The sequence below is a fragment of the Arachis ipaensis genome, chromosome B2, assembly GCF_059453495.1.
Source record: "Arachis ipaensis isolate K30076 ecotype BB chromosome B2, ASM5945349v1, whole genome shotgun sequence".
NCBI classification, from domain to species: domain Eukaryota; kingdom Viridiplantae; phylum Streptophyta; class Magnoliopsida; order Fabales; family Fabaceae; genus Arachis; species Arachis ipaensis.
Genome location: NC_142437.1, coordinates 7072185 through 7126534, shown reverse-complemented (window position 1 = coordinate 7126534; position 54350 = coordinate 7072185). Strand labels below are relative to the sequence as shown.

General features: G+C 34.1%; 3 protein-coding genes and 1 non-coding gene across 5 annotated transcripts in view; all 4 read left to right on the top strand.

The window, feature by feature from the left end:
- The window catches only part of MEE49 (Ribosomal RNA processing Brix domain protein), a 4080-nt gene extending 1783 nt beyond the window's left edge, over nucleotides 1–2297 (top strand). Inside the window, exons 5-11 of the mRNA XM_016327156.3 lie at nucleotides 24–93; nucleotides 223–305; nucleotides 688–767; nucleotides 1078–1176; nucleotides 1256–1364; nucleotides 1594–1683; nucleotides 1832–2297. Of these exons, the coding sequence (XP_016182642.1) occupies nucleotides 24–93; nucleotides 223–305; nucleotides 688–767; nucleotides 1078–1176; nucleotides 1256–1364; nucleotides 1594–1683; nucleotides 1832–1870 (570 nt within the window). The 3' untranslated portion in view covers nucleotides 1871–2297. The remainder of the gene's footprint in view (nucleotides 1–23; nucleotides 94–222; nucleotides 306–687; nucleotides 768–1077; nucleotides 1177–1255; nucleotides 1365–1593; nucleotides 1684–1831) is intronic.
- A 4566-nt stretch (nucleotides 2298–6863) lies between these two features.
- On the top strand, nucleotides 6864–11522 carry LOC107624708 (putative calcium-binding protein At1g02270). Of its 2 annotated transcripts, none has more exons than XM_016327153.3 (11): nucleotides 6864–7243; nucleotides 7431–7664; nucleotides 7744–7848; nucleotides 8027–8132; nucleotides 8329–8549; nucleotides 8626–8702; nucleotides 8795–8888; nucleotides 8975–9100; nucleotides 9743–9853; nucleotides 9941–10048; nucleotides 10831–11522. In XM_016327153.3, the coding sequence occupies exons 1-11, from the start codon at nucleotides 7241–7243 to the stop codon at nucleotides 11071–11073; spliced, it is 1428 nt and encodes a 475-aa protein (XP_016182639.1). In that variant the 5' UTR covers nucleotides 6864–7240; the 3' UTR covers nucleotides 11074–11522. The 2 variants fall into 2 exon arrangements, with proteins under 2 accessions (XP_016182639.1, XP_016182638.1); XM_016327152.3 differs by having other exon boundaries at nucleotides 6870–7243; nucleotides 8972–9100.
- A 14586-nt stretch (nucleotides 11523–26108) lies between these two features.
- LOC148572934 (small nucleolar RNA R71) lies at nucleotides 26109–26216 on the top strand. Its single transcript, XR_015906560.1, has one exon. It is a non-coding gene; the product is annotated as a small nucleolar RNA R71 (small nucleolar RNA).
- A 20308-nt stretch (nucleotides 26217–46524) lies between these two features.
- LOC107624694 (uncharacterized) lies at nucleotides 46525–50320 on the top strand. The gene is made up of 6 exons (XM_016327145.3): nucleotides 46525–46953; nucleotides 47236–47504; nucleotides 48188–48316; nucleotides 48410–48766; nucleotides 49521–49787; nucleotides 49924–50320. Exons 1-6 carry the CDS (start codon nucleotides 46770–46772, stop codon nucleotides 50161–50163), a joined length of 1446 nt encoding a protein of 481 aa, XP_016182631.1. The 5' UTR covers nucleotides 46525–46769; the 3' UTR covers nucleotides 50164–50320.
- Nucleotides 50321–54350: the final 4030 nt, after the last annotated feature.

Genomic DNA, 54350 nt, shown 5'->3' with positions numbered 1-54350 from the left:
TCTAATTTTGATGTGAATGTCAGATTGTAGAATATGCAAAGAAAAAGGACTTCACTTCTATGATAGTTGTTCACACCAATCGCCGGGAGCCAGGTAGGTTCAGGTCCTAGATAAGTTTAATGTTTTTACAATGTTATTTGTAGGATACTCTTATGCCTTTTCCTTTAGATTTCAGTGTGACGTCTATACAACATTTTAATTCCTCACTACATTGATTTGCAGATGCTCTCTTAATCATTGGATTGCCTGATGGACCTACTGCTCACTTCAAGCTTTCAAAGCTTGTTTTGCGCAAGGATATAAAGGTATGATGTTTGTTCTTTATAAACATGATAATTTGTATGGGTCTATGGAATTGGTCTGCATATTTTTCAGTATGACTACAAAATTCATCCGCAAAATCGTGGGTGGAAAAAGAAAATGTTTTATGATGCGGTGCCTCAAGTCAAGAGGTGTTAGCCATTCTAACTTATTTTGGTTGGGTTCCTTTTTGTATTTGTATTCATATACAAGAAACAATTACTTTTAAGTTCCATAAGTGTATACATATATCGGCCTTTGTTAATAGGAAATATTGGTAGATGAATCCATTTCTATTGATATTAAGTGTGGCATGTTATGTTAAAGGTAAGTAGGCAATGAAGTATCCAACTTCTGTTGTTGATTCTATTATATTTTCCCTTTCAGAATCATGGAAATCCAACCAGTCACAAGCCTGAGCTTGTGTTCAATAACTTCACAACGCGTTTGGGGCATCGAGTTGCAAGGTCAGTCTTTACTCTTATGCTTAGTTTCTTATATGTTTCATTTGTTGTTTAACATTTATATGTTACTGGATGTGCTTCATTCTAAATTCTGTTATATTCAGATGTATGTATAATTGAAATGATGTTGTACTTGTGAGTGTTATTTTTTTAAGAATTATTTTGAAAAGGGTGCAAACAATCACAAGGCTACCTTTCCTATTCTCCAAATTATCAATATTTTCTCTAGATCCTTGTCTGTCTGTGTAGCAATACTTTGTGTTACCCATTTTTTAAATCTCCTTATTTAATGATTTTTCCTCCTTTTAAATAGATTGATACAGTCACTTTTCCCACAAGAACCAGAATTTAAAGGCCGACGAGTGGTTACGTTCCACAATCAGAGAGACTTCATATTCTTCCGACATCATCGGTATATATCCCTTTGACTTACAAGCTACTAATATTGTCTACTTTTTACACTATTAATGATTTCATTTCCTGTTGTTAAGGTATATCTTTGAAACCAAAGAAATTAAAAAGACTGATACTAAAGGTAAAAAGGACGAAAAGGGGACAAATGAGAAAGTTCCTGATCACAAAACAATAGCTCGTCTTCAGGTTCGTGTCAGCTCTTTGCTATTTGCTTTTCATTTACCACTAAAACTCTGCTTGTTGACTATTTGGTATTTATGTTAAACATGGCTCTGATGTTTTGCATTTACCTTCATTTTGGTCCAAATGTTTCTTATACTTCTTAGTGTTCAGCATTTTAGCTAATTATTCATTCAAGCGTTGTTACTGTTTGAGGCCTCCAAACCTGTCTCTAATGAATTCTTTGAAAATGCAGGAATGTGGCCCTCGTTTCACATTGAAATTGATCAGCCTGCAGCATGGAACATTTGACTCCAAGGGAGGAGAATATGAGTGGGTTCATAAGGTAATTTACTTGTTAACCAAGCCTTATTGCTGTTTCAATTCCTTATATGACTTTGCTAATCATTTCTACCGTCTTCTTAACACTGCTGTTTTTTTGTTTCTGTTTCTGTTTTCTATCTGTCCTTGTTCTTCTTTTACCTCACTTTTAGCCGGAAATGGATACAAGTCGGAGGAGGTTTTTCCTATAGTTCATGGAGAGTTGCATTTTGGAAGTTATTTCTTTTGGAGTAGGTTTTATCTGACAAAGATGGTTGTTGCTTATCTTGAAGTTGTGGCAATCTGTCAGCATGGTTTTTCATGTATTTCCCCCCTTGCTTTTGGGGTCTAAATTCCTCAAATCTCTGTATACCAGTGCTCAATTTTGACCTTATGTCCATTGTTAGTTCTCACAATTTAAATATAGTTTCTTAACTTGGAAATTGTTTGCTTCTACCATATTGATTTTCTTGAGCACCATTGCTTTTATTCATGTGCTACAATTTTATAAAAGCTTAGGCAAATTAAGTCAGAGAATTGATTCCAAATGAGCTGTACCATCTGTACTTTATGGCTTCATCAGGGATATGAATGTAACATACCAATCCTAGAAATGACAAGCAAGAATTGTTATTCAAATATTATGGAATTGAATTTATTATATTTATTATTATTAGTAGTAGTAGAAGAAGTAGTAGTAGTGTTACTATTTTATAGTGTTTGAATTTCTAAGATGATTCTGGGAGGTGTTCCAAACTTTAATAATCTTTTTTATATATATTATTGTAATTGTTATTAATATTAGGTCTTATCCATGGAAAGAGATTAGCCATATGATGGATGAAACAAGCTGTGATCTTGTCAAACTCTTGATACAACTTCTGTGATCTGTCTTTAGTTAGGTCCACACGGTTCAACCGCTCTAATATCAATCAAATTGTGCTTCACCAATATATTCAAAAATATCTAGGGTTTGTTTGGTTCTTAATTTTTAATATTATGTTTTTCTATGAATAAGTTTATCATCTGGTTTTATTCTTCTTTTTATAATGCTATCTATTTTTGAGATCGTGAATGAAACTATGAAAGAGTGGAAGCATGAAAACAATTATTTATTAAAAAAATAATTCTAATTCTAAGACAATAACTTTAGATTGTTGAGGCGTTATTGTCTTTTGGTCATTTTGAACAGTTGGGAAGAAAAATAAATGTTGCAGATGAAATTGTTTCCTCTTTTCTTTGATATTGGCCTTTCCATTAATCAAAAGGTGAATTGGATACTTATCCTTAACATATACCATACCCCACGCTGCCAAATTTATCATCATTTATCACTTTAATGTGGTCCATTGTCTACCTTGTGTTCCTTATCTTTTTTTTTTTTTTTCCCTTCTTTTATAATATAATTTTAATAAAACATGGTCACAATTCATAATTCAAAGAAGTGAGAAATTACTGTCTCAATGAGCAAAAGATAAAGACCAGAAACAAAAACCAAGTGAAAGTCATCTTTCCTTAAACACCAAAAGCTAGATTTAATTTGTTCCACCAAAAAGACTTATGTTAGCATATACGTTAAGTATAATATTAATCACTTATTTATTATTAAAGATTTAATTAGAGAGTTAATTTTTCTTGTTAATATCAGTTAATTTTTTAAAAAATAATTTCTATCTTAATTTTTAAATCATAAATTTTTAAAATCCTAACTTCTAATCCCAAATCTTCTAAAAAATAAGAACTAGAAAATCAATTTTATAATAAAAAAGGTTAATATTAATTAATTAAAAATTAATTCATATATTTATTCTATTTTGTATCATTAAGTGAGGTGCCGACTTACTTTCAATAAAATTTTTTATTATGAAAAAAAAGTGAATCTATATGTGTATTATACTTGATATTAATATGCATATATAATGTTAATCTTCCATCACATATAATATATCTCATTCCATTTTTTGTTTTATTTTCTATATGACTTATTTATTAGTCATGTTTTAATGTTTTATTTTTAGGCAAGTGGATGCTGTCATGTTGTATAATTGTGTATCTGTCTTGTATTTTTTGGTTATTCATTGTATTTTTTAGTTTGATAGACTAAGGATTAATCTGTTACAGATTTAAACTCCATTTAAAAATTTACTGCTAGCCAATAAATTATTGTATATACAAAATAAAATTCAAACTCTTAATACTTATTTAAACGGATGAGTAAATTGATCACTCGACTAACTAAATTGATTATCTATCTTATATGGAGGTGATTTTAAAATCATAAGGAAAAGGGACACCGACATGTATAATTTGCATTTCTTTCCTAAACTTTGGTTAACCACAAAAAATTGCATTCCGTGTCCATTTAGATATTAATAAAATAGGGGGATGAAGCAATCATTATTTGAAAAAAAAAAAAAGAAATTAAAGGAAAAAAAGAAAAGAAGGAATGGAAGGAGGGAGGTATAAATAACCATTTGACTCTCTTGAATAAAACTATATTAATGAAGTTAAAGAAAAAGAAAATGAAAACTGGATCATGAATAAAGTATTACTAGACAATCACAACAATAGCAGAAACTTTTCTCTTTTAGGAAGGTTGATTTTTATATGATGTCAATGTTATATTTTGTAACTGGCCTGCTATGAAAACCACAGTATTATTTTAATAATAATAATAATCATAATAATATAATACCTTTCGTACAAAAAAAAAGATCAATTTGTTTTCTCAAAATTATTCCAAAATTTGGATGAATAATAATATTATAAAAGTGCAAACATTATAATAGGTCCAAATCAGTATCCTATTAAGCATGGATTAGTGAAATATTATTTTTCAAGATTACGTTATGTAAACTCAAAAAATTAGTTATTAAATTAATTATTTATATAAAATATATATTATGATATAAATATATACATTAAAAATATATAATATAATAGATATAATTTTATATGAAAATATAATAATTGATTTAATAGTTAATTTTTTTTGTGTGTATAACATTTTATTATTTTTGTAAGAACAACCTAAAGGCTAATTTTTTTTGTTATGGATGTAAAAGTGGTGATATACCTTAACATTGTAATTTTTTGTGTTTTTTAAAATTGTGAAAATTATACAAATCGAAGGGTCCGATTTCTGTACTTCAAAATTTTTAATTTATTTTAACACAAATCGGATGGTCCAATTTGTGTACCTCTAGAAATAAGAGGACGGTCCGATTTCTGTACTTCTAATAAATCACGGTCCAATTTTTATTTCTCTAGTAAAACGATTTCACATTTAAGAATAATACCCCAATAATCTATATTTTAAAAAAATACTATTATCATTCTAATATTAAAAATAAAAAATTCTAAACTAATAATTAGATATTTGAATATTTCGCAAAGATTTTTAGATTCCTTATTGGCATTAACCAAACAAAAAAAGGTATCAAATTGAATATACGTACCTTAGGTTTGGCACTGATTACTAAGTTTAATATGTAATTTATTTTTTATAAAGGTTACTTGGATCATCAGTCTCATTTTCTAAAAATTCTTCATTTTGGGGGAATTGGGTGCTGTACAAAATAAGCAACACCAATAAACTCAGTGGAGAAAACTTTAACTATCATGGTAAAGTATTAAATTAGTTATTTATGTTTGGGCGTAATTCTATTTTGTTTTTTAAAATTTAAAATATTTTATATTAAAAAAATTTTATTTAATTTTAGTGTAATTTTATTGTGACGTTAAAAATAAATAATTAACGAAATGTCTTATATATTAGTAGTATAAGAATAAGATTGATAATTTAGAGAACAAATACGAATTTTAAAGACACAAAATTAACTGTGAATACATCAATATATTTATTTATCATTTTCTTTAGTTCTATAAAAAATACTTTATTTAAATTTTAAAAAACATTATAAATAAATATATTAATGCATTCACAGTTGATTTTGTATCTCGAAAATTTATACTTATTCTCTAGATTATTGATCTTATTTTTGTACTACTATTAGGACATTTTATTAATTACTTTAAATTTTAACAATTAAGACAGAATTACACCTAAACATAAGGGACCAATTTTATACTCTATCCTAATCAAAATAATTAATAAAACAGTAAAAAATAATAACAATAATTCTTTTCCAAAGAATAGTGATTATTCCAATAAATTACTTTGACTAAAAAATTTTACTAGTTTATTCCTTTCTTTTTCATGCGAAGATGATGATTGATTTCTCTGAACTTCCAAGGCAAACAAAGAGAAGAAGAAAGGAATAAATTCCATTCACATTCTTCTTTCTGCTAGGGCATCACTTCACCCACAATTTGATGATGTTAACAAATATTCAGATTAAAATATTGCTAACCTAACTCAACCAATTGGGAAAGCTTATTCCATTCTAAAATAGAAACAATAATTTAAATACATTTCTGTGGTAAATTTAGTAATTTACCACTACATGAATTATTTTGAAAATAGTTATAGCAAGAGCTTTTAAAATTTAGAATAAATGTCAAATTAATTTTTTAAAATTTTTAATCGAATATTTTTGTCACCTTGGACCCTAATAAATTTTTAGACTTTAGAAATTCTAAAAAATTATTCCTGCTGGATTAATTGGTATTTTTATAATTTTAAATATGACTAATTTGTCTTAAAGCATATTCTTTTAGAATTAATTATTTTATAACAAAATTTATTAAAAATTATTTGTTTAATATTTATACTAAAAAATTGATTAAAAATAATAAATAAACCAATATATCCAATAATTTTTTTTGAAAACTACTAAAAAAATAAAAATTTATTAAAAACTAAAAATATTCAAATTTAGGGACTAATTTAAATGATTATTCTAAAACTTACCTTAGTGGGAAGGCTAATTAATTTAGAGTTACGGTATCTATGAATTATTGTAAATTAAAAAAAAAAAAAGATACACTAGTTGAGTCAACCAATACCATTCATAAAACTACATATTTAATTATTTCTCCATAATATAATAATGCACAATATAATGAATGACATAACAAAATTATTAGTCATAGATATACCATAGATCAAAATTAAATAAATAAATAAATAAATGTCTATTTGCATAGGCGTGTTGCCCAGTTGCCTTGCTGATAATGCAGTAATGCTAGTTGCTTCATAAAGTGTCCTTCAATGATAATAAAAAAAAAATGAAAACAAAATTAGAAAACAAAATAAAAGAAAAAGAATAAAAATAAGATTCCAATTTCACAGAAACAGCATCGCACCTCTCTCTCTCTCTCTCTCTCTCTCTCTCTCTCTCTCTCTTCCATAAACAGTCATCTAACAACGAATCCAGAACAAAAGCTCTCTCTTTCTCTATATATACTACTCATACAACGAATGGAACAACGTTAACGACAAAAGAAGCCTTAAAAAGGAGCTTCAATTATATTTGCTTTTCAAAGCTTCATTTATTCAAACGCTGCTATTATTAGTGACCCATTTCAGCTTCCTACAGAAAGCACAAAACTTTGCTTCTAGTTTTTCCAGAACCTTCTTTTCTTAGTACCCCTTTTGGACAGTGGCTAGGATTTTGAAAATGGTAAGTGATTTCTCGCTTTTGTACCTAAAAAAGTTAGGTTTTTTGCTCATTTGGGTCTTAGTTTTGATGTTCAAAACTTAAACAAGTTTTGTTTTCAGCTCAAATTTGATTTTGGGGTGGTTTTGTTATGGATTTGGAGAAAACAAAAGAAGGGGATTTTGATGTTGGTTTATGCTTGGAATTTCAGGTAGTAGCTGCAGGTTCTAGTGTTGCTAAGCTCAACTTGAGAAAAGGGAAGGGTTCTTCTTATAATGTTATGAGCGGTGGTGATAACAGTGATGGAGATCTTTCCATTGTTAGTAATAACAGTGACAGTGAGTGTTGTTCATCATCAATGGTGGAGGTGGAAAGGGGTCCTTCATGTGTTTCATTCACCACTTTCAATATCTTGGCTCCTATTTACAAAAGGATTGATCCAAAGGTCAGGTCTTGTGCTATTTTCCCTTAGTTTTTAACATTTATGCAATCACTTGTGTCTTAATTCGTGTGTTTTTGAACAGAACCAAAGCCTCAGGGAAAGTGAGTTCAGGTACTCCTGGTTGTCCAGGAATGAAAGTATTCTGAATTCCTTGCTTGCTGAATCATCTTCCATAATGTGCCTTCAGGTAGCAATTTCTCTCTTTTCTTGGTAGAAAGTGTAGGAATTTTAAGTATGAGTAGTATTAGTATATGTTTGAGTCAAGATGTGATTTCTGGTCAATTTTGTGGTTTTAGGCTTAATCCAATAATTTAGATATCCTTGAGTGTTGTGTGTGTGACTTATGATCCTTGTTTCATTTGTAGGAATTTTGGGTTGGAAATGAAGAACTTGTTCACATGTATGAGGAGAAACTAGGGGATGCTGGTTACCATCTCTTCAAGCTTGCTCGAACCAACAACCGGGGAGATGGTAAGTGTGTGTGAAAATGAAATTCATGCTCCATCTTGCTTAGATATTTGGATTGCTATTGTAGTAGTTAGTACTAAGTACCGATGTTCTATGCATTCGAGGTTTTCCGATTTTTGTCATAATCTAAATTATAAGTTTCTCCAAGTAAATTTGTTACTCTGTAGCTGAAAACTCATATCTACTATACTTTATGCAGGTCTTCTTACTGCTATACACACAAAATATTTACATGTTGTGAATTATCGGGAGTTGTTTTTAAATGATTTCGGTGATCGTGTTGCTCAGTTGTTACACGTTCAGTCTATTGCCCCTGTTTCGCAAAACCAAATGGGAAGTCTTTACCAAGAGTTTCTTATTGTGAACACACACCTGTTATTTCCTCACGATTCGAGTCTATGTATAGTGAGATTGCATCAGGTATGTCCACGTTTTTCTTCTTATTCATATATGAATTTTGTTTTCAATATTATCTTAGCTTTCACTGTCTTTGTAGGTTCACCAAATTTTGCAGCATGTGGAATTGTTTCAAAAAGAAAACAGGCTGAAACCGATGCCTATTATACTCTGCGGGTGAGTTTATTGTCGATTTTGCTGCAATGTTGGTATGCTTAACAGAATCAGGTTTCCTAATAGTGTGAACTTCAATGTTCAATCTAATGCAGTGACTGGAATGGAAGTAAGAAAGGGCATGTATACAAGTTTCTTAGGTCACAAGGGTTTGTTTCATCATATGACTGTTATGCAGATTCCCACAAGGTTAATATCTTACTAGTTCATAAATTCTAAAGCTTTCTTTTAGATTTTCGTTTTCATGTTTCTTTATTGTCTTGTTAATCCAGCAGTGGGTTAGTCACCGAAATCATAGAGGAAATATCTGCGGTGTCGACTTCATTTGGCTTTGCAATCCAAACCAACCACGGAAACCTTTGAAGACAAGTTGGGCTGAAGCTGTTTTTAGCATACTCAAGGTGAGTAATACTATGCTGCTTATAGGTTGATTTGTAAAATTTGCTGATGAACTTAGAGACTTAAGCGGTGCGTTTGTTCCGGCTTATCTTGTCAGAAATTACTTACTTCATTGAAAACAAAAAATCAATGTTCACATATTTGGATAAATTGTTTTGAACAATTAGGATTTGAAAAGAACAAAACAACATTTCTCAGCTTTTGTTTTGTAGAAGCTGAAAAGTAGTAGCTTTTCAGAAAAATTGGTTTCCAGCTTTTTAATTATATAGAAGATTTTAGTTTAAAAGTTACTTTTTCCGAACCAACATGGGTTGGTTGAGTGACTACTTCACTCGTCTGCTTAGGCAAGTGTGGGGTTTGAATCCCGCCTTGTGTATGCAACAATCCATTGGCAGATTAGTCCTTAAGCTTGTCGAGTCGGGGATACTGTGAGAAATAAAAAAATTACTTTTTCCTAGAGATGAAACAAACACCCCTCTCCAACATATCTGACAGACTTATATTATATTATCCTTTTGATTTGTCAAAGATTCATATTCATAGGACTCCCATTGTTGTAAAAAATTAATGAAACCATATATGCTCATGTGCATTATCCTTGTGGCTCTGAATATGACCTTTTTCCTTTGGGGATTTGATTTCAGTACCAGCTACGAAAAGCTTCGCTGTCTGAAGACAGTGCATTTACATTTCTGAAGGGAGACAATTGTGCCGATGCTGTGACATATCTTAGTTTCCATGAGGCACTGCGGCAGGTATACTTCACAATCTGCTAATATATGATAATGACAGAGATATGAGGCAGTGAACTTAATCATTTATATGTTGCAACTGTTTTCCAGGTAAAATTAGTTGATGTGCCTAATGGCTTATGCATTCAGCAGTTCCAAGATCTATGGAATCAAGCAGATGTTGATGGAAATGGGGTCATCGACTTAGAGGAATTCAAGGTATTTCACATATCTACATTAATTACATGTCCCATTACCTGCAGGTGTTTTCTTTATCGCCCCAAATCCAAACTCATATCTGTCTTTGCTTCGCTTCAAACGTGATCTTTCCTGTCTGAAATATAATCTCTGACTTATGATTTATGAAAATGAAACACAGTACTAAAAATATCATGTAAGTTCCAAATATAGTTAAAGTTATCCCCCTACAAATTCTAAGCAATGTTAAAAAAGTTTAAATTTATCAAATCCGATAATCTATCTAAAACATTCATTTGTGTATATGTTTGGGATGAGTACGGGGCAGGGCGACCACTACCCATACCTGTCCCATATCCAAACAATTATTGTCAGGTATTGTCGGTATATGCTCCAAAATCCAGTAAATGGTTGAAAAACCTGCCTCGTTCTGGGCGTGCAGATCAGTCGGCTCAAATTGCCGTCCCTGTTCAGTATATATTTGATTGGTTTAGTTTAATATTGTAGAGATTTATGTGATTTAGTTTGATGTTAGATTGATTCTATGGATGTTAACATACTTTCATAGTTGTGATATCCACCTTGAACACTATTTCTTACATAGTATCCGGTCCTCCTCGTTTCGCTTCCTCGTGTCTATGTTCATCTTTGTTTCGGTTATGCATGTCTTCGTTCATCCGCAACCTTAAGCCGAAGTTGATGCCTTCATCCAATCTCTAATTTCACTTTAAAGATCCACATAGTAATACCAAAACCTAACATATTCCATATGTTAATAAAACTGTGATATCTGACTTTTGCAGCAAAAGATTTGGAACTCTACATGTCCAGAACCTGTATTGGAAAGCTTCAATGGTTGCATGGAGGATGTGAATGCGACGAATGAGCACGAAACCATCGGCTTTAAGGTGAAGACAGCGATGTTGTTCCCTCGAGAAGTCGAGAGAGGACATTGGCCAGAAGAGTATTCTCTTTCAGATCATGCTAGGCTCACTGCTGTGTTTTCACCAGCAAAGATGAGATGCTATGGATCACAAAAACTATAGCTAGTTACTCCATACTTTATAATATCAGTATAAGCTTTTGTTAGACTTTTCTTTTCCTTTTTTCTTTTTTGACTTTTTAGGTTGTGGAAGTATATTATAGTGTATAGTCCTAAGAAAAATTATTTCTCTGTTGTGGAGTCAAAAGAAAAAAAGAAAGGTAGGAAAAATTTGTAATCAAATTTTGGTAAGTCCTGGCCAAATTTTTCTGGCAATAGGGTGAAAATTTTTGCATTGTAAGAATTGTAAGAAAGGAATCTCTAGGCATGCCTTTCTTTTCTCTAATTTACCCTTCTAAGTTACTATTACCCCAAACATCATTTTCATTAGTTCATCCCATTCAAATTATTAGTCTCAATTTTTTGTAAGAAAAAAACAAAAACCTACAAGCATTGATATTTTATTGAGTTGTTGATGGTAATCAGTGGCTAAGAAAAGGGGGTTGAATCTTAGTTTCTTTTTGTTAAATATTAATTTCTGCCCTTTTGAAGAAACTTCAGGAGATAATTCTGCTTTTGTCGTGTTGAGTTGAGAGACTTTTGTTTTGTCTCGTGTCGAATTTAGAGACATTTTTTGTTTTCGTCTCCAGATTAACAGAAACTGAGAAAGGAGTAGAAAAGAAGAATTAAAACCAGATATATTCTGGTTCAGCCACTAGGTGTAATGTGGTTTATATACAGTTTTCATCACAATAATAATGGAATTTCACTATATTATCATAACATTACAAATACCAATTTTTTCCTAGGAACTACTCATTCCTATCTGGGACAAATCCAGATTTTACACTCAATCTGAATTTAACTAGGACTCAAAACTTAGTTTTCAACCGCAAAGTGCTAACTCAACTTGCAAGGGAATCTTCACAGGATCATGAATCACAATATACAAATGTACAAAAAAACTCTGAAACATCTATGGCTTTTTTTCTAATATTGATCACTGCTTTTTATCTCTCACTGGCTTTTTTTTACAAACCTCACTATATTTGTCTTTTACCATGAGATTCAGACAGACAATATTAAAAAAAAGAAACTAAAATGAAATTCATTGAGGAGAAGAATTTCAGATAGCTTGGGAAGTTATGAGAACTCTATGCTTTTCACTTACTCTCCTTGATTTCAACCCTTAGCCGTTCACCCTTAATATAGAAGAGGAAGCTTCTAAGGTTAAAACCCTAACCCAACAACTTCTTCTCCTACCACAGAATAGCAGCGGCTTCAATAGAGAGAGATAAGAGAACCGAAGCTGATGCATGCAAGCTTACCTCATCTTTCTCAACCTTTTTCTTCAAGCTTCTTCAGTCTGGACCCTTGATCCTTACTTTGGCCCCAAGACTGAATTCGAACCCTTGATGAGCTTCTGACCCAAGATAGCTTCAGCGTTTCCATATTTGCTTCTACCCTCCTAGAGGCTCAGACGCACTCTTCCTCTTAGTGAACAAAAATAGAAGTAAACTTTTTTCAACTTAGATTTGCTTCTTTACCGAGGCAAATTGTTTCTTTTCTAGACAAAGAAAATCTTGAAATCTTTCTTCAAATCATATCTTCAATGGCAAATATATTTTTTGGCTATTCTTTGTGAACTTCACTTTTTCTTCCATCTTTTTTGATGGATTGAAGTGAATTGAAGTGACGGAGACAAGAGAGAGAGGAAAGAGAAGAAAGAAACTTTCGGTTGAAGCATTAAATGGAATTAAAACAAATCGAATTCCCACTTCCATTCCTCAAGGCATAAAGTAACGTGTAAGACATTCAATGCAATTAAATCAATTTGAATTTTTTCTTTCATTTATCAAAGCATGAACTTAATTGAGTTGAAATTTGGAATCCATTAGTCCATAGGAGTAGGTAACCGAAGCATGCTTGAAGACTTAGGTCAATTGCTTCTCTCTTTAATTTATGATGGGCCTGGATGAATTTGGGCCAGTTTAGTTTTTATTTCAACCACTTGAATTAATCATGTAATGAGCTTATATTTGTTTGGAAACCAAAAACAGACTTCTATTTACTGGCTCATTAGGAAATTAATTTTTCTTTTCTGCACACTAATAAAAGTATCAAACAAACAATTGAAAATTATTTAAATACTTAAACATATTTAATAATGTTTATTCATCATTTTTAATTTAAGTTTTTCAAACTCAACAATTGTATATCTGTGTTGAACATATTTTATACACTATGTTTATTTGATGTTTCTCCCATGTGTGTTTCTTTTGTATTTAATTATGTTTTAATAAAAATTAAAAAACATTTTCTAACACGTTTGATATATCTAAATATTGTTATAGTTTAATAGAAAAATATATTTTTTTGACTCGTTTTTTCATACTACATTATTGTCAAGAATAAATTTAAAGAAAGAACAAGTTTTTAATAATTTTTAGTTAAATATTTTTTATAATATTTTTAAAATATACTTTTATGACATATATTACAAGACTTCTATTTTATATTTTTATTATATTTCCAATGCCAAATATGCCATACACCATTACTTCACATCACATACGTTAATGAGTTATGTTTATCTATTAGGTATTAATCATGAATATTATTTGAATACATCTTCAAAAGTAATTTAGATATTAGATTGGTTGGTTTATAAGTTGTAACAAGTTTTTATTGAAGGGGTCATTCCTTCACATGTGCAACTTTAGAGAAAATACTCAGTTTGGTCCCTGAAGTTACACTCGAGTCTCAATTTAGTCCTTGACGTTTTAATTGCCTCTATTTAGTTTCTAAACTTTATAAATTTTAATCAACTTAGTCCCTGTGTAGTTTCCATCACAGAGCCATTATCGGAGAGATAATGTGTACAACGTCGTTTTTGTTTGGCGCTCAAATAGCCCAAAACGACGTCGTATCATGTTATATGAGATGGAAAACGTTTTAGTTAAACAAATCACACCATATTCTCCCCCATGATAAGACTGTTCTTCTTCTTTCTCTTCTCTTCAATGGCGCTGCGAGTCTGACTTATCAGATTCGTTGAAGTCGCGATTTTCTTCTCTTCAACCACTTCACATTGCACCGGTCGTCTTCTCTTCACCAACGTTGACTAAGTTTGAGGTAAGCAAAATATTGAATAAAAAAACTTCTATACCTGTGATGATGCTTTGGTTTTTTGCTTCACTTTTGGTTCCTCCTCTTTTTTCTTTTTTATGCATTCTAGCTAAATGCATTTTGTTTTGCATTTTAGTATATGTTAGTTTTTGTGCTTATTCTATGTTAGGGTTTATGTTTTCAGTGAGTATCATTTAATTTCTTGGCTTATTGGTTAGATGTTCGATCATTCTCTATTTCTGTACCATTAATTTGATTTTGAATATTCTAGGAGAATTCTTTTGGGGTTAGGGTTTCAACATAGGTGTGTTTGTTCTGATAATCAATAGATTAAGAAATAAAAAAATAGAATCAGATTGTCATATGCAATATGTTACATTTGATTCTTCCTCTATTTTATTTAGAAGAGAGGTGCAGTTTCATCAAAGTCTTAATCTCATTAAGTCAATTGCTTATTGCATCTTGTAACATAGAGTAACTAATCTGATTTTCTAAATGAACTTGTTTTGGTCTGTTGTTGTCTAATAACAACAAAGCAATTTATGTTTTAGCAAGTCTAACGGAAGAGAGAAAAAAATATTTTGAAGGTAACCTTATGTACTCGTTATGTACTCTGTATGTACTCCTATTATAATTGTTAGTTTCTTATATTTACAATTGAAATTACAGTGGTAGAATGATATTTTTGATGATATTTTTTAATTTTTCTGTGTGCAGATGGGAGATCAATTCATTAAAATTATATATCACCATGGAGGATCATTTGTCAGAAATAAAGATAGAAGCTTGACATACTGCAAGGAACAAATTTCAAATTTCAGAGTTAATGACGATGGGATGCTAAAAATGTGCTTCTATGCCGAAAGAAACAACGAAATTGCTCATGTGATTATGTTGAGGAACAATAACCATCTAAGGGAAAAGAACTGATGTATCCACCCCTGCCAAAGTATCCACCCCTGTCCCAAATCTAACTCCCACACAAATACTCACCTCTACTCCAAAGCCAACTCCCATCCTAATACCCACCCCTGCCCCAAGTCCAACACCCACCTCTTCTCCAAAATTAACTCCAAACACAGCAACTGAAGCTAGGCCCAATTCCAAGCCTAATTGCAACCCAAAGTTACAATACAAGAGAACGACTGAGGCAAAAAAAAATCAACCCAACCCAATAAATCTACCCAACTCAACAAATCAAATCAGCCCAACAAATTAACTAAATCCAAAGATAGTAGAGCAAAAAAAGAATTTGATAAGAGTGGAGGACATGTTAGAAGGCCTGTGACAAGACAAGTAAGCAAAGGGCCTCCAACAAGATCATCATCTAAAGGAAAGCCAATTCATATAGAGATAGATTCCTCATTAGACAGCCATGATAGCTATGATAGCGTGGAAGACAGCCTTTATAAGCCTGGGGTTGAGAAAAGTTCAAGTGAGATGATGAAGATTCATTGAAGATTTCAGCTGCTAAAACAAAGAAATTCAAATCAAAGCATGCTTCACACTTTTTATAGATGGAGACTAGTCTAGTGAAACATAATGCAAGGCCCCCAAAGCTTGCAACCAAAAGAATGGTGACCCAACCATCTAGTACTCCACCAGCAACCAATGTACCAGTTGATCCAATGTAAGGATGTAAGGTGCATCTTTAGGGACAACCACACGACTAGCTAGTTTCATGAAATTTGTCCCTACTCCCGGATTCAAACCTCCAAGAAAAGAGAATTGAATTGTTGATCATTCTGTCTTTGTGAGCTTTATATGTAATAGGGCATTATACTTTTGGATTAGTTACCTTTTGGATTAGTTATCTTGTTTCTCTAAGTTTGGATAACTTTGTAATGATGACTTTTGGTTAGTTATACTTGGAATAGTTCTTTTTGGATAATTTACTTTGTTTTGTTTGTGTGTTGCATCACACTAAATTTTTTAGTTGTGTTTGAATTCAGTATCAATGTGAATGTTTTATTAATGAACTATAAAGAGTTTGGATGATATTTTTTATCTGAAATTGTTATATTTTATTTTGTGTTGTTTGATTCATATTGATGAGTTTGGAAAATTCTAAGCTAATATTTGTGATGACTAAACATTATTAATTTGATTAATTACAAAAATATTAATTCATATATGTTGATTAATTAATTTTTGCTATGCAGGTATGTTTGGGCCGAAAATAAAAGAAAAATGTTGCAATCCCAATTATATTGAAAACACATTTAGCATTGATAAAAAAAAAAAATAAATTGATTCTATGGTTGAATATTTGATGTGGTATTTGGATCATAATTTCTGATACAGGCCCAATTTAAATACTTGTTACTAGACCATTGAAGTTGGTCCAAAATCAAAAGAAAATTGGGCCAGATTGAATTTTGTTACTACAAGCCCAATTATAATCCTTGCTAAGTGATCCTATGCTTGGTCCGAATCTAATTGAGAAAGAAAGCAAATTGTTTTGCTTCCAACGGATCCCACCTTTCATTAAGTGATGGATCTCAAATTCAATTAATTTGAATTTAACTTACATTGGAAACCATGAAAGAGAAAGTGTGATTGACATGATTGATTGCATTAATGCTACACGCTACTCAGCATAGAGGGAAGTAAAAAGTAACTCATTTTAATTAATTTGTTCTATTTCATTTAATTGCTTTTCTTTCAAACTCTATCTTCTCTCTCAACTCTCTTCTTTTTTCGGTCATTACACAGCAAACCATGGAAGCTAAAGCTAGCCACCGAAAAGAAGGGATGCACGCTACAAGACCATCACAATGATGGCAAGAAAAGGAAAACTAAAAGTATGCTGTGGCTAAGATTCTCATTCACTTGTGGTAAGATTTGGTGAAGAGATCTTGGCTTCTCCATACCAAAAATGGTTGAAGAAGATTTCGGTCAGAGAAGAAGATCCTTGGAGGGATGGTTTGTCTCTGATTCTGCTCAACCACCACAGGAGGTAGCTACAGTGGCTACGTGATGGAAGAGGCAGAGATTGGAGTAGATGAAGCTATCATCATCATGAAGCATCAAGGGCCAGGAGTCTATCTTGGAGAGCAAGGCAAGGATGGAGGGCTCGAATTGATGAAGATTGGTGACCAAGGAAGGACTAGAGGTAATTGCATGTTGAGTTTTGCATGGGTTATCTCTTTTCTCTCTCTGGCCGAACCGGTTCTGACTTGAAGAAGAAGAAGATTAGCTTGGTCTGTTTGGTTTCAACCTTGGAGGCTTCTCCCTATAAGTAAGGGTGAACAGTCAGGGTTTGATTCAAGGAGAAAGAGTGAGAGTGCAAAGCACAGGATTCTCAAAGCTACCTAAGCTAACAGAATTTCTTCTCCTTCAATGTTTTTATTTTGTAATTTTTCTGTTTAATTTTGTCTGTCTTGAGTCTCATGGAAAAAAGGCAAACAGTGAGGTTTGTATGAAAAAGTCATAGAGCGGAAAAAGGCAGAGTTGGGTTAGCACTTTGCAGTGAAAAGCTTGGCAGTAACCAAGTCAAGTTCAGGATTGGGTTTAGATTCTGGACTTGTCCCGGATAGGAAGGGTAGTTCCTAGGGAGAATTGGTGTATGTAATCGAAGATGATTATAGTGAAATTCCATCATTGTTGTGATGGAGACTGGATGTAGGCTGCACTGCACTTAGCAACTGAACCAGGATATATCTGGGTGTATTTTTCTCTCCCTTCTACTCCATTTCTGTTTCTACTGCACAGGAGATAAAACTGAAAAAATCTAGTGCTGATTGACGAGACGAAAAGAAAAGTCTCGTGGCTGGGTACGAGACAAAAGAAAAAGTCTCGTGGCTGGTTACGAGACAAAAAGACAAAAAGTTTCCAGAAGTTGTTTCAAAGACCAGCAAGTGTTGTCAAGTGAAAAAGGGCTAAGATTCAACCCCCTTCTCTTAGCCACTAAAAACTATCAATTGGTATCAGAGCTTGGTCTCAAAGAGATCAAGCTTTGCAGCTTGGAGAAAAGATCCAGATGGCAAAAAACAGTGGCTCAAATCTGGTGTCCTACAACCTGACCGAAGGACAGTCAAGCAACAGACCTCTTCTTTTGAATGGGAAAAACTACACCTATTGGAAGGAGAGAATGAAGATCTTTGTGCAAGCAGTGGATTACAGACTTTGGAAGATTATCATGGAGGGTCCTCAATATCCAACCATTACAAGTGCAGAAGGAGTTGTCTCTCTTAAGCCAAAAGCAAGCTGGACCGAAGATGACAGAAAGAAGGTTGAGCTCAGCGCCAAGGCCATCAACTTACTCAACTGTGCTATCAGCTTCGAGAAATACCGACGGGTATCACGATGCACAACGGCAAAGGAAATATGGGACAAACTTCTAGTGACTCATGAAGGAACCACCATTGTAAAGAAGACCAGGATAGATATGTTAAACAGAGAGTATAAAATATTTGCAATGAAGGAAGGAGAATCTATTGATGAATTGTTTAAACGCTTCAACATCATCATTGTCGGCTTGGATGCTATGGGAATCAAGTATCCTAAATCTGTGCTTGTGAGAAGAGTGTTGAGATGTCTCACAAAAGAGTGGGAAACAAAAGCATTAATTATTTCTGAGAGTAGTGGTCTTGACTCCATGATGTATGATGATTTGAGAGAAAATTTACTTGCTTTTGAAAATACCTATTTGAAAAAAGATTCAAAAAGGAAAGGAATAGCTTTCTCATCTGTTACTAACCCTCTGGATGATGAATCCAGTGATAACTCATCTGAAAATGAATTTGTGTTGTTTGCCAAAAAATTCAGGAAAATGGTGTAGCTCAAGGAGAGAGGCAAAGGAGGCAGTTCAAGAAAACAGAAGAGAGATCTCAGCAAGGTGACATGCTACAACTGTAAGGAAACAGGGCATTTCAAATTTGACTGCCCTAAGTTGAAGAAGGAAGAAAAGCCAAAGAAAGGAAAGAAAAAGGGACTTATGGCGTCATGGGAGGACCTGGAAAATGACTCTGAAGACGATGAAGAATCTGAAACAAAGTCTCAACCATGTCTCATGGCAGATCACATTAAACAGGTAGTCTTTCATAATCCAAACACTGAAGATCTTCATCTTATGATAGACCACCTTTCTGAAAAGATAAGATGTTTTTTGCTTGATAACCAAGATCTTGAACAACAAATCACCATCCTTAAAGCAGAAAACAGTTTTCTCAAAGAAAAAGTAAGGGAGGCCGAAACTGCTTGTGAACTTGTTGAAGAAAATAAGCAGTTAAAAGCCCAACTTAGGAGCTGTGAAAGTGACCATTCAGTTGTTGCATATATAAACTATTTTAAAGAAAATGAAGAGTTGCTTAAAGATGTCAAAAGACTTAAAGATGACTTAGCCAAGTTCACTCAAAGTTCTAAAAATCTAAATCAAATCTTGGCTAGTCAAAAACCTCTTTATGATAAAGCTGGCTTAGGGTTCTATAAATCTGTTGAGAAACCTTATTTTGAAATATTGCCTCATCTTCCAATGATACGAGGTTTCAAAACCCAACAAGCTTTAACAAAATAGCAACTCCAAGGTTTTGTAGGCTATGTGACCGAAATGGACACTTTCCCATTCAATATTTTTTTGGTGAGAGGATGATTGGTGATAAAGTTTACAAGGTTGTTTTTTATTATAATGGTTTAGGACATAAGAGATGGTTTAACGTGAAAGGATCCAAGAAAATTTGGATACCTAAGGTTACTTGAGCTTGTTTTGTAGGTATGCCTAGCATCCAAATGGAAGGAGAATATGTGGTATATGGACAGCGGATGCTCTAGGCATATGACCGGAAAGACAACCTTCTTCATAAAGCTTGATGAATATGATGGAGGATTTGTCACTTTTGGTGATGATGCTAAAGGAAAGATAATGGCTGTTGGGAAAGTTGGTAAAAGCTTTTCATTTTGTATAAATGATGTTCTTCTTGTAAATGGTTTGAAACATAATTTACTTAGTGTAAGCCAATTGTGTGATCTAGGTTTTGAAGTTATTTTTAGAAAGTTTGTGTGTTTGGTTGTTTGTAAAAATTCTGGAGATATTTTATTTGAGGTTAAAAGATGCAATAATGTGTATGGATTGACTCTTGAGGAATTGAAAGAACAAACTATAACATGTTTTACTTCTATTGAATCTGAAAAATTGAAATAGAAAGTTGGGCCATGCTAGCATGTACCAAATCTCTAAGCTAGTTGGTGCGCAGAAATCGTGACGGTTCATTCTTTGGTAACGGCGCTAAAAACTTAATACGCACGTTCATAATCTTAGTTCTTTGTCACAACTTCGCACAACTAACCAGCAAGTGCACTGGGTCGTCCAAGTAATAAACCTTACGTGAGTAAGGGTCGATCCCACGGAGATTGTCGGCTTGAAGCAAGCTATGGTCATCTTGCAAATCTCAGTCAAGCAGATTCATATGGTTATGGATATTTGATAATTAAAATATAATTAAAATATAAATAAAACGTAAATTAAAGATAGAGATACTTATGTAATTCATTGGTGAGAGTTTCAGATAAGCGTATGAAGATGCTTGTTCCTCCTGAACCTCTGCTTTCCTATTGTCTTCATCCAATCATTCATACTCCTTTCTATGGCAAGCTGTATGTTAGGCGTCACCGTTGTCAATGGCTACATCCTTTCCTCTCAGTGAAAATGGTCCAATGCACTGTCACTGCATGGCTAATCATCTGTCGGTTCTCGATCATACTGGAATAGGATCCATTGATCCTTTTGCGTCTGTCACTACGCCCAGCACTCGCGAGTTTGAAGCTCGTCGCAGCCATCCCTTCCCAGATCCTACTCGGAATACCACAGACAAGGTTTAGACTTTCCGTATCTCAAGAATGGCTGTCCATGGATTCTAACTTATACCACGAAGACTCTGATTAAGGAATCCCAGAGATATTCATTCAATCTAAGGTAGAACGGAAGTGGTTGTCAGGCACGCGTTCATAGGTTGGGAATGATGATGACTGTCACGATCATCACATTCATATTGAAGTGCGAATGAATATCTTAGAATCGGAATAAGCTTGAATTGAATAGAAAAACAATAGTACTTTGTATTAATTCATGAGGAACAGCAGAGCTCCACACCTTAATCTATAGTGTGTAGAAACTCTACCATTGAAAATACATAAGAACAAGGTCCAGGCATGGCTGAGTGGCCAGCCCCCATAAAGGTCTAAGATAGCATAAAATTGATCAAAGATTGTCTAATACAATAGTAAAAGGTCCTATTTATATCAGACTAGTTACTAGGTTTACAGAAATGAGTAAATGATGCAGAAATCCACTTCTGGGGCCCACTTGGTGTGTTCTTGGGCTGAGCATTGAGCTTTACATGTGTAGAGACTTCTCTTGGAGTTGAACGCCAGTTTGTAACCTGTTTTTGGCATTTAACTCCACTTTGCAACCTGTTTCTGGCGTTTAACTCCAGAATGCAACATGAAACTGGCGTTGAATGCCAATTTGCGTCGTCTAAAATTGGGAAAAGTTTAAACTATTATATATTGCTGGAAATCCATAGATGTATACTTTCCAACGCAATTGAGAGCGCACCATTTGGAGTTCTGTAGCTCCAAAAAATCCACTTTGAGTGCAGGGAGGTCAGAATCCAGCAGCATCTGCAGTCCTTCTTCAGCCTCTAAATCTGATTTTTGCTCAAGTCCCTCAATTTCAGCCAGAAAATACCTGGAATCACAGAAAAATACACAAACTCATAGTAAAGTCCAAAAATGTGATTTTTTATTAAAAACTAATAAAAATATACTAAAAACTAACTAAATCATACTAAAAATTATGTAAAAATAATGCCAAAAAGCGTATAAATTATCCGCTCATCACAACACCAAACTTAAATTGTTGCTTGTCCCCAAGCAACTGAAAATCAAATAGGATAAAAAGAAGAGAATATACTATGAATTCCAAAATATCAATGAAACTTAGCTCCAATCAGATGAGCGGGACTTGTAGCTTTTTGCCTCTTGAATAGTTTTGGCATCTCACTTTATCCTTTGAAGTTCAGAATGATTGGCATCTATATGAGCTTAGAATTCAGATAGTGTTATTGATTCTCCTAGTTCAGTATGTTGATTCTTGAACACAGCTACTTTATGAGTCTTGGCCGTGGCCCTAAGCACTTTGTTTTCCAGTATTACCACCGGATACATAAATACCACAGACACATAACTGGGTGAACCTTTTCAGATTGTGACTCAACTTTGCTAAAGTCCCCAATTAGAGGTGTCCAGGGTTCTTAAGCACACTCTTATTTTTCTTTGGACCTCGACTTTAACCGCTCAGTCTCAAGTTTTCACTTGACACCTTCACGCCACAAGCACATGGTTAGGGACAGCTTGGTTTAGCCGCTTAGGCCAGGATTTTATTCCTTTAGGCCCTCCTATCCACTGATGCTCAAAGCCTTGGATCTTTTTTATTACCTTTGCCTTTTGGTTTTAAGGGCTATTGGCTTTTTGCTCTTGCCTTTTGGTTTAAAGAGCTTTTGGCTTTTTCTGCTTGCTTTTTCTTTTTCTTTCTTTTTTTTCGCCATTTTTCTTTTCTCTTTTTTTTGCAAGCTTTTGTATTCACTGCTTTTTCTTGCTTCAAGAATTATTTTTATGATTTTTCAGATTATCAAATAATATGTCTCCTTTTTCATCATTCTTTCAAGAGCCAACATATTTAACATTCATAAACAACAATTTCAAAAGACATATGCACTGTTCAAGCATTCATTCAGAAAACAAAAAGTATTGTCACCACATCAAAATAACTAAACTAGTTTCAAGGATGAATTCGAAACCATGTACTTCTTATTCTTTTGTAATTAAAGCATTTTTCATTTAAGAAAGGTGATGGATTCATAGGACATTCATAGATTTAAGACATAGACACTTAAACACTAGTGATCATGTAATAAGACACAAACATAAATAAACATAAAGCATAATAAACAAAAAACAGAGAAATAAGAACAAGGAGATTAAGGAAAGAGTCCACCTTAGTGAGGGTGGCGTCTTCCTCTTCTTGAAGAACCAATGGTGCTTTTGATCTCCTCTATGTCTCTTCCTTGCCTTTGTTGCTCCTCCCTCATAGCTCTTTGATCTTCTCTAATCTCATGGAGGATGATGGAGTGCTCTTGGTGCTCCATCCTTAGTTGTCCCATGTTGGAACTTAATTCTCCTAGGGAGGTGTTGATTTGCTCCCAATAGTTTTGTGGAGGAAAGTGCATCTCCTGAGGTATCTCAGGGATTTCATGGTGGGGAACTTCCTCATGCTCTTGTTGAGGTCCATGATCTCTTGTTTTGCAGTCAAATGCTCTATTACTGAGCTATGGACCCTTGAGATGAATCTCTCCATCTCCCATGACTCAGAGGTGGAAGCAATTGCCTTCCCTTTCCTCTTTCTTGAGGATTCTCTGGCCTTAGGTGCCATTTATAGTTATGGAAAAACAAAAAGCAATGCTTTTTACCACACCAAACTTAAAATGTTTGCTCGTCCCCGAGCAAAAGAAGAAAGAAAGAAGGAGAAGAAGAAAAAAAATGGAGGAGATGGAGGGAGAATGTGTATTCGGCCAAGGATAAGAAGAGAGGGTTGTGTTGTGTGAAAATGAAGAAGGAAAGAGGGGTTTATATAGGGGTGGGATGGGATTTAGGGGCCATTAGGGTTGGGGTTGGGAGGGAAAAGAGTTTGAATTTTGGAGGTAGGTGGGGTTTATGGGGAACAGAGGATGGATGTGAGTGGTGAAGGGTATATGGGGAAGAGAGTTATGAAAAGGTGTGAAGAGGAGAGAAAAAGATGTGGGGATCCTGTGGGGTCCACAGATCCTGAGGGGATCCTGTGGGGTCAAGGACTTAACATCCCTGCTCCAATTAGGTGTGTAAAACGCCCTTGCTGTGCAATCCTGGCGTTTAACGCCAGATTGCTGCTTGTTTCTGGCGTTAAACGCCCAAATGTAGCCTGTTTCTGGCGTTTAACGCCAGGCAGATGCTTGTTTCTGGCGTTAAACGCCAGCTTGGTGCTTGTTTCTGGCGTTAAATGCCAGACAGATGCTTGTTTCTGGCGTTTAAATGCCATAATGCTCTTCCTCCAGGGTGTGCTATTGCTATTTTTCATTCTGTTTTTGATTTTTCAGTAGTTTTTGTGACTTCACATGATCATCAACCTAAAGAAAACATAAAATAGCAATGGAAAATAAATAGATATAATTAAATAACATTGGGTTGCCACCCAACAAGCGCTTCTTTAAAGTCAATAGCTTGACAGTGAGCTCTCATGGAGCCTCACAGATGTTCAGAGCATTGTTGGGACCTCCCAACACCAAACTTAGAGTTTGAATGTGGGGGTTCAACACCAAGCTTAGAGTTTGGTTGTGGCCTCCCAACACCAAACTTAGAGTTTGATTGTGGGGGCTTTGGTTGACTCTGCAGTGAGAGAAGCTTTTCATACTTCCTCTCCATGGTTACAAAAGGAGATCCTTGAGTCTTAAACACAAGGTTGTCCTCATTCAGTTGAAGGACCAATTCTCCTCTGTCCACATCAATCACAGCTCTTGCTGTGGCTAGGAAGGGTCTTCCAAGGATGATGGATTCATCATCTTCCTTCCCAGTGTCTAGGATTATGAAATCAGCAGGTATGTAAAGGCCTTCAACCTTTACTAACACGTCCTCTACTTGTCCATAAGCCTGTTTTCTTGAGTTGTCTGCCATCTCTAATGAGATTCTGGTAGCTTGCATCTCAAAGATCCCAAGTTTCTCCATTACAAAGAGTGGCATTAAGTTTATTCCTGACCCCAGGTCACACAGAGCCTTCTCAAAGGTCATGGTGCCTATGGTACAGGGTATTAAGAATTTGCCAGGATCCTGTTTCTTTTGAGGTAATTTCTGCCTATCCAATGTATTCAGTTCATTGGTGAGCAAGGGAGGTTCATCTTCCCAAGTCTCATTACCAATTAATTTGGCATTCAGCTTCATGATTGCACCAAGGCACTTAGCAACTTGCTCTTCAGTAATTTCTTCATCCTCTTCAGAGGACAAATACTCATCAGAGCTCATGAAGGGCAGAAGGAGGTTCAATGGAATCTCTATGGTCTCTAATTGAGCCTCAGATTCCTTTGGTTCCTCGAAGGAAAACTCCTTATTGGTCACTGGACGTCCCAGGAGGTCTTCCTCACTAGGATTCACGTCCTCCTCCTCCTCTTTGGGTTCGGCCACACCAAGTAAGGTAATGGCCTTGCACTCTCTTTTTGGATTCTCTTTTGTATTGCTTGGGAGAGTACTAGGAGGAGTTTCAGTGACCCTTTTACTCAGCTGGCCCACTTGTGCCTCTAAATTTCTAATGGAAGACCTTGTTTCATTCATGAAACTCACAGTGGCCTTAGATAGATCAGAGACTATATTTGCTAAGCTAGATGGGTTCTGCTCAGAATTCTCTGTCTGTTGCTGAGTGGATGATGGAAAAGGTTTGCTATTTCTAAACCTGTTTCTTCCACCATTATTAAAGCCTTGTTGAGGCTTTTGTTGATCCTTCCATGAGAAATTTAGATGATTTCTCCATGAGGGATTATAGGTGTTTCCATAGGGTTCACCCATGTAATTCACCTCTGCTATTGCAGGGTTCTCAGGATCATAAGCTTCTTCTTCAGAAGATGCCTCTTTAGTACTGTTGGATGATTCCTTCAATCCATTCAGACTCTGAGAGATCATATTGACTTGCTGAGTCAATATTTTATTCTGAGCCAATATGGCATTCAGAGTATCAATTTCAAGAACTCCCTTCCTCTGAGGCGTCCCATTACTCACAGGATTCCTTTCAGAAGTGTACATGAACTGGTTATTTGCAACCATGTCAATGAGTTCTTGAGCTTCCGCAGACATTTTCTTTAGGTGAATGGATCCACCTGCAGAATGGTCCAATGACATCTTTGATAATTCAAACAGACCATCATAGAATATATCCAGGATAGTTCATTCTGAAAGCATGTCAGAAGGACACTTTTTGGTCAGTTCCTTGTATCTCTCCCAAGCTTCATAGAGGAATTCACCTTCCTTCTGTCTGAAGGTTTGAACATCCACTCTAAGCTTGCTAAGCTTTTGAGGAGGAAAGAACTTGGCTAAGAAAGCCGTGACCAGCTTATCCCAAGAGTTCAGGCTGTCTTTAGGTTGAGAGTTCAACCATATTCTAGCTCTGTCTTTTACAGCAAATGGGAAAAGCATAAGCCTGTAGACCTCGGGATCAACCCCATTGGTCTTAACAGTATCACAGATCTGCAAGAATTCAGTTAAGAACTGAAAGGGATCTTCGGATGGAAGTCCATAAAACTTGCAATTCTGTTGCATCAGAGAAACTAATTGAGGTTTCAACTCAAAATTGTTTGCTCCAATGGCAGGGATTGAGATGCTTCTTCCATGTAAATTAGAATTAGGTGCAGTAAAGTCACCAAGCATCTTCCTTGCATTGTTATTAATTTCGGCCATGTCTCCTTCTTTTTCGAAAATTTCTGTCAGATTTTCTCCAAAGAGTTGTGCTTTAGCTTCCCTTAACTTTCTCTTCAGAGTCCTTTCAGGTTCAGGGTCAACTTCAACAAGAATGTTCTTATCCTTGTTCCTGCTCATATGAAAAAGAAGAAAACAGAAAAGAAGAGGAATCCTCTATGTCACAGTATAGAGATTCCTTATGTAAGTATAAGAAGAGAATAATGGAGGAAGGAAAAGATAAGAATCCAAACACAAGGGAGAGGAATGAGTTCGAATTCTTAGGTGAAAGAGGGGTGTTAGTAGATGAATAAATAATTAGAAAGAGATGAGGAGAGGAGAAATTTGAAAATTAAATAAATTAAAATAAAATTATTTTTGTTTTTAAATTGAATTTAAAATAAAAAATAAAAATTAAAGTTCAAAAATTAAGAAAGGAAAATTGAATCAAATTAAATTAAATTTAAAACAATTAGTTAATTTAAAAAGGAGTTTTGAAAAAGAGGGAAGGGATTTTCGAAAATTAGAGAGAGAAAGTTAGTTAGGTGGTTTTGAAAAAGATAAGAATCAAACAAAAAGTTAAGTGGTTGATTGAAAAAGATTTGAAAATCAAATTTTGTAGAGATAAGAAAATGGAAAAGATTTTGAATTTAAATTTTGAAAAAGATGTGATTGAAACTTAAATTGAAAAATATTTGAAAAAGAAATTTAAAAAGATTTGATTTTTGAAATCAAAGTTGATTACTTGCCTAACAAGAAACTAAAAAGGTATTATTCTAGAGTTTAAAGATTGCACCTTTCTTACTAGACAAGTAACAAACTTAAAAATTTTGAATCAATCACATTAATTGTTAGCATTAATTTCGAAAATATGAAATAAAAATAAGAAAAAGATGTTGAAAATCAATTTGAAATTTTCGAAAATCATAAAAGAAAAATGAAAAAGATTTTAAAAAGATAGAATTTTTAAATTGAAAATTTAATTTGACTCATAAGAAACAACTAAATTTTTAAGAGTTTTGAAAAAGTCAACTCAAATTTTCGAAAATTTATGAGAGAAAAAGGGAAAGATATTTTTTTATTTTTGAATTTTTTATGATGAGAGAGAAAAACACAAAAAAAGACACAATGCATGGAAATTTTAGATCAAAACATATGATGCATGCAAGAACACTATGAATGTCAAGATGAACACCAAGAACTTATTTTTGAAAATTTTGAAGAAAAGAAAAACATGCAAGACACCAAACTTAGAAATTTTTAATTTTTAGACACTAATAATTCAAGAATGCATATGAAAAACAAGAAAAGACACAAAACAAGAAAATATGAAGATCAAACAAGAGGATTCATCAAGAACAACTTGAAGATCATGAAGAATACATTGCATGAATTTTCGAAAAATGCAAGAAAGTTTGAAAAATATGCAATTGACACCAAACTTATAAATTGACAATAGACTCAAACAAGAAACACAAAATTATTTTTGGTTTTATGATTTTATTAAATTTTTTTGTAATTTTTTTTTCGAAAATTAATTGGAAAAAGAAAAATAAGGCTTTCAGAATTTTTAATAGGAATTCCAGGAATCTTGCAATGTTAGTCTAAAGCTCCAGTCCAGGAATTAGACATGGCTTACTAGCCAGCCAAGCTTTCAGTGAAAGCTCCGGTCCAAAACACTAGACATGGCCAATGGCCAGCCAAGCTTCAGCAGATATTGCCTACCTCCCATGTATACAACAACTATGTGTGTAACTGCCAAATGGGTGAAGGTCAACAAGCTCTTGTGATGATAAGTTGAAACCCCGGTCCAAAAGATTAGACATGGCTTACAGCCAACCAGGATTCAACAAATCATCATGAAACACTAGAATTCATTCTTAAAAATTCTGAATAAAAATATATTTTTGAAACTATTTATTATTTTTTTTTCAAGTTTTTTTTTTGAAAATTTTTTTCGAAAATAAAAGAATAAAAAAAAGCTTAAAACTAAAATAAAATTACCTAATCTAAGCAACAAGATGAACCGTCAGTTGTCCAAACTCGAACAATCCCCGGCAACGGCGCCAAAAACTTGGTGCGCAGAAATCGTGACGGTTCATTCCTTGGTAACGGCGCTAAAAACTTAATACGCACGTTCATAATCTTAGTTCTTTGTCATAACTTCGCAAAACTAACCAGCAAGTGCACTGGGTCGTCCAAGTAATAAACCTTACGTGAGTAAGGGTCGATCCCACGGAGATTGTCGGCTTGAAGCAAGCTATGGTCATCTTGCAAATCTCAGTCAGGCAGATTCATATGGTTATGGATATTTGATAATTAAAATATAAATAAAACGTAAATTAAAGATAGAGATACTTATGTAATTCATTGGTGAGAGTTTCAGATAAGCGTATGAAGATGCTTGTTCCTCCTGAACCTCTGCTTTCCTATTGTCTTCATCCAATCATTCATACTCCTTTCTATGGCAAGCTGTATGTTAGGCGTCACCGTTGTCAATGGCTACATCCTTTCCTCTCAGTGAAAATGGTCCAATGCACTGTCACTGCATGGCTAATCATCTGTCGGTTCTCGATCATACTGGAATAGGATCCATTGATCCTTTTGCGTCTGTCACTACGCCCAGCACTCGCGAGTTTGAAGCTTGTCACAGCCATCCCTTCCCAGATCCTACTCGGAATACCACAAACAAGGTTTAGACTTTTCGGATCTCAAGAATGGCTGTCCATGGATTCTAACTTATGCCACGAAGACTCTGATTAAGGAATCCCAGAGATATTCATTCAATCTAAGGTAAAACGGAAGTGGTTGTCAGGCATGCGTTCATAGGTTGGGAATGATGATGACTGTCACGATCATCACATTCATATTGAAGTGCGAATGAATATCTTAGAATCGGAAGAAGCTTGAATTGAATAGAAAAATAATAGTACTTTGTATTAATTCATGAGGAACAGCAGAGCTCCACATCTTAATCTATGGTGTGTAGAAACTCTACCGTTGAAAATACATAAGAACAAGGTCCAGGCATGGCTGAGTGGCCAGCCCCCATAAAGGTCTAAGATAGCATAAAATTGATCAAAGATTGTCTAATACAATAGTAAAAGGTCCTATTTATATCAGACTAGTTACTAGGGTTTACAGAAATGAGTAAATGATGCAGAAATCCACTTTTGGGGCCCACTTAGTGTGTGCTTGGGCTGAGCATTGAGCTTTACACGTGTAGAGGCTTCTCTTGGAGTTAAACGCCAGTTTGTAACCTGTTTCTGGCGTTTAACTCCACTTTGCAACCTGTTTCTGGCGTTTAACTCCAGAATGCAACATGGAACTGGCGTTGAATGCCAATTTGCGTCGTCTAAACTCGGGAAAAGTATGGACTATTATATATTGATGGAAATCCCTGGATGTATACTTTCCAACGCAATTGAGAGCGCGCCATTTGGAGTTCTGTAGCTCCAGAAAATCCACTTTGAGTGCAGGGAGGTCAGAATCCAGCAGCATCTGCAGTCCTTCTTCAGCCTCTGAATCTGATTTTTGCTCAAGTCCCTCAATTTCAGCCAGAAAATACCTGAAATCACAGAAAAACACACAAACTCATAGTAAAGTCCAGAAATGTGATTTTTTATTAAAAACTAATTAAAATATACTAAAAACTAACTAAATCATACTAAAAACTATGTAAAAATAATGCCAAAAAGCGTATAAATTATCTGCTCATCACTAGTTAAGAAAAATTTGGTTAGAGGAATTCCAAATATCAAATTTGATAAGGATCTTACTTGTGATGCTTGCCAATTGGGCAAACAAGTAAAATCTTCTTTTAAACCAAAAGATGGAATCTCAACCAAAAGGTCATTAGAAATGTTACACATTGATCTTTTTGGTCCAACAAGAACTCAAATTTTAGGAGGTAAATACTATGGTCTTGTGGTGGTAGATGATTACTCTAGATTTGGTTGGGTACTTTTTCTTGCTCATAAAAATGATGCTTGTCATGCTTTTTCAACCCTTTGCGAGAAAATTCAAAATGAAAAAGATTTAAAAATTGCCCATTTGAGAAGTGATCACGGAAGAGAATTTGAAAACCAAGACTTTGAAAAATTCTGTGATGACTTTGGAATTACTCATAACTTTTCTTGCCCTAGAACCCCTCAACAAAATGGGGTGGTTGAGAGAAGGAATAGAAGCCTTCAAGAGATGACTAGGGTCATGCTTTGTGAGAATGAGATTCCTAAATTTTTATGGGCTGAAGCTGTAAATACAGCTTGTTACATTTTGAATAGGACAATTATTAGAAAAGGATTGAAGAAAACCCCCTATGAGCTATGGAAAGGAACCCCTCCAAATCTTAAGTATTTTCATGTTTTTGGATGCAAATGCTTTGTACTTAACAATAAAGAAAACCTTGGCAAATTTGATCCAAAATCCTATGAAGGGATGTTTGTTGGATACTCCATCACTAGCAAGGCCTATAGGATTTATCTCAAAGAACATAGGATCATAGAGGAATCCATACATGTTACTTTTTGTGATTCTAATTTAATTCTCAGTACTGTGATAGATAATGATTCAGATTGTGAAGAAGCTGGAACAAGTAAAGAAAATTCCAAGTTTGCTCAAAATGAAGAATCTGCTAGTCCAGTTTTGTCTCGTCAGATTGGAGGAGACATTTCCATTTTGTCTCCTGAGCCAGCAAGAGAAACTGAAACAGTGAGATCCACAGAAGTTCATCAAAGCTCAACACCAATCCGGAAGCCTAGAGAATGGAAGTCCATGAGGGGTTATCCTCATGACTTTATCATTGGTGATCCCTCTCAAGGTGTATCAACAAGATCCTCAATCAAAAGACAATCCGAACCAAGCAATTTTGCCTTCTTGTCATAAATGGAGCCCAACAATGTAAAACAAGCTCTTGAAGATCCATCATGGGTCAAAGCAATGCAAGAAGAGCTTGTTCAATTCGACAAGAATGATGTTTGGACACTAGTACCTCATCCGGATGGTAAGAAAGTGACGAGTACTAAGTGGGTCTTTAAAAATAAACTTGGTAAGGATGGACAAGTTGTTCGTAACAAGGCTAGATTAGTGGCCCAAGGTTACGATCAAGAAGAGGGTATAGATTTTGATGAGTCTTGTGCTCCGGTAGCTAGAATGGAAGAAATTAAGTTGCTTTTTGCCTATGCTGCCCATAAGGGTTTCAAAATATTTCAAATGAATGTTAAATGTGCTTTCCTTAATGGCTTTATTGATAGAGAAGTGTATGTGGCACAATCCCCCGGTTTTGAAGATAAAGAATTTCCAAATCATATTTTCAAACTATCTAAGGCTCTTTATGGTCTTAGACAAGCTCCAAGAGCTTGGTATGAAAGGCTTAGTGCCTTCTTGTTGGAAAATCAATTTCAAAGGGGTACCACCGACACTACTTTATTTATTAAAGCATCTAATGATGACATTCTCCTAGTTCAAGTTTATGTTGATGACATTGTGTTTGGATCGGCCAATGTATCCTTGTGTGAAGAGTTTGGAAAACTCGTGACTAGTGAGTTTGAGATGAGTTTAATGAGAGAGTTAACTTTCTTTCTTAGCCTCCAAATTAAGCAAACTCCTAGTGGTACCTTTATTCACCAAGGAAAGTATGCAAAAAAACTTATCAAAAAGTTTGGCCTAGAAAGTTCCAAACCAATGGGAACTCCAATGCATCCTAACACAAAACTTGAAAAGGATGATGATGGCAAAGATGTGGATGAAACAAGGTATAGAGGAATGATAGGATCACTCATGTACCTTACCTCCTCTAGATCGGATATTGTTCAAAGTATGGGTGTATGCTCAAGATTTCAATCTCACCCAAAAGAATCTCATCTTTCAGCCGTTAAGCGCATCATTAGATACATTAAGGAAACTTGTGATTATGGCTTATGGTATCCTAAATCTGATGACTTTTGTGCAGTAGGATTTTGTGATGCAGATTATGCGGGAGATAGGGTGGATAGAAGGAGCACCTCCGGCATATGTTGCTTCCTTGGAAGATCACTCAACATGTGGTCAAGCAAAAAACAAGCCACAGTGGCTCTGTCCACAGCTGAAGCTGAATACATTTCTGCATCTGCATGTTGTTCACAATTAATTTGGTTAAAAACGCAGTTGGAAGATTACAAATTAAATATCAATAGTATACCCTTGTTTTGTGATAATATGAGTGCTATAAATATTTCAAAAAATTGGGTTCTGCACTCAAGAACCAAGCACATTGAAATTAAATATCATTTCATTAGAGAACATGTGCAAAAGGGTACTATTGATATTCAATTTGTGAAATCTGAAGACCAACTTGCTGAATTTTTACAAAATCTCTCTGTGAAGATAGATTCTGCACCTTGAGAAAAAGTTTGGGAATGATTGATTTAAGTTCTATTGACAACTTGTGAAATTTTGATTCTGCTCAATTTTGTCTCGTAGGAAAGGAGGAGATAAAAATCAGAGTGTGTTGGAAGGGCTGTGATCAAGGGGGAGACTGCGCCGAAATTAATTCTTATGGGCCCCACTAAATTTCCTTGACCCCACTCTGACCGTTTTGTTAGTTTCTCTTTGTGTAAATCACAATCTCCTTTTGTTGTCTCATCAAATCTTGTTGGAAGAGGATGTTGTCAAATCAAATCTTTTTCTTCATCTAATCCCTTGATTCTAGGAAACCACTTTTTAGTTTATTTCAAATAAAAGATAAACTTCCTTGGGTATTAACCGCTCCTTAATGGTCATTAAACTCCCTCCAATTCTCTCTCCACTCCACATTTAATGCTTTCCTAACCTCCCTCCTCCCTCACTCAATTCGGTTTCTATTCAACCCCCCATCTTTCACTTCTCCATTTTCATTACCATGAAAAAGAAAACCGTCCCTAGAAAAAGTGAAAAGATTCTATTCTCTCAAAAATCGTCCACACATCAAACTCACACCACATCCATATTCATTCTATATCTTCATCTTTCCCCTCACCACCCTCGAAACAAACAGACACCATGAGAAGGAAAGTCATAGCCACAAAAACCTCTTCAAGGAAGAAGAAAGAGAAGGTTCCTGTGGCGGAAGAGGAAGAATCACACACCTCGCCCATTCCATCACCACCACCATCTCCACCAAAGAAGACCACACCCGGAAGAAGTACCCAGAAAACAAAAGGGTTCGCACTGCACAACACCAAGGAACCAGCAAACCTAGAGTCCTTGGATTTCAAGAACAAATTCAGCAAACCACACTCTCACTATGATCCTGCCAGGTTCATCTCTTGCTCTTCATATGAATTCCATAAGGAGGTTCTGGAAAAACGCCATCTCTGTGCCACCTATCTCGTCAATCTCGACTCACTCACCAACAAAGGGATAAATGTTTCTTCTCTGTTTTATCTTCTCCAATGGACACCATTGCTCCATATCCAAAAATCGGTTTACCCCGGTTTGGTACGTGAGTTCTATGCCAACATGTGACTGATTGATGGCACCATCCACTCTTATGTGAAGAGGGTTCACATAACTCTTGACACTGAAACTATTGGGACGGCTCTAGGCTACAAAGAGGAGGGGCCGAGAGCATATATGGCTGAGAAGTGGGACTCCCAGGTCGGAGTCACCTATAAGATTGTCCTCTAACACATCTGTGAAAATTTATCCGGCTTGGATGGCACTACTCCTACCTACAAAGACCTCGGTCCTACCAACTCTCTGCTACACAGGATCATCACCCACATCCTGACCCCTCAAAGTGGCTCCCATAATAGAGTAACATTCTCTGACTCTCTCATCATTTTTGCTCTTGTTACATCTACTCCTATATCATTTGGTTACCTTATGATCAGACACATGTGGGAATCAGTTAAAAGCACCAAAAAGGCGAATCTGCCTTATGGGATATTTTTAACAAGTATTTTTGAATATTTTAAAATTGATCTCCTAAATGAGGCTGTAGAAAACAAGGTATATGTGATTAAAGGAGGAGGAGCTGTTAAAAGAACCAAAGGGAAGAAATCTGTGGCTTCGGATAGTGAATATGAAATTCGGCCTGAGTCCTCTAAGGCAACCAAATCTATCAAAGAAATTCTCACTGAATTTTCGAACATGTCAGAGCTCATGGTACAATCCCATAAGGCGGCATGCAAGCTAGCCTATGAAAATGAGAAGGCTTGGATGAGATGCAAGGACAGGGTAAGTCTGATGCTGGAGAGCCTTGAGGAGGAGTTGGGAGCTGCTAGTGACGAAGGGGCTGAGGAATCTGAGCTTCATTTATCTGATGATTAATCTATTTTTTAGTATTTGATATTGGCATGTTTAGGCTCAATTTGATACTCTATTTTGTCTGTTTGGATACTGTTGGACCTATGACTTGGTGATACACTTTTAACATTTTGTGTATATTTTGCATATTTTGTGTTCTATGTCATTTTTGCAGGTGCCCTTGATGCCAAAAGGGGAAGAAATGGTGCAGGAAAATTGAAATTAACAACAAAACAGGGATGAAATCCTTTTGAGGATTCATGATCTCCCTTATTTCAAGTTTCAATTTCTTGTTGTGATAATATGTTTAATGTTGATAATGCACGTGTTCCACCTTGATTGCTGTTTGAAATTTATTTTGACTTATCTTGGTAAAATGAGGATTATTGTGATTGTGATACATTTGTCTTACCTTGATAAAAGTCTGCTGTTTTGGATTTATTTTTGGCAGTTCCTTTAAACTGTGATGTAAACATGAAGTTTTGATAGTTGCTATGGTTTGAGATGATCATGCTTGAAATATTTTTGCTAAAATTAATTTGCTCTGATTTGCTTATTGAAAAATATTTTCAAAAGGGCTTGAAAAGCTGCTTAAGGAAACATCAATTTTGTTGGTACCAAAATTATTTTTATGTGATTGAGCAAAAAATTAAATTATTGATAACAAATGAGTTTTGATTATCATTCAATTCTGCTCATAAATCAAGCCATTCAACATTCCATAATGAATATGTGAATAACATTGTTGCCTTAGGCTTGATAAAAATTGTTACAGGCATAAAGCTTCCCTTGGTAAAATAGCATACATTAAGGGGGAGCCATGTGACAATTAGAAAGGGGGGAGAAATTCAAATATTCAAAGGGAGTATTCTATACTTTAATCTTTAATTTCTTTCCATTTCAATTTTAATAATGTTTGTCATCAAGGGGGAGATTGATGAGTTTGGAAAACTTTAAGCTAATATTTGTGATGACTAAATATTATTAATTTGATAAATTACAAAAATATTAATTCATATATGTTGATTAATTAATTTTTTCTATGCAGGTATGTTTGGACCGAAAATAAAAGAAAAATATTGCAAGCCCAATTATATTGAAAATACATTCAGCATTGATACAAAAAAAATTAAATTGATTCTATGGCTAAATATTTGATGTGGTATTTGGACAAGAATTTGTGATACAGACCCAATTTAAATACTTGTTACTAGACCGTTGAAGTTGGTCCGAAATCAAAAAGAAATTAGACCAAATTGAATTTTGTTACTACAAGCCCAATTATAATCCTTGCTAAGTGATCCTATGCTTGGTTCGAATCTAATTGAGAAAGAAAGCAAATTGTTTTGCTTCCAACGGATCCCACCTTTCATTAAGTGATGGATCTCAAATTCAATTAATTTGAATTTAACTTACATTGGGAACCATGAGAGAGAAAGTGTGATTGACATGATTGATTGCATTAAAATGCTACACGCTACTCAGCATAGAGGGAAGTAAAAAGCAACTCATTTTAATTAATTTGTTCTATTTCATTTAATTGCTTTTCTTTCAAACTCTATCTTCTCTCTCAATTCTCTTCTCTTTTCGGTCATTACACAGCAAATCATGGAAGCTAAAGCTAGCCACCGAAAAGAAGGAGATGCACGCTACAAGACCATCACAATGATGTCAAGAAAAGAAAAACTAAAAGTATGCTGTGGCTAAGATTCTCATTCACTTGTGGTAAGATTTGGTGAAGAGATCTTGGCTTCTTCATACCAAAAATGGTTGAAGAAGATTTCAGTCAGAAAAGAAGATCCTTGGAGGGATGGCTTGTCTTTGATTCTGCTCAACCACCACAGGAGGTAGCTACAGTGGCTACGTGAAGGAAGAGGAAGAGATTGGAGCAGATGAAACTATCATCATCATGAAGTATCAAGGGCCAGGAGTCCATCTTGGAGAGCAAGGCAAGGATGGAGGGCTCGGATTGATGAAGATTGGTGACCAAGGAAGGACTAGAGGTAATTGCATGTTGGGTTTTGCATGGGTTATCTCTTTTCTCTCTCTGGCCGAACCGGTTCTAACTTGAAGAAGAAGAAGATTAGCTTGGTCTGTTTGGTTTCAACCTTGGAGGCTTCTTCCTATAAGTAAGGGTGAACAGTTAGGATTTGATTCAAGGAGAAAGAGTGAGAGTGCAAAGCACAGGATTCTCAGAGCTACATAAGCTAATAGAATTTATTCTCCTTTAATATTTTTATTTTGTAATTTTCTGTTTAATTTTGTCTGTCTTGAGTCTCATGAAAAAAAGGCAAACAGTGAGGTTTGTATGAAAAAGTCATAGAGCGGAAAAAGGCAAAGAGTGCAAAATTAAAAGAAAAAGCCATAGATGTCCTTAGAGGTCCTTTGTACATCTTTGTTGTGTTTCATGATTTTGTGGGAATCCCCTTGCAAGTTGGGTTAGCACTTTGCAGTGAAAAGCTTGGCAGTAACCAAGTCAAGTTTAGGATTGAGTTTAGATTCTGGACTTGTCCCGGATAGGAAGGGTAGTTCCTAGGGAGAATTGGTGTATGTAATCGAAGATGATTATAGTGAAATTCCATCATTGTTGTGATGGAGACTGGATGTAGGCTGCACTGCACTTAGCAGCTGAACCAAGATATATCTGGGTGTATTTTTCTCTCCCTTCTACTCCATTTATGTTTCTGCTGCACAGGAGATAAAACTGAAAAAATCTCGTGCTGATTGATGAGACAAAAAGAAAAGTCTCGTGGCTGGGTATGAGACAAAAGAAAAAGTCTCGTGGCTGGTTACGAGACAAAAAGACAAAAAGTTTCCAGAAGCTGTTTAAAAGACCAGCAAGTGTTGTCAAGTGAAAAAGGGGCTAAGATTCAACCCCCCTTCTCTTAGCCACTAAAAACCATCACATATTACCATAGGTACAATTTTTATTCATTAAGACTTAAAATAAAAACAGATACAACAATACATATAACAACATACATTAATTTTTCTTCAAAATATTCCTGCAATTTGAATCAAAACCATCAAAATTTGGCTATTTATCAAAAAACATAAGGCCAATCTTCACCATTTCCATAATAACATAGCAACTACAAGCAAATTTATTACAACCAACAAAGTACCTCCCAATTTTAAAGCCCTAACATCAGATTCCAAACTTCCAATCTTCCAAGCAAAGTTCATCCTCCATTCTTCATCATTTTCATTTTTTGGTACTACTTTGCCTCTTGATTCTCCTTTTTTTATGGAATTTATTAGTCCAAACAAACAACCCACACCACCTCTTGCCAACACTCTGCAAACAGATTCAGCGGAGATGGAGAAAGAATCAGATACTACAAGCTTTAGAAAAAGTTAAGAATAATCTTGCACTTACATTGTAGTTTGGACATCCAAAAAAGGGTCTCCCTGGATTTGCATCTGTTCTTGACCATCTCAGAACGGGTCTACGCCCACACCCACACCACTCTGGAAATAGTTCTTCTCTGCTTCGAGTGGTTCTCCAACCTCCATTAGAGCGTTGATTGTTGAAACTCCCAACGGATTTACTGCTGCTACCTATCATGGACTTCATAAAAACGTCTCCCAAAAGAGGAGTAAGAATCGACGAAGAAGTTAAGGGGCTTCAAATGGATTTGGGGATTAGGGATTTAAACAGTTCCTAGGGACTAAATTGATGCAAAAGTTTCAAATGCCACGTAATATATCCGTTAGACGTCCAGTGTGGCATTCTGTTGTACACATCATCTCTCCGATAATGATTCTGTGGCGAAAATCACCGCAGGGACTAAGTTGATTAAAATTTATAAAGTTCAGAGACTAAATAGAGACAATTAAAACGTCAAGGACTAAATTGAGGCTCGAGTGTAACTTTAGGGACCAAACTGAGTATTTTCTCGTAACTTTATGATCATGATTATGATTATATATTTAATTTGACTATATGCTTTGATCAAGACGGAGTCATGATCTAAAAATTAGACCACAGAGATTCATATTTAAAATTTGACTTCAGTAAAAAACTAATAAAAAATGTATGCAACAACAATACAAATTTATCCTACTAGGTGAAGTCGACTACATGAATCGAACGATGTCATTACATTCTATCATATATTTATAGTGAAACTGTTGACATATAAATTTTTTTTTTGGCCATCTTATTTATGGCCTTTCTAAATCTTCCTTTACTATTGGCTATTTATCTACTATCTAATCCACTCTCATAATATAAAATAATTATTTCTTTATGCAAGTTTCAAAGTTGCTGAAGAACAGTTGGAATTTGGAAGTTAGGATGACCGTACAATAAAGTTGAAAATAAGGCAAATGTTTTATTTTATAATCATAGTCTTATCAATTGAATATGTAATGATTTGGAGAGAGTGAGTTTGTGTCTCTTAGGTCATGCAATGATGCAATTATATGTTAGTGGGGAGCATAACAAACTACGGAAAAAGAGAAAAAGAGAAAAAGCAAAAGAAGCAAAGAATTTAGGCATCCACTAAAAAGATGAATTTAAATGGAGGATTAAGGGAGAGGAGAAAAAAAAAAAAAAAAAAACAAAGAAGAAAAAGACAAAACTTGGGGTCAAGTATATCATCAAAATGTCGACTAGTGTGGAAAAAGATTAACTATACTTGGGGATCAAGTATATCATCAAAATGCCGACTAGTGTGAAAAGAATTTAAATTTTTTTAATTTTAAATTTTTATTTAAAAAGATAAAATATAATCTATTGTTTTTAATTTTTTTTTAGTTTCACTTATCTTTTAAAATAAAATCTAAAATTTAACGAATTCAAATTCGTGTGAAAAAAATTAACTATCAACTAATTATTCGAAAAATTTAATGACTGACAAAAATTTTTGTAAAAAATATTATTAATAAAATACTTTTTAAAAAATTTGAAGCGACAAAAATAATTAATAAATATTATATTTTTTATGAATGATAAAAATATTTTTGTATTTAGTAACTGATTTGTTCATTTAATCCGAATTTTTGTAGCAACATGACAACATTTAAATAAATATTTAGAAAATGTATAAAAAAATTAGAACAAAATTTGATCTCTAAATTTTTTATTTTTTAAAAATATGTGTTCATTCAGAATTAAAAATGTTTTAAAAAAGTTCACTTAACATAAAATTATTAAATTTTAAAAATAAAAATATCTTTTTTTTAAGAATGATTGCAAAAATTTATATCAAAATCTGATTGCTAAAATTTTCTTTTAGAACATATATTTAATAGAGTAAAATATCGTTTTTGTCTCTAACGTTTGGGATAAGTCGTCCCAAAGTTGTCCCTAACATTTCAATCGTCCTATTTAAATCTCTAACGTTTCAAAATTGACTCAATGTTGTCCTGCCGTTAGGAATCCGTTAACAGAATTGGCGACGGGACAAAATTGAGACGATTTTAAAACGTTAAGGACTTAAATAGGACAAAAACGTTGGGGACGAAAATGATGCATTGAAATAAATTTTAATTTTATCCTTTAATAATATCAATTTTTTAGTGTACATAATATTCAATTATTTTTTAATCACATCTAAGTAAATTACAGTTAATTTCATTACTTTCATTCTAAATAAATTAATTTTTTTATAATTTTACGCTTAAAGTAATGTAATTTTTTTATAAATAAATCAATTTTATACTTTTATTCTAAATAATGTAATTTTACTTTCATTACTTAATTACATTACTTATAATTTTACACTTTCATTTTAAATAAATTAATTTTTTTATAATTTTACACTTAAAATAATGTAATTTTTTTATAAATTGTTGAGGTTGAAAAACTTATGTTTAATTTAAATGATGATCAAACATTATTAAAATATTAATTAAAAAATTATTAAATTATTATTTACTTCCAATGGTTTGTTTAATGTGTGTATTAGTGTGCAGAAAATAAATTTAATTTTCTATTGGACCAAAAATTACATAAGTCCAAATTTGATCATTAAAAGAAAGCTCAATCTTGGACAAAATTTAAAAAAAAAAAATTAATGGCTGAACAAGTAATCACAAGATAAAACAAAAGAATGATAAATCTAGGCCAAAGTCTCCTAGCATGCCTCGGTTACCTACTCTTTTGTGTAGGGGTGGCAAAAGGTTACCTACTTTTTTGTGTAGGGGTGGCAAAACGGGTCGAGCCCGTCGGGCCGATCAGCTAAACCCGCTAAAAAAGGCGGGTCGAGCTAGGATTTGGAACCCGCCAAATTACAAAAACCCGTCAAACCCGCACCGCCAAATTGGCGGGTTTTGGCGGGGCGGGGCGGGCCGGTCCGCCGGGCCGAAGATTTTTATTTTTTATTTTTTTTAATTAAATAAAAGAGTGATTACTGTTATAAAATTAATAATTATAGAATTTTTAATCACTTTTTTTCATTTTTTGTTTTTATTCTTCTTTAGTTATTAACTTTATTTATTTTATTTTACAATTTCGTATATATACTCAAATTATGTGACTTATTTTTTAAAATAAAGATGATTCTATTGACAAATATTATTTTGAACAATTTTATTGAAGTTAAAAATTAAAAAAAAATAGTAAAAAAAATTATATTATAATTTGACTATTTTTTATTTGTATTTGATTTTTTAATTATTATTTTTTGGTTAATTTTAATAAATTTTATTTTTCAAAAAAAAAGAAGCGGGCTAGCCCGCCAACCCGCCAATCCGCCATAAAACGGGGCGGGCTAGCATTTTGAACCCATTTTAGTTGGCGGGGCGGGCCGATCCGCCCCGTTTATAGGGCGGGCTTAGGCGGGGCGGGGCGGGTTGGGGCGGGCCGGCCCGCTTTGCCACCCCTACTTTTGTGTAATAGAATTTAAAATTCAATTTAGTTAATTGCAATTTGTATTTATATGCATAGATAATTAAAATTTAAAATTAAATTAAATTTATTGTGCATTAAAAACATTGTCTCTTCTCTCTTCTCTCTTATCTTTTCGGTCACATTCATCATAAAAGAATAATGAAAAAATGATCAGAAATTTATAAAAAAAAAAAAAGACTATAAAAAAAATTTGAAAAAACAAAAGCAAGATTTTTGCCATTATTTTAGTAATTTACTCCGTCGAGAAACAATGAATTTTATTATTGCATTGCTGCTTCTTGTTAAAATAAAAAAGGTTAAGTGCATTAACCATCATATGTGCAAAGTATCTGGCTACTAATCAATAGTTTGATTTCATTTCCTTACCAAATAAGATTTCTTAACAACTATAGAAAGAACATTTATTCTGTTTTATTCATAATTAGACTCTTTAAAAAGTTGTAATTTAATGAGTCGAGTTTGATAGGGTGAGTTTATCTTTCATTTAAATCAAGTGTTGATTATTATTAGTCAATTTATTTGATGTATATATATAATGGTGGGTAATTTAATAAAAAAAAAATTTAAAAATTGTGAAAATAGATAAAATAACAGTCATTCACAAAATAAAATTATTGAATTATAAACGTAATTAACGTCTTCTTTCCATTTAAACATAAAATCATGAAAAAGAAAAAAATTATGAATAAAAGAAAAAAAAAGAAATTCTCACTAAAAAACTTAAAAGCTCTTCTAAAATCTTTTCTCAGGAGTCAAATAAAATTAATTTAGTTCTTAGTAACGAAAATGATGACTTGATAATTAGTTTCTCCCAAATCAATTACATATGAATCTCTCATCAAAGAAAATTAATCCACTCGATGAAGACCCCACCACAACAAATTAAATAGCATCTTCTGAGAAAGTACAAAACAACAAATGAAGAACGTAATTCCATACATAGTAATTATTAGTCCAAGGTGATAGAGACTCATAACAGCTTCTAAGCATGAAAAGGGAAATAAACAAAAGAGAGAATGATAAATATGTCTAGATTTTAAAAAATTCAGTAATTTAAATATATTTTTAAAATTTTAAATATATAAATGTTTACGAGTTAAAAAATTAAGAATTTATTTATTTATTTTTTTAAATAAAATTATAAAACACACATATACATAAAATAGAATAATTAATTTAAATTGTTCAAGTAATTAGTTTACTCATCTATACTTAAATAAATATTAAAAATTTAAATATTATTTTATACATATAATAATCTATTTAAATAAAAATTAAATTTATGATAAATTAATTATTAATTTATTAGATTAAAAAATATCGTAAAAACAAATACATAAATATAGTATTTGTGGGTAATATTATAATTGAATATTATTTAAGTGGTTATAATGTTTATACAATTTTAATAATATTTAAAAAATATTATTTTAATTTTAACAACACTTAATTACTATAACTACTAATAATATATATATTACTTTGAGAGTTGAGGTGATAGACTCATAATAACTTCTAAGAATGATTAGAAGTTGCATGTAAATTTCTGTGTTACTTCCTGCATATTGTTGATTGGTTAGGAACTATTATAGTTTTGAGAAAAAATTAAAAAAAAAAAAAAGAATATATGCGTATATATCCTTTTGATTAGAAAACGCGTTTTTACAGCGTCGTTTTCTTCTTTTAGTAGAAGGAAACAAGAAGGAACAACGTCAACTTGACCTCAAAAAATAATTTTTTCGCAAAAAGGTAAAGTCAAGTTTTTTGCACTTGTAAAACAACAAAATAATTAAATGCTAATAACAAATAACCAATGAAGTTATTTAATTATATTTGATGATTAAGGTACAGTTTGGTAAACAATTTAATTAATTTTTTAAAAAAAAAATAGTTTAAACAATAAATGATTATATTAAAAGTAGCTTATAAATAAGTTATTTTGTATTTGAATTTTTAGTTTTAAAAGTGTTTATTTTATAGAAATGTGATAAAAAATAGTAGTATTATAAGAGAAGTCATTTTTTTTAAACTTCTTTATAAGTTTTTAAATAGCTTCTTAGAAAGCTGCAATTTGATTTTGAAAATTGCACTAGACATTAATACTACTACTTTTTATAAGCAAAAAACTAAAAAAAGTTAATTTTAAAGCTTCTCAAACAGGATTGGTACAATTTTCAAAACTAAATTGTAACTTTTTAAAAGATTATTTAAGTGCTTATAAAGAAGTTAAAAAATGACTTCTCTCATAGTAAAAATTATATTTCTATCACGTAAATTACTTAAATAAATTAATTGAGTATAAAAACTATATTAGATTATCCTAAATGAGAAAGAACAGTATTTTTACTCTCTCATTTCTTATATAAATTGTAGGTCTACTACTTATATATATATATATATATATATATATATATATATATATATATATATATATATATAATTCCGAGAAATACAACCATTCATACTTAACTAAATATGTGCATGAATCATGGTAAATATTCCTGATTCAATGTATGTCAAAATCTTGTCATAATTCACGTCAGTTTCGAACTATTTATGAAAAAAGAGAAACCATCTTCGAGAGTGAAAACTATAGGTATGCATAATATAAGCATAAAATGTGGGTCCTTTGCTGGTTTTAACTTTAAAGAATCAAACATAAATAATTTAGAGATTTTATGATTTGCGTTCAAAAGGACTAAAACACGAGGGACTTCAACAATTTATGCATAGCTTCGTATAAGCTATAAAATTTTTAAGAGGTTGGAAATGTTAAAATTTTTTTATTATTGACTTGACCATGATAAATATAATAATAGTGTGAATTTTTAATGCTAGAAAAAATCTGTATAATTATGTTTGATTTTTAAAAATATTAGTATTATTTTTAAATTTTAAAAAATAAATAAAATACTTGTATTATTTTAAATAAATGTATTTGTATTTTTTTAAATTAAAAATTTTAAATAAACGTATTGTTGCTACTTTCATACTTGTATAATTAGTGAATATTAGATAAATAGAAAAATGAAACCACTCACACTATTGTTAAAAATTTAAAAACATATACATGGTTGGATATTGATTTTATAGATTAGTCGACTTATTGTTACTGTGAGCGCAAAAAATGTCATTATACGATCGCATCATTTTTTATCTTCATACTGTCGTATTGTATCGTGTTGTTAAGTTTTACGATTACTGGTTTAAGTTTGATGAAGATCTTGTTAGTGTATTTATAGAGCGATGGCGTCTAAAGACCCATACCTTCTATATACCTTTCGTAGAGTGCACAGTTACATTGCAGGATGTTGACTACCAATTTAGCCGTTTAGACTTTCAATAAATGGTGAAACTGTGAGTAGTTGTCTGTCAGAATTTGAATTATACATTTTTAAAGGAAAACCAGCATAAATATGATTTCAAGAGTTATTTAATGAATTTCCTCCTGATCAATATATTCACAAGCACACTGTCTATTAGATTTGGTTCTAGCAGAGATTTATAATTTTTTTACCGGATGCCAATGAAAATACTGTTAGAATTTATGTTTGAGCGTATATTACGGTGTTCTTATCTATTCAGTTATTTGAAGATAAGTTCGGTGCTTGAGTACACATTCGTTGGTTACCCTATGTTGTAAAGCTGGATAAATTAGAAAAATATAACTGAAATTCTACTATGTTGACATGATTGTACTACTGCATGTGTCGTATTACTAACCAGAATGTGATGTAGTAGCTAGTCTGTTAATCTTTCTGTAGCCCTAGTTGTAATTATCAGGGTTGATTTTATATATTTTTTTAAAATCAGTAGTAGGTCCATGATTTATATAAAAAATAAAAAAAATATTATTTTTTTTATTTAAAATAATTTGATAATTTTTACACTTAGTTGATTTATTTAAGTAATTTTCTTTTTTATCTATTTATCATATAAAAAGAATATGAAAATAATTTAGTGTTCAAGTTATTTTTTAAAAATATTTTTTATTGTATATAATTTATAAAATAAAATATTTTGTTAATTATTATCTTGATTAATTAAATTTATTCGCATTACTATATTTATATAAGAAAACAGTAGACTAGTTAATACACTAATTTCAATTATGTAAATAACATTGTTTTTTTTTTGAAATTATTGTTATTTCACTACTCTATTTTCTCTTGAGTATGATTAAAAGTATTTTTTATATAAAAATATTTTTTAAATTAGATAATTATTCTTCGTGATTTAATTTTATTATAGAGAAGGTAATGGTGTAGGACAGCGATATGAAGAAATAGCGTGTTTTACAGGCGTGTGGTGTCAAGGAGCTACAAATCGGATGGTACGAGTGCTTCTAAAAAAATCAGACGGTCCAATTTTTGTTTTATTAAAAAAAAATCTTTTTTTATAACACGAACAGTCCGATTTACTTCTTCTAAAATTTAAAATTTCTCTTTTTGCAAATCAAACCATCCGATTTGATATGATATTTTCTTTTCAAAACAATTCGTATGACCCGATTTATACCGTTCCACATCTTGGTTTAACATCACTATACTCTCATAATGCAGCACATCACATACATGCCTCCAACAATAAAAAAATGAGCCATTATTCTTTTGATTTTTTATTATATTTTTTAGTTTTATATGTATAATACAGATTTTTTATATTTACTTAAGCAAACGAATAATCTGATGGATCAATTTGACTAGACAATTTCTAACCGTGTTTTGTTTCTCATCTTACTCCACGAAATTACAATATACCAAAAAAAAGAAGAGAAAAGAAAAAAAAAGTGAAACTTCTCCCTTACGCCAAATTTCAAAGTCAAGTCAATGACTAACTTCGTTGCATTACAAATTCGACACAAACCAATCACTCATAACCAACACTCTCTGCTTCAGTGCTGCTTCTTCTCTTTACTCTGTTTCTTCATCTTCCTCTTCTTCATCAATCATCATCAGCTTCATCACCTTCTTTTTCTTTTTCTTCTTCTTTAACCAAAGCTTTAAACAATTTTCATCTTCAAAAAAACAAAAACAAAAATGGCTAGAAGTGCCACAATTCCATTTCCAATACTTGATTTCATTCCTGTTGGATTCAGGTTCAAGCCAACAGATGAAGAGCTTGTGAGCTATTACCTCAATCACAAGCTCCTAAATGACAATTTTCCAATCGATATTATCCCTGACATTGATCTTTGCAAGGTTGAACCTTGGCAAATTCCAGGTAAACCCATAATAAATAAATAAATAAAACCACCCTATCATTTTCATGTATCAAAGTTTGCACCTTTTTCATGTTTGATGATCCTATCCGTTATTAAAAATTTAAGAAAATGAAGTAATAAATATACAATTATTCAACAACCCCATCATCTTCATGAGACAAAGCTTGTACCTTTTTGTTTTTTGTCACTACCCCATGATCTTAATGTGACAAAGTTTGAAACTTTTCTTCATGTTAGTATGATGCTGTTTGATGATCGTTGAATTGGGTTCTGTGTGTCAGCATTATCAAAGGTAAAATCGGATGATCCAGAATGGTTTTTCTTTAGTGGACGTGATTACAAGTATGGAAAGAGCAAAAGATCAAACAGGGCAACCAAAGGAGGATATTGGAAAGCCACAGGACAAGATAGATTCATAAAGGAAAGAGGAACTATGAATGTAATTGGGAGCAAGAAGACACTTGTTTTCTATAGTGGCCGTGTTCCTAATGGTGTCAAAACCAATTGGGTTATCCATGAGTATCATGCTACTACCTTTGATGATAGCCAGGTACTTATGGTTTTTCTTTTTCCATAAAAGTTTTGCCTTGATTAGTTTTCATCTGTTTTGGAAATTGATCTTTGTTTCTATAATAAATACCCAAGTTGATTCTATTTCATATCATACTTTGGTTGTTCAACAAATTTTGAGGTACTCTAGAATTACTTTTTGAAGGGGACTAATTTCTTTTAGACCTAATTGTCTTTGATAGGGACTTGTTTGTTCAAAATGCATAATTGAAAATGACCGAGAGAGTAAAAAAATGGTCGGAGAACAAAGTGGTAGATCTAAATTTCTTTGGACCAATTTAAGTGCTCACTTTTGTTTTTTATCTATATGTTTTGTTGGTATAAATTACTATTATAATGTATGATTGTTGTTGTTGCCCCTTCATATGATTTTGATGTTTCCTTATCTGATTGGTGATTATGTCATTGGAATTATTCCCATGTTTGTATTTTGTGTCATAGTCTATTCATGAATCATGACTCACTTGTTTTTCCCTAATTCATTCTTTTTTGTTAATTGGTGAAACAATTCATCATTGATTTTCATGAAATAGTGGAATACTATTGAATTGTTGATTTTGCTATTTAAGCTGTTTCTAGATGAAGTCTTCAATGAACTGAATTTGTGATAGTCTCCATTGTAGTATCAATTTTTCAGTGCTGATTATACTCAACATTCTGCAGAGGAATTTTGTTTTGTGTCGCTTGATGAAGAAAGTCGAGAGAAAATCCGAAGATGGAACTGATGCACAAGCCTGTGATGAGGGGGAACCTAGCACTCACATGGAAGAAGCAGATGAGAGTGTCTCAACTGTAAGCAGAAGCATCATTTTGATCTCTATTTCTTGGTTTATGCATTTAAAAAAAGTTTGGGGATAGTTAATATATCTTTTATGTCTGTTTTAGATGTTTGATTCGCCAGATGTGGACATGGATTCAATCTTCCACACACTGCCTCAAGACAGATCATCATCACAGCATTCTCCAGTCGGCATTGAACAGCAAGAATCCTTCCCATTCTCCCCATCTGAAAATTATTACCTTGTAAATGAAGATAGCAGTATGCATATACAATTCGAAACAAACGAAGAGAAGCAAGATGCTGAGAAATTTGCGGATTCGATTTTGGATAGTGGCAATATAGCTATGTTTGAAGAAAGACAGCAGCATCATACTTTCATGAATAATCACCTCCGCTCGGTCCCATCGATGAGGGTATGCTATGAAAGCAGTGACACAGATGCTGAAGTAGTCTCTAGACGGGTAAAGATAAATCCTTAAAAATGATATTGGGGAGTTATATCTCCAATTGTTTATGAGCTATTTGTTGGTTATGTACATTAATTGTTGTTCACCAGTCTATGAAAAATGTTTAGTTAGTTCCTTCTATAGGATGTTAGAGAGATACTTAGCTGAAATGTCTGGTTTTTGTTTGTGTCCTGTTTGATACATGGCAGTTGGCACCTTAACAATACATCAGTGCATAAAGTGGAGAAAAGGGCAGGGAATGGAAATTAAGAAAATACTTCAAAAGCAATATTTTTCCTGGATTCATGATCCTTCTTTGTTTCGAGCCCTTTCAAGAACTGACTTATAGCATGCTCGGTTTATGCTACTGATGCAACCCAACCATGGTTTTAGGTTTTCGTAAGCTTATACCGAGCATGCTATATGAAACCGAAGGAGTATACTTTTTGGTGGCCCAAAACCATAGTTTGGGAAACAACTATATGGAGATAAGTTTAGCTGTTTCTCAAACCATGGTTTAGAGTTTCCAAAAGCTAAATCAGCCATGGTATCCATTAATTCTCTGCTGAAATTATATAGCATGTTTAGTTTAGTTTTTGATGACCCTGAGCCATGGTTTTAGAAAAAGTTCATCTTAAATAGCTTGTTCCAAAATCATGGTTCGGGGTTTTTAAAAACTAATCCAAACATGCTATTGATCCATCCGTCCGCTTCTGAAATTATACAGTATGGCAGTATTCCTGATTCTTCAACAATGTGTAATGATCAGGCTGATTCAAGAGAATACCATGTATCAAAAATGGTTCAATCATCACATAGTGCTGCGCGCACAGATAAAACTAGAAGTATCTCTTCAGAAGACTTTTGGGGAGTGGATTCATCTTCATGTGACTCAAATGCAGATAAACCTTTTGAGATCAATTCTATTGAAATTTCTAGTCCTCCACCGGCTCTAAGTGGATCGAAAAATCAATATAATCCGAGACTATCTCAAACACATAGGAAGGTTTCAAGCAATGCAATTCCCAATCTTGAGGTGAGAACACCGAGCAGCCAGACTAAACGACGAAGAAGCCTATCTTGACTGAGTAGGCTGTGATGCTTCATTTGAAGAAAATTAAATTCTAACATGCCACTGATCATACCATGCTCCTATGTGATGTAATATGCAGGATAAGAAGAAATTGACCACTGTGGAACAATCAAGAAGAGATCAAGAAAAAGCTCGAAAAACTAGTCCAGGAAAGAAGTTAGAAACCAGAAGCTCTGATGTTAATAGAATTGGTAGTTTCATCCACCTAGAGCCGTGTTCGTCGAGCGAAAGCCTGACTCCACGAGCGGTATACCTTGTTAATGTAGTTATTGGGATTTTGTTGCTTCTAGCCATTAGTTGGGATGTGCTATCTTGTTAGAGAAGTGTTGCCATGCAAGATTTGTTTTAGGAGTTTCATAATTATATACATAGTTCAAGTAATAATATAGTTTACATAGATCTTGCACTGATGCAAAGATTACTGCACCTTTCTTATCATAATGAAATTTATGCTTGTGAATTGTGATTAGTGGTAACTTCATATTGTCATTAATTCTATAATTGCAGTCTTTAAGTCACAAAATTCATTTAATGTTAGAACTAGTTGAGTTCTAGACTCTAGTGAAAAGATTCCTTTTTTCCATTCAATAAATGTTTGATTAGCTTGATTCCCAAAATGTGCTGACTTCAAATTCTCCATTTAGTAGAAACAGATCAAAGTCAATGTTCCAAAAGAAGAAAATTTGGAAGCATACATGGAATTTAAGCCAATCAAGTTTCCTTTCTTTAGAGAATATGTCTGCCTCTCTGCATCTTATACAAAAGTGCATAAAGTCAAAAGCAGGTTACACACCATGTGACAGTAGCAGTGTTACTTTGAATAGGATCTTTGTTTCATTTTACAATTCTCATTGAATGTATCTGAGAAAGTTTTTGCTCATAGCACAGTTAATTCAACTAGAAGAGTTTGATTTAACCATAAGGTCAAGGTTGAACTGCAATTGTAGAATCAATGATCACAAAAAAGAACTACTAGATGCAGGTTTAGAAATTTTGTTATTTAAATTTGTGTTGAGATATATGTAAAAAGCTTATACAACCATTCCGATTGAGGAAGCAATTTGTGTTCTTGTATATTGGATTCAACTTTTAGCAGATATTCTATGATCAGATATTTTTTTTTCAAATTTTAATAAAGAAATGCTTCTCTCTACTTTAATATGGCACATGGATTAAACTAGTTTTATACTTATAATTGAAATATAAATTTAATTATTCTATTAGTCCATGTACTTTTATTAAATTTATAATTAGGTCTTTATATATAAATGACCCATTTAAACCAAGCATTGCTTAAATTTACACAATTCCACCAAAATAAAAAACCTTACAAAGTTCCACTAGGTGGACATTTCTATATAGTTCGAATTAGTATAATTCGAATTGCACATTCATATTAATTCGAATCATATTGATTCGAACTACACACACGCACACAAGCATTAATTCGAATCAAGCTTATTCGAATTACACACACACACAAAGTTACACTAATTTGAATGGAGTAGGTTCGAATTACTCATGTTTTCGTGCCCATAGTAATTCAAAACAGGCCATTTCGAATTACTTCTTGTTTTGTCTATATAAGGAGTTCGAACTAACCTCATTCGAACCACTATTCCAAATTCACACTCCCACCAAATCCCAGAGAAAACGATCCATAACGACTCCAACAAAGGCTTCAGCAGAATATTTAGCCGATGGGGGATAATCCGGACAGACTATATCGTTTGGATGGAGTAGCCCATATAGCTGGTGTCATCAACGAATAGGTTAGTGTGAAGTTGTTCTTTTAAAATAGGAGCGAATAACTTTTTTTTTATATATTTTTTGTTAGTGATTTTGATAGTGAATGATGTTAGTGGCTGTGTTAGTGAATGATTTTAGGAGTTTTATTAGTGGTTTTGATAGTGAATGATGTTAGTGGTTTTGTTAGTGGTTTTGGGGGTGCATGATGTTAGTGGTTTCATTAGTGAATGATGCTAGTGGTTTTGTTAGTGGTTTTATTGGTGGTTTTGTTAGTAGTTTTGGTGGTGGTTTTATTAGTGGTTTTATTAGTGGTTTTGTTAGTGGTTTTGGTGGTGGTTTTGTTAGTGATTTTGTTGGTGGTTTAGTTATTGGTTTTATTAGTGGTTTTGTTAGTGAATAATCTTTTGTTAGTGAATGATTAAAGTTGTTTTTTATTTTCTGGTACATTATTTTTGCAGCCCCAGCGATGCATCTCGAGCATGCGGCGGCAGCAGGGTATGCGTCTGGACGAGAGGTACGTTTCGTACTTGTAGATGGCCGACTTATACCATCTTGCGAGGCTGAACAAAAGATGGTTCAGACTGGATGAGCCGCTAGTCAGTGCATTCGTTAAGCGCTGGCGTCCAGAGACGCACACGTTTCACATGTCGTTCGGGGAGTGCACTATTACACTGCAGGACGTGGCGTACCAGTTAGGATTGCCAGTCGATGGACGTTATGTTAGTGGTTGCCTGACAGATTCCCAGACGTACATCCAGGGTGGTCGGCCAGCTTGGGTGTGGTTCCAGGAGTTACTTGGTGTGTTGTCTCCTGCGAACCAAATCCAGAAGTTTGCAGTGAACTGCAGCTGGTTCCAGGAGACCTTCGGAGTGCTCCCTGAGGGTGCCGATGAGCCCACAGTTAGGAGGTAATGCCCGGGCCTATATCATGGTGATGTTAGGGACTCAGCTATTTACCGATAAGTCCGGCAACCGCATTCACATCAGGTGGCTCCTATACGTAGCTAGGCTTGAGGACATGGGTGGCTACAGCTGGGGATCAGCTGCTCTGTCGTGGTTATACCGGTGCATGTGCCGAGTGGCGAACAGACATGTGGTGAAGTTAGCCGGACCATTACAGCTACTTCAGTCATGGATCTTCTGGCACTTTCCTGGATTTAGACCCGCTGGATATGATACATTCAGCTGGCCCTTGGCCTCGAGGTACTGTTATGTTTTTTGTGTCGTCTACTATTATTTTATTATATCTACGTTTATACTGTTATATTACTTGGTGTTATTTTCATTTCCTGATAACATGGGCGTGGGTTGCAGGTGGTCTGGGCACAATCCTACAGTGAGCAAGAAGGGACCTCGAGTACAGATGTGGAGGCTCAGGATAGACCTCTTACAGGCTGGGGATGTAAGTACATGAACCACTCCTTCGGATTATATACTCTTTCAGATTAGCAAGTGTTCTTGGCTAATAGCTGATTCTATGTATTCGCAGTTTATTTGGATGCCGTACAGCTCTCTTGATGTTCTTCAGGTTGTGAATCTGGAGATATTGGAGCCTCGGCATACGGCCTTATGGAGGTGTGTGACGGCGCTGATATATTTCGCCGTCATAGAGTGTCACCAGATAGATCGGGTGCTACCATAGTTTGGTGGAGTACATCCCTGACCCAGCCCGCCCTCGACATCGACTTCTTGATGTCGAAGGATGGCAGAGGTGGTAATCGTTGGTTCCCGTACAGCTTGCAGTTCTGGCACCTTCATTGGGAGAGCCGGGCGGATCATGTGCTCCGGTTTGATGTTGTGCCTAACCCAGGTCCGTCACATGATTTTCTAGATTGGTGGGGTCAGCATGGTAAGAGATTCCTGTCACCTGAGCTGTATCTTGGGGATCCCAGAGCCGTGCCTATTTTGGAGGAGGCGACACAGCGAGGTGCCGGACGAGTGCCTGACATGGATCAGGTGGACGATGTTCCGGATAGGCGTCGCTTTGAGCGGAGAGCTCGTGTTGGGACACGTAGGAGCCAGCGTGAGTGGAGGTGGCTCGATCAGGCCATGGCGGAAGGAGACACTAGGGGGAGGGGTGGTGGCAGACGACGGGGCTGTAGTGGACGACGCAGGGTCTGTGCTGGAGTAGACGGGGACCATGACGAGGATGACGATGCTGAAGATCATGATGGGGCTGGTGGGGGAGACAACGGAGAGCATGATGGTGGAAGGGGTGGCAGGATGCCGGGTGGATTAGGCGGCGGGACCCCTGGCGGAGGGGGTTGAGGAGGTCATGGTGGAGATTGATATGGGTCTGGTGCGGGAGACGACTTGGGTCATAGTGGCGGGGGAGATGGAGGAGGGCCCTTTGGCGATTACTTTGTTGGTGTCCCTAGGTCTGACTAGGCAGTTCATGACAGCCAGACATGGGTTAGTTCAGGGCAGCTACTGTCAGACTTGTTGACCAGTGATGGTCTTGATGCGGGTTTCGGAGGATCACACTTTCTGGAGGAGATCAGTGCCATTATGGAGGAGGATGATGCGGCACGTCGGAGGACACATACCACCGGCACGCAGGCACAAGCTACATTCAACAAGAAGCTTCCTTGCATCCTTGCCCTTGAATATGAGGGCAAAATTTGCGGCCACATGTCGAATACAGAATGCACGGTATGCAGCAGGTGGTAGCCATCCTCCATCGGGAGCCTCAAATGCAGCCTTGATACCGTTGTGCTTATCTGATATCACCAGGAGACCCGGTTGCGGGGTCACGTGC

Excerpts from the sequence above, each read along its gene's own strand:
- LOC107624694 (XM_016327145.3), top strand. The coding sequence starts at position 46,770 with ATGGCTAGAAGTGCCACAATTCCATTTCCAATACTTGATTTCATTCCT. Across the intron at positions 46,954-47,235 it reads TGAACCTTGGCAAATTCCAG|CATTATCAAAGGTAAAATCG; the intron begins GTAAACCCATAA and ends TCTGTGTGTCAG. Across the intron at positions 49,788-49,923 it reads ATGCAATTCCCAATCTTGAG|GATAAGAAGAAATTGACCAC; the intron begins GTGAGAACACCG and ends TGTAATATGCAG.
- LOC107624708 (XM_016327152.3), top strand. Across the intron at positions 7,665-7,743 it reads ACAAAAGGATTGATCCAAAG|AACCAAAGCCTCAGGGAAAG; the intron begins GTCAGGTCTTGT and ends GTTTTTGAACAG. Across the intron at positions 8,133-8,328 it reads AACCAACAACCGGGGAGATG|GTCTTCTTACTGCTATACAC; the intron begins GTAAGTGTGTGT and ends TACTTTATGCAG.